Here is a 72089-nt window from a genome sequence, read left to right as displayed (position 1 = left end):
ACTTGAGCTTTGTGCAAAGAGATAAGAATGGATCAATTCTCATTCTTCTACATAATAACAGCCAGTTGAGCCAGCACTATTTGTTGAAAATGCTCTTTTTTCCACTGGATGGTTTTGCTCTCTTGTGAAAGATCAAGTGCCCATAGGTGTGTGGATTTATTTCTGGGTCTTCATTTTTATTCCATTAATCTACCTGTCTGTTGTTGTACCAGTACCATGCGGTTTTTATAAAAATTGCTCTGTGATACAGTTTGAGGTCAGGCATGGTCATTCCATCAGAGGTTCTTTTATTGTTGAGGATAGTTTTTGCCATCCTAGGTTTTTATTATTACAGATGAATTTGCAAATTGTCCTTTCTAACTCAGTGAGGTACTGACTTGGAAATTTGATGGGGATTGCATTGAATCTGTAGATTACTCTCAGCAAGATAGCCATTTTGACTATGTTAATCCGGCCAATCCATGAGCATGGGAGATCTTTCCATCTTCTGAGATCTTAAATTTCTTTCTTCAGAGACATGAAGTTCTTATATACAGATCTTTCACTTACATAGTTAGAGTCACACCAAGGTATTTCATATTATTTGTGACTATTGTGAAAGGTGTTGTTTCCCTAACTTCTTTTTCAGCTCTTTATCCTTTGTGTACAGAAAGGCCATTGATTTGTTTGAGTTAATATTATATCCAGCTACTGCACTGAAGCTGTTAGTCAGGTTTAGGAGCTCTCTGGTGGAATTTTTAGGGTCACTTATATATACTATCATATCATCTGCAAATAGTGATATTTTGACTTCTCCCTATCCAATTTGTATCCCCTTGATCTCCTTTTGTTGTCTAATTACTCTGTCTAGGATTTCAAGTACTATATTGAATAGGTAGGAAGAAAGTGGGCAAACTTGTCTAGTCCCTGATTTTAATGGGATTGCTTCAAGTTTCTCTCCATTTAGTTTGATGTTGGCTACTGGTTTGCTGTTGATTGATTTTATTATGTTTATGTATGGGCCTTGAATTCCTGATTTTTCCAAGACTTTTGTCATGAATGGGTGTTGGATTTTGTCAAATGCTTTCTCAGCATCAAATGAGATGACCATGTGGTTTTTGTCTTTGAGTTTGTTTACATTGTGAATTATGTTGATGGATTTCCTCATATTAAACCATCCTTGCATCCCTGGGATGAAGTCTATTTGGTCATGATGGATAATCGTTTTAGTGTGATCTTGGATTCAGTTTAAAAGGATTTTATTGAGGAAAAGGTTGAGGAGAGTTGGAATTAGGTCTTCTTGATAGAACTCTGCACTAAACCCATCTGGTCCTGGGCTTTTTTTGGTTGGGAGACTATTGATGACTGCATCTATTTCTTTTGGGGAAATGGGAATGTTTAGATCATTAATCTGATCATGATTTAACTTTGGTACCTCGTATCTGTCTAGAAAATTGTCCATTTCATCCAGGTTTTCTAGTTTTGTTGAGTATAGCCTTTTGTAGTAGGATCTGATGATATTTTGGATTTCCTCATGTTCTGTTGATATGTCTCATTTTTCATTTCTGATTTTGTTAATTAGAATACTGTCTCTTTTCCCTCTAGTTAATCTGGCTAAGGGTTTATCTATCTTGTTGATTTTCTCAAAGAAACAGCTCCTGGTTTGGCTGATTCTTTGAATAGTTCTTTTTGTTTCCACTTGGTTGATTTTAGCCCTATGTTTGATTATTTCCTGCTGTCTACTCCTCTTGAGTGAATTTGCTTCCTTTTGTTCTAGAGCTTCTAGATATGCTGTGAGGCTGCTATTGTATGTTCTCTCTAGTTTCTTTTTGGAGGCACTCGGGGCTATAAGTTTTCCTCTAAGGACTACATTCATTGTGTCCCATAAGTTGGCTATGTTGTAGCTTCATTTTCATTTAACTCTAAAAAGTCTTTAATTTCTTGCTTTATTTCTTCTTGACCAAGGAATCATTGAATAGAATGTTGTTCAGTTTCCATGTAAATGTTGGCTTTCTATTATTTAAGCTGTTATTGAAGATCAGCCTTAGTCCGTGGTGATCTGATAGGGTACATGGGATAATTTCAATATTTTTTATCTGTGGAGGCCTGTTTTGTGACTGAGTATATGCTCAACTTTGGAGGAGGTATGATGTGGTGCTGAGAAGAAGATATATCCTTTTGTTTTAGGACAAAATGTTCTGTAGATACCTATTAAATCCTTTTTTTTTCATAACTTCTGTTAATGTCCATGTGTCTCTGTTTAGTTTCTGTTTCTAGGATCTCTCCATTGGTGAGAGTGGGGTATTGAAGTCTCCCACTATTATTGTGTGTGGTGCAATGTGTGCTTTGAGCTTTACTCAAGTTTCTTTAATGAATGTGGCTGCCCTTGCATTTGGAGCATAGATATTCAGAATTGAGAGTTCATCTTGATAGATTTTTAACTTTGATGAGTATAATGTCCCCCTCCTTTTCTTTTTTGATAAGTTTGGGTTGGAAGTTGATTTTATTCTATATGAGAATGGCTACTCCAGCTTTGTAACCTCCCCTCAGCCTGAAGCAGGCTGAGCCAGACCTTGACCTTGCTGCCACTAAGGAGATTACTTTGGGTGAAGCCTTCCTCCATAGATCACTCTATTGCTCAGCCACTGTTGCTGTTCCTCTTCAAGATACTGCTACCTGCTGAGAGGCCCCAGAGCTATTCTGGAGACTATGCCCTATCCTGCACATCATCACCTGTAGCTGGTTCCAGGTTCCAAGGATGAATTGGCGGGAATTGGCCTCCCCCGTCCTTCATAAGAGTAGCCTCCATTAAACATTTGAGCCTTGAACAGACTAGCATGTCTTGGTTTCCATTATTTCTCTACCTGCCTAGGTTCCCTCTTCTTTTTCAGCTCCGGTTACCTCCCAGGCTTGAACCCGGACATGAGAGTTGCAGTCCGGCCCCAACAATTTGGTGTACCAACAGGGGACCTGGGAATGGCAGAAGACGCTGGAAGAAACACTGCTGGTATGGAGCTCCACAGATAGGAAATTCGTACCAGTGCATGAAGCAATGGGTAAAAGGTTGCTAGGGGTGCGGTATGGTCTAAGCTGGAATGGTGCTGACCTGAGCTCTGGATTTGCTTAGGTTCAGCAGTGATATCAGGATCTAGGAATGCAACAGGCAGTGGGCTGCGCTTTCAGAAGCTGCTTTTTAGGCGAGAGAAATAAAAGGGTGTAAATCAATGGAACAGGCATATGGCCACAGTTGGGAACTGCATCAGGTGGAAGGAAAGTGCATTTTGAAACTCTCCCAGAGACAGAGAGAAAATCAGGGAATCCCCTCTTGTGTGTGTGCCGGCTGGTGTCTTGGTTCTGAGTGTCTGTCTTATGTTTTCTGAAATGAACATGTGCTTGTTGTGTTGGTTTGTTGTCTGTGTTTCGTCCCTTGTCTCTGAAGCATGATGCAGTCTGAGTTTGGATCCGCCTGAGTTTGGTTTCTCTGATGCTTGTAGACAATGGGGTTTTCTGAAACTCGTGCTTGGTATTTGCAGCTGTCCCTTCAGGCCTTAAGGACTGGAGGACTGTGGTCAGCAGATGTGCTAGGAAGACCGCCACTTCCCCCGTGGGATGCCCTAGGAAGTGGGGAGAGCCAGGGATGCCTGGTAGTCTCTGGAGATCGGTCAGTCAGAGAGATGAAGTTCTGTAGTGGAAGCTTACCCTTCCAAAATCATCTAATTCTTTTGCCTGCTTGTGGAGGATGAGAAAGGGTCGCATGTGTCTAGATCTGTTGGTCTCTGTTTTGTGTATTTTTGTGTATGTGTTTAAACCTATGTGAAAATCTAGAGAAACGAAGGTAATTCTCATAGGTGCCTTATACCCTGACTAGAAATGGTTTACTCATGAGAGAATGGACTTAAGAAAAGCAGTACTCTCCGACTATCTGGGGATAATTTGGTGAAAGAGAAAAAGAAAAATAAATAAACAGTATTAATTGGCCTTTGGAGCCCTGCACCTGTAGTTAGAAATCTAGTGTGGCTGGAGAAGCCCCTGCTAGAAACTGATGGCTGTTTTTCCTACAAAAATCTGTGTGCTTGTGATTATTGTGTTTAGCTGTTCACAAGGTGATTTTTATTTTATAATTATAGCTAGAAAAATTAAAATTCTCTGATTGGTCTAAGTGTAGCTGCTTCATTTGTTTTTTTAGTGGTAATGTGCTCTGCGTGTCTTCACAAGAGTATCAGCTCACAAGTTATTGGTTAGGATTAAATAATTGTAACATTGGTAACAGAAGGTTAGCCTTAAATTGGCAACTCAGGTTTGGGGTCTTTCAAACACGTGGCATATTAGATTTTTTTTTTCTTATGTTCGAGTTAATGCAAGTTCAGAGCAATCAGGGAAGTTGGCACGAAATCTCCTTTGTTTCACAAACTGTGACTAGAGAAGTTCTGAGAATTCCCCCCCACCCCTTGCCTTCAGGGAAATTTTCCTTTTAGTTATAAGAGCACCTTTGCAGATCTACCCAGATGTTGTTCTAAATAAAGTTTAAATTCCAAGTTTATACAAAAGGTCAATCAGGTTGTAGAATTTATCAGGACATTGCAATTTGACTTGCCTACTTCAGTAAAGTTATTATAGATTTAAAAGTTTCGTTTTTCTTTTGCATATGGATAAATTGTAATGGGTTTGCTTCTAGTGAGCTTGTAATCAAGAAGCTAAGAGTTTGAATCCTTCAGTATATATTGTTTCCTAAGTTAAAAGTATTTTATTAGCCAATGATTTTTAAGGGAAGTTTAAATCCTTCCTCTCACACAATGAGCTTTTTAATTCTGGAAAGTAGCTGTTGCTCCAAAAAAGATTCAGAGGCAATATCTTTTTAATACTTAGGGAATCATGGTACAGGAAATCCAAGAAGGAAAAATTGATTTGCTTCAAAATTTTATTTTCAAAAGCTTCCAGGAGATGTTAATTGGCTGAGATCTTACCTTGAGGCCTTAAAGCGACTTAAACCTCTGTTAGGTGCTATCTAGTGAGATTCAAGATTACTGGTGAGAAACAAAGAGGCTTTACATAAGGCAAAAGAAACTTCTCTGATCAATTGTTATCAATTAATCATTGATAATTAAGTATTACCTGCTTATTTTATTTATGTGCCCACAGCAATTCCTTGGCAAGAGAAAACATTGTTGTAAAATCATCCTTCTTCACCTCAAAGCACAGTTTTAGCATCCTATTAAGGCCGCTGTGGTGCTAACAAAGAAGTATAAGATAAAGTCCTATAGTTTGGGATAACTATAACAAAAAATGTGTCTTAAGAACCTAAGTGTCTGTTCCCTGTTCAAAACAGCAATTAAATTGGCTATTACAGAATATTAATAATTGATATATTGCATACCATTTTAAATAAAATTGACAATCATTATTCCAAAGATAAGTTAAAAATTGTTTTTATGCATGCTTCTGTATCTTCTATAAATTCATGCATACATGCATCCCAGTTACTGTGTTTAAAAACAACCCCTCTATAGGAAATAAGTATATGTGAATTAGATCACACGTTTATACTTTTGAGTTTCATTCTGTTTCAACACAGATAATTAAGTTGTGTGCTGTGGATGGTATTTTAAAATGCTGAACAGTCAAACCTTAATTTGAATATTAATAGTCAATATTATATCTCAGAGTTCACAATTGCTTAAGATTGTTCGTCCCTCGGATGCTATTAATTCTCAAATTTGCAATTGCTTATGCAGATACAACTCATAAGAAAAAATTCTGTCCTTTTAAGAAGGCTGTTTTTGGACATTTAATAAATTGCTCTGGATTGCCTGGACAAGACATCTTAAGGCAATGCCATGCTGGATTTATATCTCAGGTAGTCTATAGGTCCTACATATAAGATGGATTGGATATATAATCTTGTTCTTTATATATTCAAAACAGTTATGTTTTAAGATATGTTGGTAGCCGGGCATGGTGGCGCATGCCTTTAATCCCAGCACTGGGGAGGCAGAGGCAGGTGGATCTCTGAGTTCGAAGCCAGCCTGGTCTACAAAGTGAGTTCCAGGCTATACAGAGAAACCCTGTCTTGAAAAAAAAAAAAAAAAAAAAAAAAACAAGATAATATGTTGGTATTCTTGGAAAATGTGCATGTCAAATTGTAAAAAAAAAAAAAAAAATTTTTTTTTTGCTCTTAGTGTCCTCAGTTCCTACTGTTTTCTGCAAAATAGTGTTAATTCTTGAGGATTTATACTTAATAAATTGCTGCAAATAAATGCTCTTTTTTCTGATTTAATAAATAAATTAAATTACACATATGTGACTATTAATAACTTTTCAAGCTTTCTAGTTACAACTGTTCTTCAAGAGAAACAATTGAAAGTGTAATTAGTCACTGCCCATATTACTTTAATACTTACTATAACAGTCAAGTATTTGAGATGCGTTCTCAACAAATTATTGATTCTCAAGGACAAGGTATTATGGAACTTTAAAACTCTAGCTTCTTAAAAGACAAAGAAGGGGAAATTATATCACCATGCATATTATTTAATGTATTCCTGCACACATTATTTAAATCATACTTTTAGAATTTTGAAATTTGGATTTCAAAGAACTCAATAAATGCCTTTTAGTATCTTAAAAGGATCTACTTATTGGCATATGACTTGATCCTGAACAGCTACCTTATTAGGAAAGGGAAAAGCATAGGTTCCCTCCACAGAATGCTGCAGAAGCAGGACGGCTAATTCGTGTGTCAAGCTGGCAGGTGAATTCGCTCAGTGCCCTGTCTCTAGTGACAAGAAAGCTGAATTGGGTACATGTTTTTGACCCATTCTTGCTTGCCATTTTTCCAGTTTGGACAAGTGAAGCTGCCTTGCTTCAAGCTTTTAAAGCTTATGGTAAAAAGAACATCAGAGACTGTGTAATCTGACTTAGAAAGATTAGTCATATAAAAGAATTATAGTGATTCTTCTCTTTCCCTCATTTTGACCAGTTATTCTAACTCAATCTTGGACTGGTCTAGTAATAATTCCAATATTAGAGAATCCCAGGGAAGATAGCTAAATATTTTTACTTACCTAACAAAGTTCATTTGGAGCACAGCCTCCACCCCCAGAAAATCTGCAGACTTTCTGCAATTCTCAAAGTCACCTCCGCCATACTGGGAGCTCTAAGTCTAAGATTGATCATTGCTAATTTGCAGTTGAATGGAGTACTTGGACTTCCCCAAAAGAAGCTCTTATACTGTTGCTTTTCACTGTCCCACCTTTGTTTTTCAAGCAGATCAGTCAATGCCCTTCAGCCTGACTTCAGTAGGTTTACAGCCTCGCCTTCAACAGTGCAGGTGGCAGTTATTAATCTTCATTCAAGAAGCATTCTAAGTACATATTGTGGCTTTTGGTCTGAATTGGGAATAAGGTGTGCTAATGAGGGCCGGACAGCCAATGATGGGCACCCAGATCTCGAACCCATACCAATCTAAGACAGAGGTAAATGCCAAAAAGCTGTGGCTGTTGATAACACACCACAGAGCCATGTTTGTGTGAAATATAACACAAACTAGCTGCATGTAGCCTTCAAGATGGAATTGGATGGTTTGGGAAGATCTAAGATTTCCTAAGACAGGCGCAGCCACCAGCCACCATAATTCCCAGGCAGGACTATGGAGCATAAATAAACTTTATGCCTCTGTTCAGTTTTTTTTTTTTTAATATTAATAACAGGGAGGAAATTGTATCCTCCGCTCAGCCTGCTTTAGGCTGCGGATGTCTAGAGTCTGAAACAAAATCTGTCCCAGAAGTGGTGTAGCTTCTGTAGTCTGCTTGCTCACCCTCTGCAGTACCCAAGCTGATCTGCACAGCCTGGTCTCAGAGGGACCCGGGAGACAAGATGGCTCCCTCACCTGCTCTGGTGGTTAGAGCCCTCCTGGGCAGCCACCTCTCCTCTGGCGGGGAAGGTGCCTGGATGTCTGCAGCCCAAAACAGGGCCTGTCCCAGAAGCTGTGTTGCTTCTGCCTGTCCCAGGAGTTGTGTTGTTTCTGCCTGTCCCAGGAGCTGTGTTGCTTCTGCAGTCTGCTCGTTCACTCTCAGCAGTCTGCAAGCTGACCTGCTCGGGCTGGTCTCAGCTCTTGTGCCTTTTCTTTGGCTCTTCTTGCTTGTTCATTTTGGTCTGATATGGATTATTTTTAATTTGCTTTATTTTGTATTCATTTTATTTCTAATGAATGAGATAAAACATATAGATGTGGGTGGATATGTCTTTATAATTATATGGGGTATAGGTGTGAAGAGCTGGGCAAAGGGAAACTATGATCAGAAAAAATTATATGTAAACAACAACAACAAAACAACCGGAAAAAAAAAAAACCTATAAAGTCTGAGAACCACAGTAGCATCCAACCTGCAAGTACAGTAGTGACACTTATGTGTTAGGGATAACAAGCAGATGTCTATTTAAACCTATAGTGTGGTCAGTTAGAGGAAAATCATGTCTATACTGTATACTTAAGAGAACTACCCATAAAGTTGGTAGTTAGAGAAGTCATAGAACCTAGTATTTTCATATCTCTGAAGAGCTACTATTTCTAATAGTTTATATATATATATATATATATATATATATATATATATATATATATTTACCCTTTGAGTCATCAATAAATCTAGCTCTGAACACTCATAAAAGGAAGCTTTATTTTACAGTAGATAGAAGCCACTACAGAGGATTAATGTGAAGAGCATGAAATATAACAAAATCGTTACACTTTAGATTCAGAGAACATTAAGGAAAAGAGGATTGAAGGATACTAGGAGCCTAAGGCCTGAGATGATTGATGCAAGATAGTGTACTCTACATAATGTGGGAATCATTGCACATATGAACCCTCAACAGCATTGTTTTCTGCACAAGAACTTCAAAGACCACACAAGATTACAGAGAAACATGATGAAGAAAAAAATTACTAGGTTTCAACTCTAAATACAGAAGTAAATGCATCCAATGCCTTCCCAGTGAGGAAAAATTGTTTTTGTTTTTTATTTGTTTGATTGGTTTTATAAATATGTCCCAATCCTAAGTGATACACTCTAAACACATGCAAATCAAGAAATGTAATTGAAACAAGTAGTATAAATAAGGTCAGCACGATGGAACTCAGTAGCATATAAGAACCCTGAGATTCCACCTCACATCAGTCAGAATGGCTAAGATCAAAAATTCAGGTGACAGCAGATGCTGGCGAGGATGTGGAGAAAGAGGAACACTCCTCCAGTGTTGGTGGGATTGCAAGCTTGTACAACCACTCTGGAAATCAGTCTGGCGGTTCCTCAGAAAATTGGACATAGTACTACCGGAGGATCCAGCAATACCTCTCCTGGGCATATATCCAGAAGATGTCCCAACCGGTAAGAAGGACACACATGCTCCACTATGTTCATAGCAGCCCTATTTATAATAGCCAGAAGCTGGAAAGAACCCAGATGTCCCTCAACAGAGGAATGGATACAGAAATTATGATACATTTACACAATGGAGTACTACTCAGCTATTAAAAAGAATGAATTTATGAAATTCCTAGCCAAATGGATGGACCTGGAGGGCATCATCTTGAGTGAGGTAACACAATCACAAAGGAACTCACACAATGTGTATTCATTGATAAGTGGATATTAGCCCAAAACTTAGGATACCCAAGATATAAGATAAAATTTGCTAAACTCATGAACCTCAAGAAGAATGAAGACCAAAGTGTGGACACTGTGCCCCTTCTTAGAATTGGGAACAAAACACCCATGGAAGGAGTTACAGAGACACAGTTTGGAGCTGTGATGAAAGGATGGACCATCTAGAGACTGCCGTATCCAGGGATCCATCCCATAATCAGCTTCCAAACGCTGACACCATTGCATACACTAGCAAGATTCTGCTGAAAGGACCCAAATATAGCTGTCTCTTGTGAGATGATGCCGGGGCCTAGCAAACACAGGAGTGGATGCTCACAGTCAGCTATTGGATGTATCACAGGGCTCCCAATGGAGAAGCTAGAGAAAGTACCCAAGGAGCTAAAGGGATCTGCAATCCTATAGTTGGAACAACATGATGAACTAACCAGTACCCCGGAGCTCTTGTCTCTAGCTGCATATGTATCGAAAGATGGCCTAGTCGGCCATCACTGGAAAGAGAGGCCCATTGGACTTGCAAACTTTATATGCCCCAATATAGGGGGATGCCAGGGCCAAAAGAATGGGAATGGGTGGGTAGGGAAGTGGGGGCGCTATGGGGGACTTTTGGGATAGCATTGGAAATGTAATTGAGGAAAATATAATAAAAATATTAAAAATTTAAAAAAAAAGAATTTGAGGGGGGAACATGATAGTATGTAGACAGGAGAGAGGGCTTGGTAAAAATGGCATAAATTCAGTATGGTCAGTTATAAAATTCTCAAATTAAAAACAAAAACCAATAGTGCAAACAGTCCCATAGCAACAATTTTACTGTTTTATGAGCCAAACAATGGGATCTTGTAGTTATATCACAAAATATGTCACAAATGGGTCATATTATTACTTTGTGTCTTAATACATGGCAGAAACAACTTTAGACAGATAAGATGTATTATGGCTCATTGTTTTAGAAAGTTTGGGTTCATCATGTAGCATAAAGCATATTGGAATGACTCTATGTTGTCTGCAGATCTATGGTAGATATTGTTAACATTATAGTAGACTACAAAGCAGAGAGACAGATGGTAATAATTATATTTTCCACACTCTCTCTACTTTTCTACTTTATTCTTTTTGGGCATTCATCCCATGAGGTGCTGACACCTTTATTACTGGTGGATGACCCTCACTTCACTAATCTTCTCTGGAAATACCCTCATAAATATATCCAGAAGTGAGCTTCCATATTGCACATGATTCTAAATCTGGTCATGTTAATCATGAAGATGAAGCATCACAAGACTATCCCTTATCAAATTGACAAGAAAATACATAACTTTCAATAATTATGTCATACTCTTTACTTTTCAAATCCTCATACGCATCTTCTACCACAAAATATATTCAGCTTATCTCCTCCAAAACTCCCTAAATTCTTTATAGACTGACCTCTACTCAAAAGTCTGAGGTTCAAGCCTCTTCAGAGACTTAACGGGATGTCTTTATTCTATGCTATGTAAAAACAGAAAATCAAAAGTTATATAATTCTTATGTATAAATAGCATAAACTAAATGAATGAAAGAGGGATTAACAAGGAGAGATGGGACAAAACTATATGAAACCCATAAGGACAAACATTAAATCTTATAGTGAATTGTCTAGAATCAAGGTAATTATCTTTTAAGAGCAATATCTGACTCCTCTACAGGTGCATAACTACAATCACATGATCTTTCTGTTTGTAGCTCATATAGCTACTTATTTAGCTGGATACAATCAGTTCTTGTATCCATTGTCAGTAGTTACAAGAAGTATATCATACTGGGGTATCCATGTTGTTGAGGCCTCATAATAACAAATTCATAGACCACCTCAGCAGTTAAATGAAACATCTGGCCTTGCAACACTGACAGAAGGCATACAGGAAACACTATAGTAAGTGAGTTCTCTGGAAATGTTCCACCATTTTGCAGGGCTGCAGTAGATGTACTCTGAGAAGCAAGAACCCCAGAGACTTCATCCCAGGATTACTTCTCAATGCTTATATGCCTTTCCTGACACTATTGCATAGATTATTTTCTGGGTATTTGTCTCTCTATTGGGCAGATTTCCTGCAAAATCAATATGAAGATGTGCTTTCATGTAGTAATGCTCTTTAGAAGTATTGAGGATTTCATAATTCCTGATAATAATTTTATAGGACCTCTTAATTGATACAAGTAATCTTAAGTAAGTCTCCTGTAGAATAATAGCTGCAAATAGAGCTTCATGTGTCATGAGTTAATTGAACTAGAAAAACAAAACAATTTTGGAACAAATTTATAATCAAGGAAAATATTCCTTCTAGTTTAGGAATGAGGTCATACTCTGGTAACTAAATGTCAGAAACTGGGAATGGGAAATTTATTATAGGTACAAGGTCAGAAAATAAATGATGGACTAGTTTATCTATATGAGACTTCAAAATAATAAGGCACAAGGCAGATGATTTGTCTCTTGACAAAAGCTTATTAACTTGTGACAAAAACTATTGCTTTAAACTTACAATGAATGTGCCGAGCTAGACAGTAGATAAGGAATGTTCAGTCAGGTACTAGTCTTACTGAATAGACATGTATGTAAACAATTCTGCTGTAACTCCTTAAATCTTGTCAACCTATGACATGAACAATTACTTTAATTGTTTAATTACTTTAAACTTACTATGCACTTATAGAATGTAAAAGTGCTTAGAAAACCAAGTAATCCATTATTTTGCTCTAATGTTTGTACTTGATAATTGTATGAGGTAATTTTTTGAGATGGTATAAAAATTAAGAACAACAATAAAGTGTTGGTGTAGCCCTTTTCACTTTATCTAGTGTGTATGTGTCTTTGTGCCTGATGTTCTATTTCTTTTCCTTTATCTCTGGCTCATGAAGTGTTAATGAGCCAGAGTTAATGAACTAAGCCAGCAAGAGGCCACTGAATCTAAGAGTAAAGAGCTCAAGTAACTAAGTTTCTCTTCTTAATCCCCTGCTGCTATCAGCAGGAGTCAATTACCAGAAACTACCAGGTTTTTGTCCAGAATAGCAAGAGAAGTTAAATAGCCAAAGTTATCAGTGTTTGACCCTCATCAAAGCCATATCTTGATGTTTTTCTTAGTTTACCTGGATGTTGAGATGGCTCTCAACACAACAGACTAAATCTCCTCATAGGTTTTCTTTGACATCTTCATTGTACACTCTATTATGCCATAGCTCTCAGCATTCATCAGTTCAGATTCACATGAGTGATCATGGTTTAATGTTAGCTATGGCTTTGCCACCCATGTGGTGGGTAAATCAAGGCAGGCTGTGCTTAAAGCCACTGACAGAGGTAGATCCAGATACCTACAGGGGCTGCTCCTAAAGGTAGCCAGCAATAAGAGAAGTTACTCAGCAGATTTTTTTCCCTGAGGGAACAAAGGGTAGTTTTCTATAGCTGGCACTCTCTGTTGACGAATGGGGAGACAATGTTCCAGTCATACAATGCCTTATTCTTTCTTTCATCATTTATATATCCCAAGAACATTTTTAAGCAGTATATAATTACAGTGTGAGTATACAACACTTGCATCTCCAAGTTCTTCTCTAGGGTGGTTATAGTTTTCTTCTAGTGAATGACTATGGCAAAACAGTATGTTTTCCAATACCTTTACAAGAAATAGCATTATGTAGTATAATCAAAGAAAACAAATTATTCTAAAATATCCACATACAATTCATAACCAAGCAACTTGTTATCAACTAATAAGCAAGCACAATAGATTTCTCAGTCAGTTTCTCTTACTAGAAGACAGCAATTTGCAGTTACAAAGAAAGAAGTAATTATTTTGTTATTTATCTTTAAAACTAATATTATAGAAATCTTAAAAGAAACACAAGTCTAAACTTTTATTGAAACATTAGTCATATCTATATTAGATCCTCAAAATGCACATCTACTCATCAATAATTCTTATCAGGAAACTGAAGACAAAAATGGGTATAAAAAAAATCAATTATCACCAGTCCAGCCTCCGTGAGAGTCCCATCATCTGGTGTTGTCATTGTTTTTGTTCCCCTGACCATGAAGTTTCCCTAGCTTAACTAATAAAAGCATGACATTCTGAACTTCATATTTTTTACATCAGAGACAGTAATAAAAACATCTCAACCTAGCTTCAGTAACAATTTTATTTTTTCTAAATGTTTTTGTAAGGGTGATGGTCATGGTTGACAATCTGTATCACCAAGTTCTTCTTTATCAGCAATGCCAGAAAGAGATCAAGCATTAATATGGTGAATTAATATGGTGAATCAAGCATTAATATGGGTATACTGCCCAGTGAGGACCTGGAAGTCCCTTTCAAGTTTTTATATAATTCTTAGATTAAGAGGGATGGGAAGGTAGCAAGCAGAGCAGAACTCCGTAACAGCATGAAGTCCTCAGGACACATAGTCCTTGAGGATGTATCACACCAAGGCCCACCCATGTGGCTGTGGTAACCCATGGGCTGCTTTCCATGAGTTCTAAAACGATTTGTTTTTTCTGTATGGCCCTCAGCTGACTACCTAAGTTTTGTCCTCAGTATTAGTTCCATTTTTTTTTCTCATTCTTTGGCCCAGGATTTCAGGGGATGAACCTTGGGAAACACTTGTCTATGCAATTGTTCCCATCAAGTACCATGGAACTATTCTCTTTATAAGGCAAATCATGTTACATCCATTAATAATTTTATCTCAGAGCTTGAAGGAGTAGTTTCTCCACAATATCTGAAATACCTTAAGGGCATCATGCCTATGGTTTCAGTGTGAATAAAGTATTTCTCTTTAATCTACAAAGCTCTTTAAAAGGCATATCCTCTATATTTTGCAATTTTACATGAATTTATGATCCCTTTCTGAAAATGTTGAATACTTTTTCACATTTTTATCTTCAGGTCTTCTCATTATAAACCTGGGTTAATGTAACCAGCAATAACAACACATTCCACAGCTTATGCTATGCTATCTTGGCATTTCTTTCATCAAATTATATTGTTTCTTACTTTTGAAATCAGCTTCCTATAGTCTTAGCACACAAACTCTTGACTTTTCTTTGTGATAGTATATTAGGGATATATTCTTATTCTCAATAGGCCCTCTTGCATATCCCATCCCTTTGTAAAAAATTATGAACTTGGCTTTCACTTCCTGCAGTCATGCTATATTGGTTCTACAATTCGAAACTTCTCTCACAATTTCTCATTTATGCTGCATTTCATTTGGAGGACTAAGACACACATAAGGACTTTGCACACATAAGGGTTCTCCACAACAAACTAGTTACAAAGAACTCAATACCACACAGAAAGATTTACTCACAGTCACAAAAACCATTTACCCATTTTTCCTGTGTAAATTTTCTGTGTTGGTTCCTCTTGTAGCATTGTAACTGCAATGTCTGACATCATCATATTCGTGAGGGAAAGATTTCCTGTGGCATATGGCTTCATCGTAACACAGCAGAGAAAGCACAGCAGGTTGGTTCAGTCTATAGTGTCAGGATCACCCAGTATCTGATATACATGTCACAGCACAGAAGGAAGCAGAAGAGAGAAGGCCAGTGTTTCTTTTCACCATTCTTCAGGTTTTCTTGTGTTTAGATCCCCAGTCTATGGAAAGGCACTCACATTCAGTGCGAATCTTTCCTCTTAGTTAATATCTGGAACCATCCTCAGTGACACATCTATACACGTGTGCCTCATTATTCTATATGATTCTAAATTAGCTCAAGTTTACAGATAAGATTAGTCATTTCAGGAATTGAACCTAAAACTGTACACTTTTAATAAATTCAACACAATTTTACTAACTGGGTCTAAAATTTAGTTGGAACCTATAGGCATAGATCATAAATATGACAAGTGATTGAATAATCTCATGGAGTCTAAGCAGAACCAGAAACCAAATGACTTCAAAGTCCACTTGGAAATATATTCTCAATTAAAAGTTATTGTCATACTTTGAGTTTCATAAGATATGAAAATTATACAATCTCTGTGTACATGAAAATGTTTATTTATATTAAACACAATAATAATGTTGAACGTCCTAACAATCATAAGTAGAATTTTAATATAATATAATTATATTACATATAATTTATATATAATTTACATTATATATTACAATGTAAGCTTAACTTATACAGAAGTTGAAATTATAGAAAAATAAATCTGGTATGTAAGATGCCAAGCTCAGCATTTAGATGTTGTTCCATGGTATATTTTTACAAAAAAAAAGATATAATATGCCAACACCCAAAAGAGTGCTCAGCACAGCGTTAGGGCTTTATAGAGGGTTTTTATAAAAATGGATATTTACAATTATGAAATATATTAATGTTGTGACATATAATTTTCAAACACAGATTTAGTTATAAAATGATATTTTATAACATGTATAGATACAAAACACCAAAAAGAACATAATGAAAAATACATATTGCTCAGCCATCATTAGAAATCTTGCTCTTGTAGTATTGGAACAAATACAGAGATCCACAGGGAGACAGTGTGCAAATAATGAGAGACCTTGGAACACTCAGTCTTAAAAGAGATGTCTGATTCAAGTCCCCTCCCTCAGGACTCAGGAAACCCTGGGAAAGAGGAGGCAGTAAAATTCTAAAAGCCAGAGGGTGAAGAGGACAACAAGGAAGCATGGGCTTCTAAACACAGCAGTTCCAATGCACCTGTTAACTCTCAGACCTTAGTAGCATGCATAGTACCTAAACAGGTTTGAGTCAGGAGGGTATGATAACTGAAAGGGGAAGTAGACTCAAGGCCACATCCCCAATCCAAAAGCTATATCCAATTAATAATGGTTGGCAAAGGAAATATTAGTTTTCTTCAACAGAGTCTCGCTGGAAAAAAAATAAGACTTCTCACTAGACTCGGTCTCATGCCCTGCAATAGATGGCCAACACAAAACAAACTCAATGACATTTTAGAAGGGTTATTTGTGTCAAAATACTTCGTCAGGATTCATTTTTAACCTTATAGGTCATTTGCATACATATTATGATTTCAATGTAATATTTTTATGTGATTCCTCTATGAGTCTCTGCAACTTTATGTGTTTCTTGGGCTATTACATTGGCTCCCTTTCTTTTGCTTATTTGTTTTGTCCTATTTTGGTTTGTTTTTATTTTATTATTATTTTATTTGCCAGCTTGTATTCTAATGAGAAAGAGAAAGAGTATAGATTCATGTTGGTAGGGAATTTGGGAATATAGGGGAGAAATAAGGAGGTGAAATTGTAATTAGACTATATTGTATGAAAAAAATCTATTTTCATTGAAAAAAATTGTTTAATAACAAGATATGGCATCCCATTAGAGAAACACATATTATTATTTTCTCTCATGAATTCTTTCATCAAGTATTTTTGTAAGGTTTTTATACAAGTCTGTGTGTATTTGTCTGCATGAATATGGTTCATATTAAAATAACATTTTATAGGATAACACAATGTAATAGTCACGGTTACTATTGCTGTGATTAAACATCCTGACAAAAAATTAACTTGGGGAATAAAGGGTATTTTTGGCTTATATATTCTACATCACTGTTCATTCTCAATGGAAGGTAGAACAGGAATTCAAACAGATCATGAACCTGGAGACAGTAACTGATGCAGAAGCCATAGAGGGATGCTACTTAGTGGCTTTCTCAGTCTGCTGTCTTATAAAACCCAGATGACAAATGCAGGGGTAGCACCATCCAAAATTTACTGGGCCCTTCCCTATCAATTACTAATCAAGAAAATACTCACACTCAGCCTGATCTTATGAAGGCATTTTCTTAACTGAGGCTTCCTCTTCTCAGATGACTGTATCAACTGTGTTAACATGACATGCTTGCAGACATAAGACTACCATAACTGTCTCCTGAGAGGTTTCATCCAGCAGCAGAAAGAAACAGATACAGAGATCCATAGCCAAACATAAGGCAGAGATTGGGGACTCTTGTAGAAGAGGTAGGGATTGGATTGAGTGAGCTGTGGGGGTCAAGGATACCACAAGAAGACATACAGAGTCAACAAACCTGGGCTCATGGGGGCTCTAAGAGACTGAAACACCAACCAAAGGACATTCAAATGTGCAGCTTGGTCTTCATGTGGGTCCCCTAACAAATGGAGTAGAGGGTTGTCACTGCTCTGTTGTCCAGCTTTGGATCACCTTCTCCTAGCTTGAATGCCCAGTTGGACCTCTGTGGGAGAGAGTGCACTTAGTCCTGCTTTGACTTGATGTCTCAGGGCTGGGTGGTACACAAGGTGGGCTTCCTGTTCTCTGATAAGAAAGGGAGGGGATGATGGAGTAAGGTACTTATGAGGGTGGAACTGGAAAAAGAGGAAGGATGGGATGTGATCAGGATGTGAAGGAAAAAAAGGAAGGAAGGAAGGAAGGAAGGAAAGGAGGGAGGGAGGGAGGGAGGGAGGGAGGGAGGGAGGGAGGGAGGGAGGGAGGGAGGGAAGAAGGAAGGAATTGAGCACATATAATCATTGAACTGTCACAAATTATTGAATAATAAGGATATAAATGCTTAATGTATATTTGAAATTCTTAGCTCACCAACATTATAAAGGAGAAAACAACTCTCTAATATATCTACTGATCTCCACATGTATGCTGTAGCATATGTGGGTCCATATACATTCACACACAAATAAAATGTTGAATCTAATACAAATTTAAGAAAGAAATACTGTCTGACCTAGGTTTGCACTGCTGTGAAGAGACATGATGACCAAAGCAATTCTTATAAAGGACATTTATTGGGGTTGTCTTGCAGTTTCAAAAGTTCAGTCAGTTATCATCTCATGGTGGGAAACATGGCAGTGTCCAGACAAGCATGGAGCAGGAAGAGTTCTATATGTTGATCAAAAGGCAGCCCCAAGGAATCTCTCTTCTGCAAGCAGCCAAGGAGAGAGTCTCTTCTGTCTTGGGTGGAGCTTGAGTATAGGGCTTCAACACCCACCCCCACAGTGATGAACTTCCTTCAACAAGTCCACACCTATTCCAACAAGGTCACACCTCCTAATAGTAACACTTCACATGGGCCAAGCATATTCAAACCAACACAAATACATTTAGAAAAAAAAAGCATCTAACTTGATATTTATGGGCAAATGCTGAATCATCTCTCAATTAAGAAATAAGGCAAATATTTTCTAAGACTGGTTCTAGTCAGTTGGAAGAAGCACAGGGCAAAAGGTATGTATACCTAAATGAAGCTGCATATTTCTGCATGGGAAATTGAAAAGAATCTAGAAAACGTGAATTTATCATGATTATTAATGTCAGGACAATGTTTAAAATACTGCCACCTAATCAACTTCTCTACTTGCTTCTATTGGCTTATACTGAACTTCTGTAAACTACATTTTATGTCTGCAGTCTTATTTGGTAAATTTTATTCAGTATTAATTCATTTTTCCTACTTTTGATGCCTTCATTTCATCTACTTTCCACATTTTCATGAAGTGCATAGCTCTTAGCTCAGCTGTCTCACACCTCTTTAAGATTCTCTTCACATTTCTTTAATATTTGTAGACAGTGTGTGTGTGTGTGTGTGTGTGTGTCTCAGTGTGTGAACATACATATTTTCAAGTAATTCCCACCTTTTTTTCTACCCTAGGTGAGTTTTGAATTTTAAGCCTAATACTAAACCCCTGACTCTTTGTCTTTTGCAGAATTAAAAATGATACAGTTTGTATTTTCTTGATATTTTTTCTGATCTACTTAAGTTCAAAGACATGTCAATATTTCACATGAGAAAAATCATTATGAAGCCAATTAAAATTATTAATTCTCTATCTAGCTGCATGTACTCACTGCCAGATGTATATACAGCCGAAACTGGGTATGTTTAGGGAAAGCTTAAAGTGAAATTCTAAAACATGAGAAAAATTGAACTCAAAAGTAGTTATTAAGAAAACGAATATCACAAAGAAAAATAGAGTACAGATCTAAACAGAGAATTCTCTGTAGAGTAAACTCAAATGGCAGAGCACTTAAAGAAATGTTCAACATCCCTTGACATCATGAAACTGCAAACTAAAACTACATTGAGATTGCATGTTATACCCATCAGGTTGGCAAATATTGGTGAAACGAATCTTGATAGCTCATGCTATCAAGGATGTGGAGTAAGGGAAACACACACCCATTGATGCTGGGAGTGCAAACTTGTACAATCATCTATAAAAATTAGTGTGGCAGTACCTCAAGAAGCTGGGAATAAGTTTACTTCATGATCCAGCTATATCATTTGTGGTGGTTTGAACATAATTGGCCCTTGTAGAATCTTGTGTTTGAATGCTTGAATCATGTGTTTGAATGTAGTGGCAACATTAGGAGATGTGGCCTTTTTGGAGTAGTTGTAGCTTTGTAGGATAAAATGGGCCACAGACAGTAGGTTTTGTGGTTTCAAATGCTTAAGCCAAGTCCATCCTCTCTTTCTTCCTCCTGCCTGCTGATCCAATTATGAAAATCTTGACTCCTTTTTCAACACTATGTCTACCTGCATACCACTATGCTTCCTGCCATGATGATAATGGACTAAACCTGTGAACCAGTTAGCCAGCTTCAATTAAAGGTTTGTTTTATAAAAATCCATGATCATCTTGTCTCTTCTTAGGGAAAATAATAATAATAATAATAATAAATAAAAACCTAACATATCACTGTTAGACATGTATTCTAAGACCATTTAACCTTACATCAGAGACATTTGCTCAAATGTGTTTATTGTTGCTCTATTCATAATAACCAGAAATTGGAAATAATTTAAATGTCCCTCAAAAAAATGGATAAAGAAATAAAGAAAATATGGTACATTTGCACAATCGTTATTACTTTGCCTTTAAAAAATTAATTCCTCAAATTTGCAGGTAAATATGGATGGATCTTTTTAAAAATCACAAAAGGGACAGGAAGACAAATATGGTATGTATTTGCTTATATGTGGATATTAACTGTTATGTCCATGATAATCAACAATCTATAGAACCACAGAAGTTAGGCAAGGGACAAAAAAGATACAGGTAGAGCTCCTTAATAGGGGGAAACAGAACAGATACTTATAGATGGATGGAGAGTCTAGAAAAGGAGAATCATTTGGGAAGAGGAAAGAGAGAGAAAGGTATGAGGGAAGCAATATGTGGAGATACAGCTAAAATTAAGACCCATTTGAGAGGTAGCATGAAGACATCATACAGTAGAAGCATCTTAAAATATACACATATATTAAGATAATGTGAATGAAGTCACCAGATAATAAGGGATACAGAGTCCCAGTTGGTCATCTCTTGGAACCAAATGAAGATTCCAGTAACAGGATTGAGTAACATCTAATAGAGTTGTTAGCAAAGGGGGTCCTATGAGAATCCCCAAACAACCCAGACTTCAGATTGCTCCCCATAAACTTCCATTGTGTAACAGTAAGACTTCCATTGTTGAAGTAAGTACTTTTTAAATTCATTAAACATGGAGAAATCAAGTTGGTTCCTACATAGAAACTTCATGCCTACATTCTAGGATCTTTCTTACAAGAAGACTACCAAAAGAGAAATATAAGCATCTTCTTTATCACAAACTATTTATCTACAATGGTGTGCCACCTGTAGGATATGAAAGGGCAATGGTATTCCTGTGACAGGCCTGACCATGCTGCTTGTGTGCAGAATTCAGACTTCAGGACTTTAATCTAGAAAAGGAGTTGACTTCTTTAAGTTGGGCTTAATGGGCCATACTATTATAAACATAAAATACAGTTATGTTACCAGTACCATGCAGTTTTTATCAGAATTGCTCTGTAGTAGAGCTTGAGGTTAGTCATGGTGATTCCACCAGAGGTTCTTTTATTGTTGAGAATAGTTTTTGCTATCATAAGTTTTTTTGTTATTCCAGATAAATATACAAATTGCCCTTTCTAACTCAGTGAAGAATTAAGTTGGAATTTTGATGGGGATTGCATTGAATCTGTAGATTGCTTTCAGCAATATAGCCATTTTTACTATATTAATCCTGCCAATCCATGAGCATGGGAGATCTTTCCATCTTCTGAGATCTTCTTTAATTTCTTTCTTCAGAGACTTGAAGTTCTTATCATACAGATCTTTCACTTCCTTAGTTAAAGTCACACCAAGGTATTTTATATTATTTGTGACTATTGTGAAGGGTGCTGTTTCCGTAATTTTTTTCTGAGCCTGTTTATTCTTTGTGAAGAGAAAGGCCATTGACTTGTTTGAGTTAATTTTATATCCAGCTACTTCATTGAAGCTATTTATCAGGTTTAGGAGTTCTCTGGTGGAATTTTTAGGGTCACTTATATATGCTATCATATCATCTGCAAATAGTGATATTTTTTCTTCTTTCTTTCCAATTTGTATCCCCTTGATCTCCTTTTGTTGTCGAATTGCTCTGGCTAGGCGTGATAAAAACTCCATGGTACTGGTAGCGAGAGACAGGTAGATCAATGGAATAGAATTGAAGACCCAGAAATGAACCCACACACCTATGGTCACTTGATCTTTGACAAGGGAGCTAAAACCATCCAGTGGAAGAAAGACAGCATTTTCAACAAATGGTGCTGGCTCAACTGGTTGTTATCATGTAGAAGAATGTGAAATGATCCATTCTTATCTCCTTGTACAAAGGTCAAGTCTAAGTGGATCAAAAAACTCCACATAAAATCAGAGACACTGAAATTTATAGAGGAGAAAGTGGGGAAAAGCCTCGAAGATATCGGCACAGGGAAAAATTCCTAAATAGAACATCAATGGATTGTGCTGTAAGATCAAGAATTGACAAATGGGACCTCATAAAATTGCAAAGCTTCTGTAAGGCAAAAGATACTGTCAATAAGACAAAAAGGCCACCAACAGATTGAGAAAAGATTTTTACCAATCATAAATCTGATAGGGACTAATATCCAATATATATTAAGAACTCAAGAAGATGTACTCCAGAAAATCAAATAACACCACTAAAATATGTGGTACAGAGCTAAACAAAGAATTCTCAACTGAAGAATACTGAAGGGCTAAGAAGCATCTGAAAAAATGTTCAACATCCTTAATCATTAATTATGTTGAGAGCAATGTAGACTAGGAAGGCCAAGCAAAAGAACATCTAGAGGAGAAGAATATTAGTAAGGGGCTGTTCTTGCGATAGGTTGACCAACAATGCACCTGCTTTCTGCTCTTGTCCAAAATACCAGCCAGAAGCTAAATTGAAGAGTTTTGGTTTAATGGTATTCACAAAGGATGATAACCAGACAGCCTAATGTTGATTGTGTCCACAATTTGTGGCCAATTTTATGCAACTCTATAATGAAAGAGAGAGAGAGAGCTGAGCAAGGAAAATATGAAATGTATGGATTGAGAAGAGAAGGAGCACTAAGAAGTTTAATAGTGCTAAGTCCAGTGTCAAGGAAATAAAAAGATAAAAGAAAAATCTGATGCTAAATGAAAAAAGGAAGCACTCACCTTAGATCTGCTAAGAAAACCTTGTAACTTGGGAAAAGGAAATTTTAGAGAAAAACCTAAGCATACAAGGAAACCACCATCTCCAGAAAGCTGATGATAATGTATTTGAACTAGGAAGGCAAATTCCAGCTGTAGCAATCAGCAGAACTTGGCTGCTTTCTGCTCTTGGTGCTGGCTTTAGACTCAAAAATACAAGAAAGGGGTGGTGGAATCTCGATCCATTGCTAAGAAAAGCTGCTGAGGACAGGTGTGTGTCCCTGTGTGGAGGCCCAGAAAGGTCATTGTGTGAAGCTGTGAATATAAAGCCTGGATTTGGTTGGAGATCCCAAGATGTTGGTGATGCCAGAGTCATGGTATACCTGCCAAGGAGAGCTGCTAACAGTTTATGGAACCAGCCCAAGAGACAAGTTTGCTGCATAGCAGAAAGAAGTTGGAAATTGATTTTGATTTGACACGACACAGGAGATAGAGTTTGGAGTTTACCCTGCTTGTTTTTGGTCATTCTTTGGTCCAGTATTTCCTCACCGTGATCCCCTGCCTTTGGAATGATGATCTATACTGTGTGCCATGGTATGTTGCAAGCATGTGATATGCCTTTTTACTTTAACTTAATAGGCTTAAATTAAGAAAGTAATTTAAACCCCAGAAGATACTGAATTTGGGGCTTTTAAACAGTGATAAACTGTGATAGACTATGGGGATTCTGAAGATAGATTAAATGCACTATAGATACTGGCCTATAATATTATTTAGCTACTATCCTATAAAGGACAGGAAATAAAATGCTGTGGTTAAAATAACAATGCTTCCCCATAGGCTCATAGATTTAAATACTTGGTCATCTGGAAATGGCACTACTTGAATGGATTAGGATGTTTGGCCTTGTTATAGGAAGTGTCATTGAGCAGAGGGGTTAGGGGTGTCAGTGGGCTTTGAGAGTTTAAGAAGTCTATTTCAAGTCCAGACTCTCACTCTCCTCCTGTTGCCTGTGAATCTGGATGTAGGCACCTCAGCTACTCTTCAATAGCATGTCTGCCTTCATATCACCATGTTCCCCACCATGATGTTGGAGCAACACTCAGAAATAGTAAGCAACCCAACTAAATTCTTCCTTTCATTAGAGTTGCCATGGTCAAGGTGTCTCTTCATGGCAATAGAACACCAACTAAGACAAATGGGAAATTGTAATTAGGATATATTATATGATCTTTAAAAATGTATTTTCAATAAAACAAAAGAAATATGAACTGAGAAGTAACACTTGAGCTCATTTCTTTACAGTGGTATGCATGAACTAAATGTTTAAGAGCTGGGACTTTGCCTACCCAGGCTATCCTCATAAATCCACAACACTGTCATTCTTTATGAACTAACAAACATCATTTACATGTTTTTATATTCTTGGGGAATATGTGTGAAAATACATGTAAAATATTACTGTTATTCCATAAACTTTGTATCATTGGCACATCCTGCATGCTTGTTCTTGGAATATCTGCAATTCATTTATTTCCCAATAGATTTTACTTAAAATCAGAGAAAATTATAATATGTTAATAATCACTTTAATTACTTGACAACAACCAACAATTTTGTAATTGTCAGATTGCCAGCATCAGTGAGGACTGCATGAACTTAGTATAGATAGAAGTTCACATATGTCCAACCTTGTTTGTTCTTCCTATTTTTCTAAAAGTTGTAAAATTAAAAAAATATTAGAACTCTCTTTCTTCAAACTGTAGGAAAACGTTAGCTTTCTCTTTCATCTGTGTTTGCTTCTGAGAAGGGAACAGATATTTTTCTGTTTTTTTTTTTTTGTCAAAATTCTATTAATTGTTTAACAACATGGCTACTCTTTTGAACAGGATAACATATTTAAGAGAGGAAAAGATAAGGAATCTAGCAATTAGTAAATGATATGTTTGCTAATAGCAACCACAGTATTTTGGTTAATTTAGTTATTGTCAATGACTAGTTTCGCTTTAATGGCTTAGTTATTCTCTGAAAGCTTTTCATGTTTTTGCCTTTATCTTAAGATATTTATATACTTAATTGCTTTGTTTTCATATTATCAAAAGCACATAGCATGACCTTTATATCTTCATCACTTTAAGATGCATTGCACAAATTATAAATGAGTAGGTGAATATATTCTTCCCTCAAGCTTGTTTTTAGTTTTCGATTACTTTTTGATGTATTGATTTGAATAACTTTTTACAATTATTTATACATACAAAGCATGTAAACAAACTCACATAGTCATAAGATCCATCAGCTTAATTGTCTCAAATCTGTATAAAAAATCTAGGTCCTTTCGATTTTTCAGACAAACCCTGCTGACAACACACAGGCTGGCATTCAACTTATGATGACTTCAAGTTCCTCGTCATCCTGCTTTCATGTCTGGAATATTGGAGTTAGAAATTTCTGCTGCTGCGCCAGGCATACAGATTCCTTACTGAATGCCCTTCATAGTTCTTGGAAATACTGGGGCATGACATGATAAAAATGAATTTAAGCTTAAATATAGTATCTCCTATAGTAGCTATCATCATATCATAGGGAATAATAAATTCACAGAACAAAATGTTGTACATGTTACTTGTTGGATTGATTGATTGTTTGAACAGACTATCCCTTGGTACCTGGCTAGTGTCTAGTTCATGATGCTCAAGTCCCTCAGTGTTTGATTTACATTTGTGAAACACCATGGCAAATCAAATTATTTTCTTAAACATTACCAGATATTTAAAAAACAATCACCAGCTGAGCTGTGCTTTTGAATGAATTATCTGCCATGTCTATGGCTGCATGAAGTGTGAAATTATATCGTCTTTGGTTCTTAAAGGTTTTGATTAACTGGGTTTCTTGTTTATCAATGTCCACAGAATCTGTAACAGAATTATGTTCTGGTCCTGTTTAAGCCCTCTAATAATTTCTCCATGAAGTAGCAATTTTTATATTTTTCAGTAACTCTATATTTTGTATTTATCTTGATATTTCCATCAGAGCAAGACAGTCTGATGATAATACAATAATACACAAACCTGCATACCATAGGCAGCATGATTTACCACTTATGTATAATTATGGCCAAGGCTTCTAATTTACTTTCATTACCTGGAAGTAACTCTTCCTCTTGTATTTTTTTCTATTTACTTTAAAAATCTGTATAGAATCATGATTAAAACACGTGTCATTGACCATTTCTATCAGCAACTGCAAGTATCTCAAATAATTATACTTTGAAAGAACATGCTATTAAAATGCTATTTTAGTTATCTAATAATAAGCATATTTAGAAGTTATGTTCAGTGCAACTTATAGATAAAAGGGTTTACTTTGTATCACTTATCACTGTCTCTAACACCTATTCACTATGTGCATTACATTTTAGAATATCTCTGACAGACACAGCTGAGAAAACAACTTAGCAAGAGAGAGATTAATTTTTTACAATTCCAGATGGCCATACCTATGTTTTCTTGGTTACATGGTTGGCAGAAGGTTATGGCTACCAGCACAATGGCCATGGTAGCTATTCTAACTACTATGGACAGGAAGAAGAAATCATGTTCACCAGGCTTAATACTCACAAAAACATGTGCCTTCAGTAGTTTACTTTCTCTATCCTAGCTACACATTCCACATTTCTTCCACATCCTGAGAGTACATTATAGACTGTGAGTCTATAAATGGGGTAATCCATCAATTAAAGCAAGTATCTTATGTTATAATTATCTCTAGACATGTCCTTATATATACTCAGAGCTTTGCTTACTTATGGGAATTTCTCAGTCCATCAAATTGACAATCAAGATTAACTTCAACATATATAAAAAAGCATATTTGTGTTTTTCCATTTGACTGAGATATTATATGGAATTATAGATATGTAAAGTGATCATTAGTAACAATTGTTAGAACCTTAGAACTATCTTTTTGTTTCTCTCAAAATTTTGAACCCTTACACTTAAGGCACACAGCCCCTGTGTAGCTCAGTTTCTCAGCTGCAGATAATGAAGAACAAATGCACATTCAACCACATAAAATTATCTCACAACTCAAATGATAGAAATATACATGAAGTGTTTGCTATACTGAAATAATAATTAGAATGTTGAAAAAATAGGGTTTCTAGGAGAATTGCTAAAAGCCTATGCTTTTAGGATGTCATTTGAAAGGTTATACAGATATAATTCCCATATTATAATTACCATTAGCAGAGTGTTTTCAAGTACAAATTGCTATAATTAATATTCATTTTCATATTATTGATTAAAGCCAAAATTATTGTCAATTAAAGTTTAATCAGACAAAGATGGAAAACTGCTTGGAGGTAAATGCCTCCTTAATCAATTGGAGGCTTTATTATTAAATCATAGGATGATCAGGGGATGGTAGAGCAAGAGTGACAAAAATTAATTAATAAATTTTAAAGAACAAATAAGTGAAATTCACAAAATGTCATATTAAAAGAACCACCTGGTGGTTTCATGGATTTGACTGTCTCCTGGTTCAACCTATTAGACCTAGAATGTAGAGATTGATGTGGTCTTTTGGCATTTCAAGTTGAGTGCACTAAGCTTTAGAATGAAAAAAAAAATCTGAATCCTCGTGTTTCCTAAATGAATGCTTATGATAAGCAAAAGTCACACATGAGAATCAAATTTAAAAGCTTTCAGGATAAAATACAAAAGCTTAAGATCAGGTGACCCCATTTTTTTTTTTAGGAAGATGTGTCTTGAGCATAGTTGCTTCATAAATAGACCACACAGAAAAGTTAGCCAAGATTTGAACAGTAATTCAATATTTTGAAAACATAAATCCTGGCTTTCTTCTCAAGCTTGTTCCTAGGAAATATTTTTGTTGTTTATTGAGGCTAAGATATTTGATCCATATGCTCTTTTAAGGATGAAGTTAAAGCATTTTAAGATGTTATAAAAATAAATGTCATATTGCTGAATTTTTGTATTAAATTAAAACTTGAGAATATGTTTTATTTCTTTGAGAATGTTACAGTGCTTGACTATAAGAAAAATATCTGTAGATATATTATAAACAATATTGGTAATTATAGAGACTTGTTTGTTTCAAAACATAAGTGATAATTCCCTAAATGATAACTGATTAGAATCTGAAGAGCTCTGTTTTCAGCAAATGACAACAGGCAATCTTTAAATTAAATAAACAAAACAAAACAATGGACCACTATTTTCAGTAAATGTGTTTTAAGATAAAAATTAAAGTGTCTTAACTAAGTATTTATTCCTAATAAAGTCTTAAGTTTGACTCAACAAAACAGATTCTTTTAAAAGAAACTGTTATAATTGATTTGAAAACATTAAACTTCATACTAAAAAAAAAAAAGGTTCCTCTTTCGTCTATCTATATTTTGCTGTAGATTTATGTGAATTCTCTGTTTTCCATATAAATAAGTTAGCACAAAATTAACTAGACTCTCTTATGATTTTTAAGACTACTCTAAAGAAGTCTTACATAAAATTAGTATAAGTACACATAAACTAAAATGTAAATAAGTATTATATGAAATCCAGTGGGCATCATATGTAATTCCTAGTAGAGCATAAATGATGGATTCCTGGTTCTCAAATGTTATGAAGAAAAAGGGCAGCCATCCTGGAGTCCAGAGTGACTGAAGCTACATGGATCCATGTAGGTGAGCAGGTCTACCTTAAGCACTGTCTGAATACTGTATGAAAAGTACGTTTCATGGCACTTACAGTCTTAGGAATGAACATCTATGATAAAGTACCCACCTGATTACATAATAAATATATGTAGCCAGAAATATATCGAAATTTGTTATTTAAACTAGGGCCTGCAATATAATTTACAAATTATCCTCAATGATGATAAGTGACGTTGGTAAGAAATTCACCGAGTTTTATAAAACCACAGAAAATAATAATAACAATAATGATTGACGATGATGAAAGTGATGATGATAAAATATACTAGGGAAGCCAGTATTTCAGGCTCAAGAATACACAATATTGTAGATCATGGCTTCAGCATACGGTAGACAATCTTGTTAACTTAAAAACGTTTCATTTCCAGATTTCTTATCTGTAAAAAATGGCTGTAAATAGTAGTGTCTACATTACAGCTTTGGTATGAGAAGGTAATGTCATATTTTAGATTTAAGGCATACTGAAATTGTCTGTAACACAGTAATAAGAGCTATTATTATAACTATAATGATCATAATTATCATTTTAAGAGAGATGTGGTTTTGATTTTCTTTCAAAGAACAGTAAGAGATAATCATAGTTGTAAATCAAATATTCCACTAGATGCCTCATTATGGCAGCTACATGAGCACAGTAATTAATACGGAAAGAATTTCAAATCAATATACTCAGAACATTTTTATTTATTAGATAATCATTATATCAAACCAAAAATGCTTAACTGGAGTTTCCCTAGATGTTGATGTTCTATGAGATGCTTGTTGTGATTTAAATAATAAAACATACTCAGTATCCAAACATATTTTCCGGTGTTGATACATAGTTATTGATTTAGAAAGATACACCTAGTATAATATTACATCTGTGTTTTGAAATCTTGTAACTCACATAAAAGAAGTCTTAAGATAAAAAAGAATTGATATTAAATGTAACAACGCATCATGAGCTACTTTCCATGAATTATAGCAAGCAGGTGATTGCGGAAGTACAAAACTTAATACCAAAGATGACTCTTTATATTAGGTAATATAAGAAAAAATAATATAGAAATAATTCCTTAATTATAATACATCTAGGAAATATACAAAAATCTATACAGTAAAACCAATCTTCTTTCATTACATGCTCATGAATTGGCCTCCGTCCAAAGGCCTATCATAAGTAAACTTATATTTGGTTCAGTATTTGGTTTTCAAGGTGATTATTGAAGAATTTCCCATATTTTAACCCAGCATTATGTGTTGTATTTAAAATACTTCAAATTGCTAAACTACAGATCGGGGAAAATAATCAAGGAAAATTAGCCACTCAGCTCAAAATACACAGGTTTAGAAATAAAAATCTAACTACAACATTTTGGAAGACACAAAGGCACAGAACATATACTGCTGTGACATTATTCTAATTTATATAAAAGGAAAATTAATATTGTAAATCAGAAGAATGCTGGTTAATTTGCAACAAATTATCAAAGGATTTTTATTCCAAATATTTAAAACCGGCAGGTCATACTTAAAGAGCATTACCCAGAAATGGAAGGCTCTGTCAAGTATGATTTATTAACTTAAACTTTGGAAGATAGAAGTGCCTTATTTTAATAATGAATAAGATACATAAAACCTAAGTAATGAGAGGACCTCTTTCAGCCTCAGTATGGTACTGTGTCCTTCTTTGGTCAGTGTGAAGTCCTAAGAATGAACTAGGGAGAGATTTAAAAATATACTAGTAAAGTTGTATGTTTTTTTCCTTGAGATTCTCATATGTTTATGAAAAATACCATTGTAAAATAACTGCCTCTTAATAGCATGCCCCATAATAATGTCATGTTGTACAATTGTTCTAACTAATGCCTGCTAGGGACCCTGAAGTAGATCTGCTCAAGTAAACACACTATGTGCATCAGAGAGCAAAATGGTCACATCTCAAGCATAAACCAAGAGGTATAAAGATAAATGCTCACAAGACATCAGCTGAAGTGGAAACTGTACAAAGTGGCACAGAAAGGACCAAGGTAAAGTCAGACTTTACTGTAACTTGCTATACTTCTAAATAACACAACATATAACTATATTACAAATTTAAAAGGAAGACAGTAGTTCACAGTTTCCCACATCTTTTGGTATTCTAATTGAATTCTGTATAGTCTTCACATATTAACAAGCTGAGAATGCACTGTGAAAGGAAGAAACACTAAGATTAGAGTCTTCTAAATCTTTACTAAATTTTTTGCATGGATTTATTTTTATCTAATATTGTCTCCCTTAAAGTAACTTTCCTTTATAGTTCAGAATAGAAAAACAGTGCACTTAATAAGAAAAGTGTTCAAGATAGAAGCAACAAAATAATTTACTTTAAGTTCAAACAGCCATAGAGCTGTAGTGAGATATGTATTTTGTCATACACAGAATGCTATGTAAAATAGTCATAATTTCATCCTACCTTGAGAGATAAATGCTATCAAGACCTTCACTTCGTTGAAACAATGAGAGTAATTTTACTGGAAATCAGTATGTTATAATGATATTAAAGAGGGGGAAGTTTGGAGAGGTTCCATAAACCTAGTAATGGACCCAGAATTCCAGGACATATCACCAGTCCATTGTTCAAATTCTTCACCAACATATAACACTAATGGTCTTCTTTTCTTTCCAGGAAGATGTGGTTGAGTAGGTACGGAGCAAAATGATACAAACTATTGACTTTTTCACTTTCAAGGAAACCTCATGGAAATAAGGTGAAAGTTATACCTATGATAAATGAAACAATAGGAGTAAAATCTAAGTAACTTGAATAGAATTCTACTTCTTTGGAATGAAATATTTTTTAAAGGAGAACTGTAAATTATGCCATCTGTATAATACAAACATTATAATTCCTTGATAAGAAGATAAAACTGAGCAAAATACCAACATGATTTATATAAATAATGAACAATGCTGCTGATTCTCAGAACTAGGGGAGACCATTAACAATGTACAATGTCAGTTTCAGTGGAGATTCCATTGGGCTGAAGATGCCAAGACTATGTAGCAGCAGATTTGGAGTACACTGAGCCTGAGTTATCATATAAATTGTGCTGCAGGTGTCAGGATGGAATAGGCTGAACCATCCAAGCCCCTTGGAACCCAGAAGATCCTGAGTGAGCCCCAGATATCAGATCTTGAGATTCCTTCACTGCTGGATTCTGACATTGATTTCATCTCATTGTTAACTGGTTCTTTGTTTTTTAGAGATAAAAGTTATGTAGCATGTCTTTAATTTTATAGAAGTCCACAGTTAAGAAACGTTGAACTTTCAAAAGAAATCTTAGGCCTTTCATTGTTGATATTTTTAAGACTATGAGAATATATTTTTTATTGTAATATTACTAATAACTTGAGAATTTGTAGACACACAAGAAAAGGAAAGACAATGGTTTATCAGTGACAGTGTAGGTGTACTGATCATAGGTAATCTGGCTTTCAATTTGACATACCTTAGAAGAAAGAACCTCAAATGAGGAATTTCCTCTATCTGTTTGGTCTGTTTTTTTGAGTGCTCGTTGATGATGGAGAGCCCAGCACATTAAGGATGACAACATGCTTTGGTGGGTGAACTTGGATTGTACAAGAGAGGTAGCTGAACTGGTCAAGGGATACCATGCTGTAAGTATATTTTATGTTCCTGGTTTCTACTTTCAGTTTCTGTCTTGTCTTCCCACAAGGATGTACCTATAATCCAAGCAATACTCTTTCTACACTAAGTATTTTCTCTCTCTCTCTCTCTCTCTCTCTCTCTCTCTCTCTCTCTCTCTCTCTCTTTCTTTTTTGTCATTGTCTTATCACAGCATTAAAAACACAAACCAGGGCAGTAGCCAAAGGCCATGATAATAGCCTGGATTGTTGTGGGGACTTCTTTAGGTTTCATGAAGAAGAACTCATAGGGTTAATCCCTTGCTTACTACAATTTTCATTTAATTACCACTCTTCTGGGAACACCATTGTCCAGATCAGCAGAATAATTCTAATTAGGCTTTCCAATTTAAGTTACATTTTGAAATTATATCATGAACTACTGAGTTTCCATAAGACTCTTTATACAACTTTAGTATTGGTTGACTGACTCACTACCCTCTCCTGTCCTCAGTACATAACTCTGTTTTAGGTTTTTGGTCCTCAGTATTCCTCCATCTTCTTTCATTTCACATGTATATTTTATTACCCCACAAATCATTTATTTTTACATTGTGAAACATGGTAATGAGCTTCTGATGGCTTTTCATACCCCTTTCTTTTAGGTTAGTCCTCTTCTTGACTACCTGATTTCCCCTATACTACCACCGCCCTCCTGATCAAGCAATCTACTAGTGGGGTGATATGACTATACTTAATCCTGGAAGTTATTGAAAAGCTTAAGGTGATTGTTCTATTGTACAGTGTAAGCACCATGTGGCATACTGCATTTTCCATAAAAAGCTCACAGTATAATAAAATACATTCTATGGTAAGATCCGGAATCTCATCCAAGGGCTATTTACCTAGCCATCTTTGCTGATGCAAACACATCACTCTCCATGTCTATTTCCCTTGGTTTATTTCTTGACAGAAAATTTGGTAACATGTCTCTTTCTACTGGGGTCTTTTGTAATTCTCTGTCTCTATGGGACTTGCATATGTGCTCATCATCTGAGGATAAAGAGATTTTCCTCTAAGATAATCACATTCATTTTCACTGAAATACAGAAATAGTATGCGATTGTAACATGGGCACAACACATTAAAATTAAAAGCTGATTTCCAGAGGTTTGAGCACCCCGTAGGGAATCATGTTCAAGAAGCAGTGCTGCATATTTTTGTTATGATCCAAACAAATGAATAAACATTCCATTATACCTTCACTGCTTCATTTACCCCACAGTAGTTTAATAGATTATATTCAGATGGAAAAAAAGGTAGTCAGATAAGCATGACATTTTCTGTCTTATAATATGTTGGAAAATCTGATAGACATCTGAATAAAGTTAACATTTGCCATAATCATATCATATAATTGCCAGCAGAAAAACTATGTACTCAATTTTCACACATTTCTATATTGCTACATAGGAATAATCTTTCAACACTAATGAGAAGAGTCAGACTTTTACTACAGAATCATAGGCCTCACCAGACACTGAGCTTATGTAGTTCCTACATCTCAAGACCTGAAGCTGTCTAACAATGCAGTTAAGTCCAGTTTGTGCTACAGAGGAAACAAACAGCATAAAAAATAGTATTTAAACAAGTCAGTTATAAATTTTTATTCACATTATGCACAGGGAAACACTGAGAGTAACAATGAATTTTCTTTTAAAATGATATTGCTAAGTCCTTGGAGAAGACTCTATGATTAAGCATGTGTTGGACAAGCCTGGTGACTCCATTTATATCCCAAACTGGATCCCATGTGGAAGAAGTGAAGCAACGCATGAAGTTTTCCTCTACACAGCATGTATATGTCATAACACATTTGTTTCTCCCACAATAACAAGTATATTAAAATTTAAAACCAACAAATGTGCTCATTTTATATGAATATCAAATGCTTAACAACATGAAACAAAAGATATATAAGTAGAATAAATACAGATACAACTAAAACTTTAAACAAATCCCTATTAGTTTTAACAGACTGCTTTGTATTTATGAATGTCTTGAGTAGTTTCTGTGAATTGTCTTAATTAATCTCACTTAATTTTTACAGGGATATTATGTGGAAGAATCAATTTTAAAATCTAAATACTGGAACCTGAAACGCAGAAGAACTATGGGCTGATGGTCAAGGACTTAGCAGAGATGAAGCTGCTCCTTGAAATTCACCTCCTACATAGTAGATTGTAGACAATAATTTAGATGTACTTATTCAAACATTATTTCCAAACACTTTTGACCCAGTAACATTATGTACATTCTGAAGGATTATAACAAATATAGAAAAATAAGACTATTAATATGTAGAGGTAGCCTTCGTTCACATTGTATTAAGGTATGTCTCTGTATTTTTGACTGTTAATTGCTGATCCAGCAGTGAACTAAATGCTGGCAGACTATTTGGATTTGTCCTCTCAATTGCCCATTACCAACCTTCTATAATATGAAAGCTTGTCCTTTCTTACATTCCCAAAAGATGATTCTCTGAAATTATCATGTTAAAGAAGCAAGCTGCTGTGAAGAAGGTCAAATAGTCCTCATCCCAGCCAAAGACAACCCAAAGAGGGAGACTTAGAGTTGTCCTGCTGCTAATAGGGTTCAAATGGGAATGTGGTTTTTTGTAGAATAAAACCTCATGGCCAATGTCTGGGCAGTAAGATGGGATTTCCTGATAGGGAAGAAAGGACCCTGAGAAGAAAAAAAGTGGAGGCCTCTTTGTTAGGATACAAGAAAAGACAGACTAACTATAAGCAGGGAAGGTATTGCTAGGCACTGGGTGGGGTGAACTAGTTGGTTGAGCTAATTGATAGTCTGACCAAAAAAGGCCTAAGTATTAAAAGTTCTTGATGTCTTTATTTTTCGCTTGTGGCTTATAAAGGTCATACAACACTAAAATATACATGTCAATTTTATTTAAAAGGTTTTATTTGTTGGTATAATATAATAAACCAGCAGATATTTAAATATCGAAGAATCAAATAAGATATGTATATGTTGTATGGCTAGAAATGAATGTATATATATATATATATATATATATATATATATATATATATATATATACATATATATGTATATATGTGTATGTGTGTGTATATACATATACATATATACATATATATCACAATTATACCTATATGTACTTTTGTCTAAAACATTATGGAAAATAGCATATTAATTTATTCACAAGTTCACAGTTGAGTACTATTATGGGGACTATTGGAAATTGTTTTTCTTTAGAAACTGTTGGGATTATCTTCATAGACATATATACAGTTACCCATATCATTTAATGTGGTTATATATAAATAAAATTTATAAAGATTCATACACAGAAATAATTATTTTAGTTCCTATGTCAGTTAATGATATAAATAAATTCAGTTCATTTTTTTTCAATTTCTAAGAAAAATATTCTTATAAAAGCTGATGCAAATTCTCAAAAAGTCAAGGATATACAGAGACAAAACATTCAAAAATAATGCTCATTTGAAATGAGAAGAAAATCCATGAATGTATCTGCTCTGGAGACTTCTTCAACAGAGTACATTCATGTCTTTGCTCTTAGGATGACCTTGTGGTATGTGCTGCCTCAGAAAATGGTGTCTGCGGTGCCCTCATGTTGTGAATAATGAGGGTAAGACATACACAATTTATAAGCTCTTGTGGAATTAGTGACATCTCAATGAAGATTTAAGAGTGAGTAGGAAGGAGAATGGAAATCATTATGTCCTTTTTAGTGTTCTTGTCAGGGCATGTGAATGTGCTTAGTCCTTTATCTGCCTAATATTCACATGAATTAGAGTTACTCAAAACCTGCTGCTAAGTCCAGAGGGCTATTATTATGCAGTCTTGCTACAGGTTCATATCACTCAAACCCAGCCAACATACTGCACTGCTGGTCTTGGGGCTAGACATAATTTAAGTTATTGCTACATTCATGATAGTGTGTGTCTGTCCTGTACTTTTGTTTTGAATTTCCATGTGAATAAAATAGAAATGGAACAGAGAAATGAAAAGAACAAGCCAGAGAGAGAAACATAGATTGATTGAAAACATAAAGGCTCAGGTTACAAAGAAACTCAGAGTAAGACAAGTTAGAAGAGAAAATATCCAGTTTATTGATGCATCAATAAACTTATAAGGAAGATTTATTTAATTAGGTTGAAAAGAAGACAATATCTAGTGAGGGAGGTGATAAATCGGTTATCAAATACAAAATCACAATGATTTTCATTGAATACACTAATAATACAGAGTAAATTGAGAGATACAGATATAAATATAAAGTGAAAGTAATGAAAAAAAGGCCACAGCATTGTAGAGTGAGAACCAAATATTAAAATATCCTGATGTAACATTTATATTAAATGAACCAATTACAAATTTTAATTCTCTGAAATGTATTACAATATTAAAAGAAACCATTAAAGGATTTGAACCTAAAAATATATCAATGCTGCAAGGTCATGAAACAGTTGAATAGGTTCAAATAACAAAGACTTAGAAGAGAGGAAGATAAAGGACGTTTGCCATATAAATGAAGATTTAAAATAGTTCATTTTAAGTATGAAAAGTCTATCATGAAAATTGTATTTGCTCCTTTTAAAAAATGAGCCTAGCATAATTATCATCATAGAGACTTCATCTAGCAACAGATTGAAACAAATTCAGAGACCCATAAGCATTGGGTAGAGTTCAGAGAATCCAGAGGAAGAAGGGGAGGAAGAAACCAGAAGGGCCAAGGATACCACAAGAAAACCCACAGAATCAACTAATTGGGGCTCACAGAGATGGAACCAACAATCAGGGAGCCTGTATGGGTTTGACCTATACTCTCTGCCTATAAGTTATGGCTGTTTAGCTTCATTTTATTGTGTGATTCCTATCAGTAGGAGCAGGGGCTGTCCTTGACTCTTGACTGATTTGGGGAACCATTTCTTCCTACTAGGTTGCTTCATCCAGCCTTAACATGAGAGGAGGTGCCTAGTCTTTTTGAAACTTGATCTGCCATGTTTAGTTAATATCCTTGGGAAGTCTGTCCTTTACTGAAGGGAAAGGAGAAGCAGTGGATGGAGTGGGTGGGGCTGAGAATGAGGGAAACTGTTTATGTGCTGAGATCCCAACCCTGAGATTGTAAGGGTTCATCATTGATCTTCCAGGAAAACTTTGCCACACATGTTTACAGAACTTCTTATGTTGATAGATTTGGTGTTCTAAATCAGTCTCCTGTGTTCATTTAGAATTTCAGAATTGAGTAAGTCCTGTGAAATTAACATATGATTGCAAGGTCATCTTATGAATAGAATCCACATGCTTAGGAGGGTCAAATTGGAATGTGAGAAATGGCAGTATTGGTTAGTTATGACGTATCTGCTTAGCATTCTCAAGGCTCTTGAGTTTGATATGAAGCAAGACACAAGTGAAAATGAAGAGACTGAGGAGATGGCTCAGCAGTTAAGAGTGTCTGTTCTCTTTGACAAGACTAGAATATAGTTCACAGCCTCCAAGTCAGCAGCTGCATCTTTCTGAGGCAGCATAAAGGGTAAGGAGAATAGAGAGCACAGTATGATCTCACCAAACAAGACTGTGCTTCTTAGCACATACAAGGAGGGGCAGACTCTTTCCTGTGGAAAGGATCTGCAAAGGGTTAGAAGCTAGCTTTGTCCCTTGATAAGGCTAGGGTGGAGTAAGGCTTGGGAATGATAAAATTGTTGCAGGCATAGAGGATTATGTGCAAGTCTACAGTCTCTCTTTCCTGATATTGTCTTTGGAGACAAGCTGTATCAACAGAAATTCTGAGCTCAACCAATAATAGTTGATCAAGGTAATCAGTAATCTCATAGGAATCCTGTCTTACACCTGAGAAACTCTGTACCAACACCCACCTGTAACTCCCACTCCAGGGGATCCAATAGCTGTGGTGATTTCCCCTGTAGGCTTTACAGCAGGCAGGGAAAACCCTGTCACATCAGCCTGACATTTTGGAATTGGTGCTGGACCAGGATATCTAGAGTCTGGCCCAGATCATCTTACTTTAGGCAAAATTAAGTACAATATGATGTTGGAAAAATTATTCAGGAAATAATTAACTCAATGCTCAGTGCATAACAATTTAAGGCACATTTACATTGTGATTCTTACAAATTATGCTTTGCTTTTTTTTTTCTTTTTTAACAAGAACAGCTACTGTTAACTCAGAGATGGTGCCCAAGATTTAAGGTCTAGGGATCTTGACTGAAGTAAATGTAATGACTGTGGGTGTCAGGATTGATTTGAGCCTACAATAACATAGCAGTCACTTCAAATGTTGTAAAGCACAAATGGTTTCACTCGAAGGAATGGATTCTATGGCCCAAAAGCAGTGTTCAAGATATAGGGGAAAAGGGTCTGAGATAAGTAAAAACAAAAAATTTTGGAAGATATTGCTAGAGCAAAGGAGCACCAGGTTGTAAAACTTGATCATTCCTGGCATTCCAAGATTGGCTAAGCACCTCATCCACTGAAGAAGTAAGCTGTGTGCTCTCCTGGCTTCTCTAGTGTTTATCTGAATGACCAAGGCTTTTTTGATCTCTACAAATGCTTTCCTCTGGCCTTTTTGGTCCTAGTATCCATAAACTGACAAATACACGTACACATGGCAAAGAATACTAAATTGTATTTCTTTCATTTATTCTTCTCATACAATAATCCTAACCACAGATGCCCCCTCCTGAACCTCCTCTAAGCTCCTCCAATCTACATCCCTTCGCCCCCAAATCCATTTCCTGCTCTTCCGTTTCACTTCAGAAAAGGGCAAGGATCCCAGTGATATCAATGGAACAGGGCATAACAAGTTGAAAGAGTAGGCTTGTACCCTCATCTCAAGGCTGTACAAGGCAACTCAATAGAAAAAAAAAAGTTTCATGAGCAGGTGAAAGGGTCAGAGACATCCCCATTCCCACTGTTAGGAGTACAACAACAATAACAACAACCACAAAATCTAAAGAACCCACACACATATGCCAGAAGGCCTGGCGCAGACCCCATGCAGGCTCTGTGATTGCTACTTCATTCTCTGCGAGCCTCTATGAGCCCTGTATAGTTGATTCTGTGTGCCATGTTCTCCTGATGTCTTGGACCTCTAGTTCCTACAATCCTTTCCCCCTCTTCTAAGGGCTCCATCTAATGGTGAGCTGTGTGTCTCTGCATCTGCTCCCATCAGCTGTTAGAGGAATCCTCTCCAGTGACAAAGGGGCTCAGCATAGATCCTAAGACTACGGCAAAATATATTTAGGAATTATTTTGTTCACTCTTTTTCCCCATCAGTCTTATCAGGGGGAGATGCAGTAATCTCTCTGGAAAGAGAAAACAGAATAGATTTTGTGGATGGACTGGGGTGAGGTGGATATGGGAACAGCAGGGATTAGGTGGGGGGAAAGAGGGACAGAGCAAGAGAGTACAAAAAAGACAACAGAAATATGTGGGCACTTACGGTCCAATATACATTTTTGGGTTGGTTTGTTAGCTGATTTGATTTTATGTTGTTTCCCTGGAGGTGTACCACCTACACAAGTTCAGGCACGAAAAATAAATAAGTAAAGATCTCTGAAACACAAATCTGGGGCTGGTACTAGCTGGCCATGGAATCATATACAAATATAGAAATCTAGTGCAGAAGAAACTTCTGGGAACCTATGAGTTTGTCTCAAGCAAGGACTCTTAGTAATGGGGGATATGAAGCCTGAACCAACCATCTTCTGTAACCAGGCTAGGTTCTGAGTGGGACAGGACAACGTCCAAATCACAAAATCTATGACCCACACACTGCTCTGCCTGCAAGATGAACTGGGGCAATGGTGGCTCAGAGCTCATGGGAGTGGCCAATCAATGCCACTAATGGGTCTAATCTGAGGCCCATACTACAATAGGAAGCCCATGTCCAGCACTGCCTAGATGGCCACAATCCAGAAGCTGGACAGCTAGAAGAGCCAACCAAGAATAAATCTTTAAAAGTTGAAAAAGTAAATTCTATCAGTAACAATGGTGGTCCAAATTGGCTCTGACCAACCAACCTTGGGATGACTCCCTTTAGACTATTATATATGAAACAAAAGCAAGCTTCTTATCTGTACTGACATTAAAATTGGTAGATGTAGTCATCACCCAGAAATATATATGCATCCATTAACTTTTAATGCCATCTCTGATGCTTTCCACTGAATGTTTAAATATGAATAGAAGAGCAATAATTATGTATTACTTTACTCATTTTATAATAAAAAGTATTTTCAATATTTAATAAAAATTTGAGTTTAAGTATTATGAGCTGCTTATTAAATCACAGAATTATTTGTGTTAACATAAATTTTAAAACTACACCAAAAATCTTTCAGTAAAATTGGATAAGATTTTATACATTAATAAATTATTAACAATTAAAATCAACCAAAGTAATTCAGGATTTTTCTGCAGAGAATTTTAATTTTAATAATAATAATATATATATACACACATATATATACATATCATGTCAATATTTGGTAGAAATTCATTGTCATTTATATGCCATTTTTCTTGACTCTCCTTTTATTCACATTTTCTCTAGTTAGTATATCTTGTGTCATTCCATGAGTACTGAGAATTTATTTTCTCAGGGTGATGTCAGTTATAATAGGGAAATTATCATGATATTAATTAGCATATAACCTTATAATAAACCAACCTGGTTTTGAGAAATAAATTATCTGTGAAGAATCTTACACAAACCAATTAAGTGAAGTATTTTCTGGTTCCACTTTCTCCTTCCTTCCACTCCTTCTTCCCCCTTCCTGCTCCTGTGTTCTTTCTTTTCTAAAACTCTTTAAAATAGTTCCATGTAATACCATTTCCTATACTGAAGTATTAAAACTATCCACTTAAATGAATCAGTGTGTGCTGTCTTTACGTACATAATAACTCTGGTCTGTGCTTACAAAACCCCCTGCATTTCTAGTGATAAAGTAAGGCAGTATTCTTTGAAGCTTTTAAAGTGAAATACATTAAAGCCAGTATGGGAGGCAGTAAAAAGAAAGAAATACATCTGATTTAAATTGTGCCAGAATAGCAAACAGTAGTCATAATTATATGAGTATCTGACCTTAAAATCTTGAGTAAATAGAAAGTAACAGTCATGTATGCTCAAAGTGCCGAACAACCCGATGCTGTCTAAAATATTTCTTGCTCACTATAGCTTGAGGCGAAAACCTTTACTACTGATTTATCTATACTGATATATATGAAACCACACAAGATTTTCAGAGTCATGTATTCCCACACTGTTCTGGTTCTCTGATAGGAAGCATGAGACTGGAAAGCTACTGTTCAGTACAAAATTGAAGAGCTTTTAAAGCTACATGTATACTGTTGTACACACACACACACACACACACACACACAGAGAGAGAGAGAGAGAGAAAGAGAGTTTGATGAATTTTATTAACATATTGAGATTAAAAGGTGTTAATTACTAGCCTTCTGTGATTTATAGAACTAATAAATGTATATATGTATATAGTAATATAATATAATCATTACATATAATAAATATATAATATAATATAACATATTATATTATATATAATAAATGTATATATGTATATAGTAATATAATATAATCATTACATACTCATATACTATATACAGGAACATGTGCATGTCTATGCATAAGTAACACAATAATAAAAAAGGGTTATCTATTTGAGTGTAGAATATACGGGAAGGCTTCAGGAAGGAAAGCACATTGAACAGATTGGACAGTAAAAGGAAAGAAATGATGTAATTAAATTTTGATTTAAAATGTATTTTAAAAAGAAAAGAACATGTACATGGAGGCCTGTAAGAATGGGGCAATGACCTATATAACTTCTTGAAGAAGAATGTTTCAGTTGAAGGGAATGACACATGCAAGGCTTTCCAGTGTAGAATCAGAAAATAAGTATGTTGGAAAACTTTAGTAGCTGTTCTTATCTAGTGTCAATTGTCAATTTCTGTAGAATCATTTAACACACAATAATATATTCTTAAAATTTTGAATCCAATTTATCAGAAAAAGAAATTCACACATTTTAAACAATTTTATTCTTATATTTTATTTTTATAATTATATTTTATAATTACTTATCAATGTTATTAATTTATAGTGCCTAATATATAAATTAAGTGTTATGATGATACCTTATGATAAATTAAGGTATGCATGTATATAGAAACAGAGCAATACTTTCTCTTTAATACTACATCTTTTTTGGATGCTGGGATATCAAGATATCATGTAAAAATAACACATGTTTTATTTGTATTGGTTTTTTTTTTTTTTGGTTTTGTTGTTGTTGATTTGTTTTGTTTTTTGATATAGGGTTTCTCTGTGTAGCCCTGGCTGTCCTGGAGCTCACTCTGTAGGCCATTTCTGGCTTGGAATTCAGAAATCTGCCTGCCTCTGCCTCACAAGTGCTGAGATTAAAGGCATGTGCCACCACTGTCTGGCATGATACGTGTTTTAAAGTGAATATTTCATCATCATTATGCAATAATGTAAGATATTAGAATATATTTCTGACAGATAAGGCAAGCAATCATGATCATAGATATAGCAAGAAAGGAGAACTTTACAGATTACTTAAGTTCTTGGATTTAAATCAACCAATACATATGACTTTACAATATGTAAACAGTTAAGGATTTGAAAATAAATACTTTCTGGACATAATCTTTAATAATAATAATAATCATATTGCTGTTCCTCCTATGGGGATGCAGTCCCCTCTAGCTCCTTGGGTACTTTATTTACCTCCTACTAACCAGTACCCCCAGAGCTCCCTGGGACTAAACCATCAATCAAAGAAAACATATGGTGAGGCTCATGATTCTAGCTGCAGAGGATGGCCTAATCGGTCATGAATGGGAGGAGAGGCCCTTGGTCCTGTGAAGGCGCTAAGCCCTAATGTAGGGCAATGCCAGGGACAAGAAGCAGGAGTGGGTGAGTTAGTGAGCAGGGGGAGAGGGGAAGGCATAGGGGATTTTTGAAGGGGAAACTAGGAAAGGTGATAACATCGGAAATGAAAATAAAGAAAATATTTAATAAAGAATGTTATTATTTTGACCATTTTTTCTAAAATAAACATCCTTAAAAATGTTAAAAAATAATAATAATCTTGATAAATAATGTCCATGGAATAAATATTTCCTACAAAGAAATATTCCAGTGCTGTGTAGGATATCTCCAGTGAGTTGTTAGTCAAAGAGCCCTCAGAGGACTCAGAGATCCCAAAGAGTTTAGCATGTGCTCTTGGTTGACCATCAAAACTATATAAGAGAAATGGTATGAGGATATTGCTGAAGACATCACGTATGGAGAAATTAAGCTGAAACTGAGCTGGAAGCCTCCTCCCTGATGATGGTCATAGCCCAAGAAGGCTATTGAGAGAGAAAATTCATCAGTGACCTATTCTTCTGAAGCCCATGAGTTACAATATTAACCTTCGATACAAGGAGTGTTCAATAATACAATAGTGACATAACTATTATAGCATGACCAACCATTTTCTGACTGTACCTGAAGTCTGCTTCATGAGAGTGAATATATGCCTGGTAGTGTAGCTTATGGCTCAACTGCTAACAAGTCCTGTGGTGTTTTACTAAACAGATACATAGTTAAATTGCCCTATAAATATGTACATTTATACCAGTAGATAACGCTATCAATAATGATGATAAGTTTTTTTTTTCAGATGGGTGATGATTAATATAAAGATATAACTGGTCAAAGTGGCAAAAGTAAGTGTCCAATGAGTCACCAAATCTAAAAGGGATATTATAGGACCCCCATCCATCTGGAAACATGTATGAAGGGAGGACAGACAGATTGTGTCTTCACATGGGAATGAATGCTGAGAAGCTGTCTTCTGGATAGAGGGGAAGTTTTAATTATGAATAACACATAAGTCATAATTCAATGCACAAAGGAAAATCGCAAAAGTAAGAGAGGACTGGTCAGGGGAGAGAAGGATAAGAACATGAGGGGAATGGGGATGAGAGCAAGTGATAAGAGGTAAATATAGATACAACATCAAATTCATTATGTTTCTAGTTCTTCCACAATTTTATGCAATCATGAAAACATAATTTGTCAAAAATTAGAATGATACATCAACATGTTTATTATATAATGTTAGTGAAAAATGCACTTTAACTTGTGTGTGTGTGTGTTGGTATACTATTTTAGCATCTTCTCACCCAGAAAAAACATTCTTACTATTCTTACTAATTTCATTGGCATAAAGTAGTAGAAACTTTCATATAGAAAAACTTAAAATCCCATCATTATAGGTACAAGTGAAGTGTTTTCCTGTACATTCATATGCTAAGGGAGAAGACTGTGGTTAGAATATGGCCTCAAATCACTTGCAAGATCCTTCTCCCAACTGTTCTGCACTGCATTTCTGTTAGTTTGAATTTGGCCTAAAGGGAACTTTTCTTTTGTTGTCAGGTGAGCATATACTTATTATTTATTATGTTTGTATAATTGGTGCAGAGAAAAGTTTCCTCAGGCACAATCCCTAAAATGTTCTCCACTTCCTTTTCAACATTTGTCTTTACATATATCACACTTCACTCATTATCAGCCACTTATTATTTTTTAAAAAGCAAGACAGATAAAGTCACATTGTGGGAAATATTTTTAAAAAGACTAGCAGTCTCCCGTGCTACGTTGGGCACCAGTGGGCCACATGGCACCAGCCAGGTGTTCTCATCTCAGCAAATTATCTGACCCAGAGCTCCCAAAATGTCTCCACCCAACTCACTAAGTTCCCTTGGCGGGTGTTGCCACATCAGCCCCATGCAATGATCACCTACCTTCTTGTCACAATACCCAGTAATACAGTAAAATCAACACTTTAGAATCTTATAATTAATCAATCAGATTTATATATCAATGAATTTTCAATTCACAAGATGCCCACAAAATAATTTCAGATATTGATACAAGCCTCCCACCTAGATTAGAAAAGTTATCCCAATTATTCCATCCCTATATGATATTATAGCAATCTGTGGCTATTTAAAGCCATGTGGAACCTGAATCATTCTGTTTGTCCTCCATTTTCCTCCTACTCCTTCTTCCTTCTCTTCCATCCCCATCTCTTCCATCCCTCCTCCCATTTTCTTGTCCAATCACAGACTTCTTGTTGTATTAATATTTAAGGTGATTGGATAGGGAAAATTATGCTACAAAGACATTTAAAAGTGTTAAATCCATACTGATATGTTTACTGTCTAGAATATTATCAATTGTTTACAGTTGATCTTTCATCTCTAGCTGCCATTGCTTTGTAGCCCGCCCTCAGTCTTATTCTTTCTATTCACTATGGATGTAACAGCATATTCCTAAAGGTTTTTGTTCTTTTAGGATTAACTAAGCACATAATGTCTCTCCAGACATAACATATACACTATAGAACTTAATGATTTTAATCCAAATAATGAAGTATAATGCCTGCTAACTTGGGATGCCCAGATGACCTACAATAAAACTAAAACCTGGTTTTTGTTTAATTGAAAAATATGAAAAAAGTTTCTTCAATTTAAATGATCCTTCTCTGGAGAGGTGTGAGGGCAACCTTAGCTCATACACAAACCTGGAAGGAACAGCCTCCTCATTTTGCCCTTTTCTGCCCTTGATTCCAGCTTATTCAGTCTCGGTATATCCCTAATTTGATTTCTTATTGTTAATAATCTTCCTTATTACCTTCTATACCCTGGCTTCATTTTCCTCACTTACTAAATGTAGAAATATAAATCAGGATTAGCTCTATCTTGTAGAATACTGAAATATTCTGAAATACATGGGTTCAACATGTCACTGATTACTCAAGTATGGGTAAATCAGAATGACTCATGATTTATCATTTATAAACTAAAAGCAATAAGGTATGTGACATAGATTACAGGTTTAATAGAATTTTGGAGGTGCATGAAACAAACTAACTATTACTTAAGTTTAAATTTTATTATGAAATTACTTTTACTTCTTAAACCATCTTGCTTGTCTCATGTTAACTTTTTGAGTTCATAGGATATTTATGTTCCTAATAAATAGATCAGACATATGGTTATTTCCCCTCTTAATTTCAATTTTACTGTTTTAATTCCACCCTTCATTGCATATAAACTATAATAAAATGTTCAAGATTTGGCTATAAAATTATCAGTAAGACTTTTTTTGAAATACCAGCATGAGTTACTTTAAAAGAAAATGTAGGTGCTTGGAAGATGCCTATTATTAAGGAGTTGACAGGAAAGAAGGAGAACCTGAGTCCACTCCTCAGTACCCATTCAGAAAGCTAGATAAGGTGGTAAACATCACTGATCTCAGTAATAGGGAGGCACAGAAAAGACAATAAAAGGGTCAGTGAGTTTTCCAGCATGGGTGAGCTCTAAGTTTAGTGATAGACATTCCCTCAAAATAAAGTGGACAGCACTGAGAGATACTTGTCAAGTTCTTATTATACTTGTCAAGCTCTCTCTCTCTCTCTCTCTCTCTCTCTCTCTTTCTCTCTCTCTCTCTCTCTCACACACACACACACACACACACACACACACATTTAAAAACAAATGAACAGTAACCACCCATATACATGTTCAGGAATTAAAATAAATTTATTTTGAGTCAAAAATGAAAATTATAAATTTTACAGCAGTCTTCTCAAGGTTTGATGTGACTAACTAGCCTTCAAGACAACTTCACTGATCAATGTCTCTAGAAATATAACACTAATAATCAAAGTAGAGGGATCTACACTATATTCCCATCCACTCCGGTACCATAGCATAACCTGCCTCCTCTGGAGGCCTGTCACCAACCTGTACAACCAGGAAAAATACCCACTCCACAAATCTTCATCTGCTGGGATTCCACCAAGTTTAGTAGCCATGAGTCCAACCCAATCCCATTTGTGCTGCATCTTCTGTTCTGCACCTCTACTTGCAATCCTCGATCTGCACTCCACTCCCTGGACCATAGCTTAGCCTGCCTCTTTGGAGGTTTGCTGCCACGCAGAAAAACAGGACAATTAGTTTTATCTGCTTCTCTAGAGGCCTGCTATGACACAAGACAGACAGAGGCCTGCTGACAATAGGGACTACCAGCTCTATCTGCAATCCTAGATGCCTGCTACCACCAGAGAATACCAAGGCAGCAAACATAAGAGACTACCAGATGTCTAGAGGCCTTTATCAAAAGGCCATCTCAAGAACAAAATCAACAAAAGCCAGGTCAATATTAGAACCCTGTTCCCCTACTATAGCAAGCCATGGATAGCCTAACAGACCTGAAGAACAAGAAAATAACCTTAAAACTCATCTTATAAAGAAGAAATAAATACATCTCTTCAAGAAATATAGGGAAATACAATCAATCAGGCAAAGGAAATGAACAAGACTGTTCAAGACCTGCAAGTAGAAATAGAGACAATGAAGAAAACACTGACACAGGCATCCCTGGAGATGGAATACCAATCAAAGAGAACAAAAACCTAAGACTCAAGTTTCACCAATAGAATTCAAGAGATGGATGAGAAAATCTAAGGCATAGAAGATACCATAGAAGAAATTGATACATAGGTCAAAGAAAATGACAAATCTAAAATGGTTCTAACATAAAACACCAAGGAAATTTGGGACACTATGACAAGATGAAACCTAAGAGTAATAGGAACAGAAGGAGGAGACTCCCAGAATACAGGCCCAGAAAATATCTTCAACAAAATGATAGAAGAAAATTTCCCTAACCTAAAGAAAGAGATGGATGATTGCAAACATACAAGAAGACTATGGAACATCAAATAAATTGGATCATAAAAGAAAATTCTCCCTCCACATAACAACCACAACATTAAATATACAGAATGAAGAAAGAGTATTAAAAGCTGTAAGGGGAAGAGACCAAGTAACATATTAAGGATAGAATATCACAATTACACCTGACTTCTCAACCAAGACTCTAAAAGCCAGAAGGGTCTAGACAAATGTCTTATAAACTCTAAGGGAGCATAGATATCAGCTCTGACTACTATACTCAGCACATTTTCAGTCACCATAGATAGAGAAACCAAAATATTACATGAAAAATAAAAATTTAAACAATATATCTCCAGAAATCCAGCCCTACACAAGATACTAGAAGGAAAATTTCAACACAAAGACAGTAACTACACCCAAGAAACACAGGTATTCATTATTCTCACAGCATAGCTAAAGGAGGAGAATCTCATGCACACACACACACACACACACACACACACACAGTACGATCATCAACATCAAGTAACAGGTACTAAAAATCATTGGTTGTTAACATCTCTCAACACCAACAGTCTTACTTCCCCAATAAAGAGAAAAAAGGTTAACAGAGTGGATGGGTGAACTAGATCCATCATTCTGCTCCATATAAGAAACACACCTCAGCAGCAAAGATAGAAACTACCTCATAGTAAAGGGCTACAAAAAGGTTTTCCAAACAAACCCAGGAAACAAGTCAGAATATCAACTTAATGTCTAATAAAATAGACTTTTAACCAAAAGTAAATGGGAAAGGATACTTTATATTTATCAAAGGAAAAAGCCTAACAACAGGACATCTCAGTTCTGAAATCTATGCAGAAAATGCAAGGGCACTCAAAAAGAACATTACTAAAGCTTAAATCACACATTGAACCCACACACAAACATTAATAGTGGAGGACTTCAACACTTATCAAGGAATATGTCATTGAAACAAAAACTAAACAGAGGAAAAATTAAAGTAATAAAGGTTATGAATTGTATGGACCTAACAAATTCTAAAGAATAGCTTACCCAAACACGTAGAATATATCTTCTTCTAGTCACCTCATGGAACTGTCTCCAAAATTGACTACGTGCTTGGTCACAAAGCAAGCCTCAACATATATAAGAAAATGAAATAACTCCTTGCTTCTTATCAGATCACCATGCAATAAAGTTGAACATCAATGATAACAGAAACATCAGAATGCCTGAAAATTCATGGAAAATGATTAACTCTCTACTTAATGATCATTGAGTCAGCGAAGAAATAAAGAAATTAAAGACTTTCTAGAATTCAATGAAAATGAAGGCAAAAATATATCCAAATTTATGCAGCACAGTGGGAACAGTGCTAAAAGAAAAGTTCACGGCACTAAGTGCCTTCATAAAGAATTTAGAAAAATTTCATACTAATGATTTAAAGTACAAATGAAAGCTCTAGTCAAAAATAAAGAAAACACACACCCAAGTGGAGTAGACATCTAGAAATAATCAGACTCAGGTCTGAAATCAATCAACTAGAAACAAATAGAGCAAATACAAAGAATCAATAAAATCAAGAGCTAGTTCATTAAAAAAGAAAATCAACAAGATAGACAAACCCTTTGCCAAACTAACTAAAAGCCAGAGAGAAACTGTCCAAATTAACCAAATAAATGAAAAAGAAGAAACAACAAGAGATACTTGGGAAATTAGATATATATATTAGGTCTTACTTCAAAAGCCTGCACTCCAAAAATGTGAAAAATCGAAACAAAATGAATGATTTTCTAGATAGATACTATTTACCAAAGTAAAATCAAGAGCAGGTAAATTTTAAACAGCCCTATAACCCCTAAGGAAATAGAAATAGTCATGAAAAGTCTCCTAACCAAAAAACAATGCAGGTCAGTCAGTTTTAGAGCAGAATTCAAATGGAATGTCAAAGAAGAGCTACTACAAATACCCCTTAAACTTTTTCAAAATTAGAAACAGAAGAAACATAACCAAACTGATTGTATGAAGACATAGTCACCCTGATACCTAAAACACAAAATCTCAACCAAGAAAGAGAATTTCAGATGGATTTCTATTATGAATATTGATGCAAAAATACTAAAACACTCAAAACACATCACAATCACTATCCATATTATCAAGTAGGCTTTATCTCAGGGATGTTTTAATATACAAAAATCCATCAATGTATTCTAAAATATAAACAAACTGAAAGAAAAGAAAATCACATGATCATCTTATTAGATGATGAAAACTCCTTTGACAAACCCAATACCCTTTCGTGTTAAAGTGAGAGATCAAGGATAGAAGTCACACCTCTAACAATAATAAAATCAATATACAGCTAGCCAATAGCCGACATCAAATTAAATGGAGATAAGCTTAAAGCAATTCCAATAAAATCAAGGACAAGACAAGGCTGTCCACTCTCCCTATCTCTTCAGTATAGTATTTGAAGTTATAGCTAGAGCACCAAGACAACTAAAGGAGATCAAGGATATACAAATTGGAAGGGAAAAAGTCTAAGTGTGGATAGTCACATATGATATGATAGTATACATAAGTGACGCCAAACACTACCAAAGAACTCCTACATCTGATAAACACCTTCAGCAAAATAGCTGGACACAAAATTAACTTAAAATTTCAGTAGTCTGACCTTATACAAACAACAAACGAGGTGAAAAAGAAATCAATTAAACAACACATTTCATAATAGCCACCAGTGACATAAATTATCATGGTTTAAACTCTAACCAAGCAAGTGAAAGAACTGTATATCAAAAGTTTCAAGACTTTGAAAAAGGAAATTGAAGAACATATCAGAAAATAGAAAGGTCTCCAATGCTCGTGAATTAATAGATTTAGCATAGTAAAAATGGCCTTCTTACCAGCCATCTATAGATTTAATGCAATCCCCATTAACATTTAAACCCAATTCTTTGCAGAATGTGAAATAACCAGTGGACTGAGCATAGAGTCCCCCATGGAGGAGTTAGAAAAAGAACTGAAGAAGCCAAAGGGGTTTCCAACCCCATAGGAAGACCAACAATATCAACCAACCAGATCCTTCATAGCTCCCAGGAACGAAACCACCAACCAAAGAATACACATGGAGCAACCCATGGCTCCAGCTGCATATGTATCAGAAGATGGCCTTGTCGGGCATCAACAGGAAAAGAGGCCCTTGGTCCTGTGAAGGCTCGATGCCTCAGTGTAAGGGAATGCCAGGGCATGAAGGTGAGAGTGGGTGGATGGGTGAGGGGAGGTGGGAAAGGGGTTTCCAGAGGGGAAACCAGGAATGCAGATAACATTTGAAACTTAAATAAATACAATATGCAATTAAAAAATATACTCACCTTCATATGAAAAAATGAAAAACCCAGGATAGCTAAAACAATCCTGTCCAATATTAGAACTTCTAGGAGTATAACCATACCTATTTCCAACTGCACTACAGATCTGTAGTAACAAAAAGTGCATAGTTTTAGCATAAAATAGACAAGATTATTAATTGAATAAATCCAAAACCCTATATGTAACTTCACAAATCTTTGAGCACCTTATTTTTTTATAAATAAGCCAGAAATTACAATGGGAAAATAAAAGCAGGTTCAACAAACTTTCCTGATTTCCTGAATGTCTACATGTAGAAGAATGGAAATAGATCAATTTTTTTACACCCTGCAACTCAAGTCCAAGTGAGTTAAAAATCTCAATATAAAATAAAATATACTGAACCCGATAAAAGAGAAAGTGTAGAACAGTCTTGAATGCATTGACACAGGAGACAAATTCATGAACAGAACAATAGTGCAGGTTCTAAGATCAATAATTAATACATGGAATTCTATGAAACTTCACAGCTTCTGTAAATCAAAGGGCACCGTCAATAGGTTAAAATGGCAGCCAACAGAATGGGAAAAGATTTTTACCAATTCCACATCTGACTGAGTGCTAATATCCAGACATCAGCAAAACAGATAGTCCAATTTAAAATGGACTATATCTATAAACAGAGAATTATCAATGGTGAAATCTCAAGTGGCTGAGAAACACTTAAGGAAATGTTACACATGATTAGTAATCAATGAAATACAGGTCAAAGCTCCTTTGAGATTTAATCTTTCACTTGTCAGAAGAGCTAAGATTAAAAATATAAGTGAAAACTCATGATGGCCAGGATGTAAAGCAAGAGGGGAACAAACCTCCACTGCTAGTAGAATTGCAAACTTGTACAGCACTATGGAAGTCAATATGGCAGTAAACTCAGAAAACTGGAGTGAATCAAACTCAAATCCCAGCTATACTACCTTTGGGCACATATATCGAAAAGACATTTCATCTTACCACAAGGAAACATTCTCAATTATATGTATAGTAGTTTCATTTATAATAGCCAGAAGCTGGAAACATCCAAGATGTCCCATAACAAAAGAATGGATAAAGAAAATTAATCACATTTACAGAGTGGAGTATTACTTAAGATTTAGAAAATGATGTGATGAAATTTACAGGCAAATGGATGGAACTAGGAAAAAAAAATCACTGGACCTTAAGTAACTCAGACAAAGAAACACAAGCATGGTATTTACTCAGTTATAAGTGTATATTAGCTGCTAAGTAAAGTCTAACCACACTAAAATGTATAGACCCAGAGAGGCCACATTAGAAGCAGAGCTCTAGGATAGAGGTATGGCATTTCCTAGGAAAGTGAAATAGAATAAATTTTGCAAGTGGACTGGGTTGGGTAGAAATGGGAACAAGAAAGATCATGAAGGAAAGGGAGGATTGTAGGGAGAGAGTGCGAGAATTAAGGAAATTATGACTAGATTGAAAGGCATTTGAGAGTAATGCAGAAGCCCAGGTTAGTAGAAACTACCTGCAATCTATAAGGATGACCCTATCAAGGACTCCTAATGATGAAGGATACAGAGCCTGGACAGGCCACTTTTGTATCCAGGCAAGACTTCCAGTGGTAGCATTGGGATACCAACCTGTCAAGAGCCATCTAGGTAGCCTAAAGGCTATCAGATTACTTCTCTGAGATTGCTCCACCATTTTTGCATGCACTGTGATAGATGAGCTCTGGGAGGCAAGGCCCTGAGAAACTTCATTTCAGGATTAATTCTTGTAGCTGATATGCTTTTCCTCTCAGTATTACTTTAATAAAGTAACCCTTAGGTATCAGTCTACCCTATTGGGCCAATTCTCTGAAGATTAACAAAGATATAGTAATGCTTTGTAGATAAATAGGTGATTTCTTAATTCTTAATATTGACTCTATAAAATTTCTAAATTTGTACTAGCAATTATTGGACCCCTTACAGAAAGGGTTATAATTAGGGCCCTGCAAATCTTTATGTGTCACAGGCTAATTGCACTAAGATTGTGAGCAGTTATATTTATGATCAGGGAAAACATTCCGTTTAGGCTGATTGTAAAACTGTTATCTAATAATTGAAGGTCATAAAAAGTGAATGAACAATTTATTGTAGGTGCAAGGACAGAAGCTAAAATAGTGACTGAGTTTATCTATATAATACTTCAATTCTAAGGAGAAAGTAGGCAGATGATTTGCCTGTTGACAGATCTGTACTAACTTAGACATAAGAAGTATTGTTTTAGATTCTGGATGAAGATGTGGAATGAGTGACAAATAATAAATCTTTAGTTAGGTAGCTAGTCTTAATGGAAACATGTAAACATTTCTGTTGTTGCTTCTTTTCCAATTTATGATTCGAATTTATATTTGAATTTGTTGTGAACTTTTGAAAAAAAGATGTTTGCAATACCATGTGATCAAGTATTCTAAAATGTACAAGAACAAGGAGCTATGAATATAGAGGAGAAGAACACAGAAAGAAGCAGAAGGAGCTGCAGAAAGAGACAGGGACAGTAAAGCTGAGAAGAGAGCAGAAGGAACAAACAGAGCAGAGACAGCAGAACAAACAGAGCACAGCAGAGAGAAGTAGGCAAGCTTTTTCTTACCACAAGACTTTTTTTTTCTTAACAGCAGGCTTCTTCTTACCAACAAGGACAGGGCTTTTTCTTATTCAATAAAAAAGATAGAAAGTTTTTCTATCTCTAAGCAATAAAGATTGGAGCTTACTTTTCATCCAGAATGAGTGAGTTCTTTCTGCACTGGTATTTGCTCTACAGAGTTTGCTCATGAGGGCATTTGCTCTATCTACCATGTATAGGTGTAGGTGTAGGTGAAAGTACAGGTACAGGTATAGGTATAGGTTTATGTACATGTAAATCTACATGTATATGTATACATACACACGTGTGTGTGTGTGTGTGTGTGTGTGTGTGTGTGTGTGTGTGTATGTTGATGAGACAGGTCCTGGTCCAGGCCAAAGTGTGTGTCTGTTGGAATGTGTATAGGAATGTTTGTGTATACACATATTTGCTTGTTTAAAAGTGCTTCTTTCTGTGACTTTCTCTAACTGAGAAGGAATTAATAAACTCCTAGCTTCAGAGCCTGGGGCTGGAAGGGCCTATGGGCTGGGGATGGGAGGAGAACAAAGAATAACTTTACTTAACACTCTTACCCCTGCTGTTTAACAATTGAGTGGTAATTTGCCAGAGGCCTGCAGCTTCTGGCCTCAGTAAATTAGAGTCAATATAGGTATAAATATTATTTTATAATAGGCAGCCTTTATTCTTGCAAAACCAAGTTTTACTCCTGCCGAGGCTCCACCTCTTAGCTGTTTTCCAGAGAGAATCTGTGCTCAGGCAGGCTTCTGGCACCAACCTAGCCACATAGCTTTTGACCTAGAGTCTATCTCGCCTACAAGATATGCTGAGACAGCAGAGGTGTGAAATAGCAGAATTGGCCAGACAATGACTGGTCTAATTTGAGGACCACTCCATCTAAGGAAGCCTCTTCTCAACACTGCCTGGATGACAAAGAATTGGAGCCTGGATTGCCCACAGACCTAGGGTACAACCAAACATAACAGGCAAAAATGAATAGATAGATAGATAGATAGATAGATAGATAGATAGATAGATAGATAGATAGATAGATAGATAATGAATCCTAATGATGTTCATAATGGCACTACTGGTACTCATAACTCAGTGCCTACTTCAGTCTTTATCTGAGAGGCTTCCTCTGGAAACTGGGAACCCAACCTATGTCTTCTGCAAGAACAGCAAGTGTTCTTAACAACTGAACCATCTCTCTTGCCACACAATTATTTGTATATTTAAATATATAATCTAATGAAGGGCCAATTTAAAATAAAAAAAGAAAACTTGGATTGACCTTCTTTTTTCTTATAAATAGACCTTCATCTGAAAACAGTCACTATTATGATGTTAATTTACATGCTTTTGGGGATCTCCCCATCTTCAAAATACATCTCTTTCTGTCTGTGGGATAACTTAAAAGTTGAATGATTTACCATGGATTAAATTTGCATACTTAAGACAATTTCATTGAAATCAGAATCAAAACTTCATACAGGATGATTTTAAAAGAATATGATTTTAGAATTGTTCTGGATTCCATGTTTAAATGTTTCCATGTTAGTTTTCATGTGCAATCATATTTCCCTTCTGCAATAACTTTCTTTCTAAGGAAATGTTGCCTCCAAAAGGGCATATATTTTTCAGGATTAAGAGAGAAAACAAAACCAGCAATCAAAAACCCTTTGAGAGCCGGGTGTGGTGGCGCATGCCTTTAATCCCAGCACTCGGGAGGCAGAGGCAGGCGGATTTCTGAGTTCGAGGCCAGCCTGGTCTACAAAGTGAGTGCCAGGACAGCCAGGGCTACACAGAGAAACCCTGTCTCGAAAAACCAAAAAAAAAAAAAAAAAAAAACCCTTTGAGTAGGCTTAATCTTCATTCCATTTGAACCTCTGTCTGTAAAATGACCATAACTAGCAATAGCAAAATTGCAGACATGCCAACAAGATTGCTATTATTCTCTCTGTTTTTTAGAAATTCATACACAAGCAATATATTACCATCATTACCAGTCTTTGCTCCCTTTGCAACTCCCAGACAGTCCCTATTGCCTCTCCTTGACTCTCTTCCTCTCCCACTCCCCCTATGCCTCCCCCTTCCCCCTCCCCTCTCTGAATGTAAACTAGATTACAGAGATAGATAGATAGATAGATAGATAGATAGATAGATAGATAGATAGATAGATGACAGATAGATATAGTTTCTTTTTTTTAACTTTTGTTTACAAATATTTAGAGTGGAACATTTAGGATTAGATAATCTATCCGGATGTTCTTCCCTGGAGAAACTATTTCTCTTAGTGACCATCTATGGCCTGTAGCAATTCATCAAGAAATGGGGTCTTACACAATTTTTACTAACTGTATTGACACATTAACTGGTGTGGTCATTATATAGATCTTAACCTTCTACTGAGATTTTATGGGTGCAACATCCCCGTCACATGTAGAAGACCCTATCTAGGGCACATGCCCAAGTCCTCTGGGTCTGACAATCTTTCCATAAGCTTTTCAATGATGTTCCCTGAGCATTACATATAGATGGTGTATATATACCAGTTGTGACCATTTTTTCTACAGATATATATTCTTTATTTATGACCAATTGTGAATCTCTGCTGTGGGGAGAAAGAAAAAAAAAAGAAAGTAGGTAGTCAGGCAGGTAGGTAGCTAGGTAAGAAGGAATGAGCAAGCTTTCTTGTTGATGGATTAGAATTACACTTATATATGAGTGTAAGTATTTGGAATACAGCAAGAAACAACATTGATTTAAGGAAATACCAGTAGTAGGTTCTCCTCTATGTGCTATGATCTTTCTCAAGGCACAGAAAGCTGTCTGTTTTTATGCTATCAGGCCTGAGTGTCCACCTATTGAGATTCCTTAAATCCAATTATATCACTGCTCCTTGCTCTCAGTTTATAAACTCCTGTATTGCACTATGAGGACTATCTTGGCTGGCAGGCAGTCACTGTTGTGGTCACGGGCCTTATACTGTTGATTGTTTTTCAGCTTGCCTATCAACTTCTGATATTGTGAAAGTGAAGCCTTGGGATTAGGATTCTACTTTAGTTCCAGGGGGATTCCTTCAAGTCCTTTTTCTGAAGTGTGTGGTGGCTTCTGCAATAGGATATTTCTTCTCTTACATTTCTGGGAGTCAACCAAGGGCAATAGCAATATCTGATATTGTTTCTTAGAGTCTCTAAGACCACTCTGATCAACAAAGTGAGATTTCCCTTGACGGACTTTGGGTTTTTTGTAGTTTATAGCCCTTTGGAAAATATTGTTACCCCAAATGGTATAACGTTTGAGTGTGTGTATGTGTGTGTGTTACATATGCTTATAAATACTAAGATTTCCTTTGCCATTTTCAAACATGTTTACTGTTATTGATCTCTTTTGTCTTATTTACCCTTTCCCTGTCTGCTGTTAATCACTCCTCACTATCTTTCTTCTCATTCCTGTCATAGTACACACACCCCACTGTTTCCTATTTACCACCACCATGGTCCCTTCCCAATTTCCTGACTTCTTTATTTACTCCAAGTCACATATTCAAATTTAAAGAATCACAGCTAGGGCCCACAAAGATGAGAAAAGTTATGTTTGTTTTTCTGGGCCTGGGCTACCTCACTCAGTATAATTTTTTAGTTCCACAGTTTTAGTGAAATTGCATGATTTTATCTTTATTTGCAGTTAAATATAATTCTATTGCACATATGCACTATGTTTCCATCATCCAACCATCAGCTCAAAGACACCTGAGGTGTTTGTATTTGCTGGCTCTTGTGAATAGAGTAACAATGGATTTGGATGAGGAAGTATTATGGTAATAGGATATCCAGGCTTTTGGGGGAATATGTCAAGGTATGTTGCACTTGAGCCAAATTGTATATGTTTTTCTTTTGGCATTCTAAGAATTCAAACCAATGATTCCATAGTGGCTGTACTAAATTACAGCCCCATCAGTAGTGAATGAGGTTCTACTTACCTGCATCCTGACCATCATTATATGACAGTTGTTTTCATAAACTTAGTCATTCTGACTGGACACAATCTCAAAGTAGTTTTAATTCGCACTCCCTTAACTTTTGCAACTTACAGTCATTTTTATTTCTTCTTTTGAAAACTCTGTCCCACCCTCATGGTCAAGGCATCATGCTTTCTTGATTTTTTTTTAAAGTTTTGTGTATGTTATCATTATTTATCCTATATCATATGAATAACTGGCAGAAGATTCTCCCATACTCTATGGGCTTTCTCTCTACAGTATTAATGGCTTCCTTTGCGCTACAGCTTTGTATCTCCATGAGATCCAGCTTATGAATTGTCCACCTTAATTTCTGAATGTATAGACCTCAGAAAGGACCTTCCTACACCATCTTCTGGGACACTGGCTAATGTCTTCTAGCATTCTCAGCATCACCACCAACAGCCTGTATCATAGCTCATTAATAAAGTGACATGATGATGGATACTTTATTTGGCAGGAACTGTCATCTGAATCTACATCTGTAATTCACCTTTACTATCAGCAAGTATCCACTTTCCCCTTCCCTCTTTCTGTTTTTGGAAGACATAGCAGAGGTTAAAAGAAAAATAGGATAGGAGAGGGGGATAAGTAAAAGGAGTAAGATATCAGGGATGGAAGGCATGGAGAAATGAGGAGGTGAAGGAGAAAAAGAGGGAAGAAGAGGGAGAATGAAATGGAGGAATAGAAGAAAAGGTAACTATATTTACAGGGATAACCAACAGCCAGCTAGTAATGTTAAGTGGGGCTGACTGTGTTTTGACCATTTTATACTTTGTCTAACATGCTCTTCTATGTAAGCTGTCAGTCTATTTAACACATGTGTTAGTGGGGATAATGAGAGAGGACTGGCCTTTCAAATGCAATACCACAAATGAACTTTTACAATTAATTACTGTGATATGAATATCAATGTTATATTGTCCTTAAAGGGAAAACATATAACAGACTACAACACTTTATTGTCAACTTTTCACCCTCATCACTAACCCTGAGGGTCATGACACCAGTGTTGAGTCAGCACTGGTGTCATGACTTAATTTTAAAATAGAATTTGCCAGTAACATTGAAGACAACCTAAGTAATGTAGAACCATCTTTAGCTCAGTAACTCTATTATATTTGTCTCATCATTTTTCAAACTGCATTCTCTTGAAATTGAAATAGAATTTATGAGCAATGGCTTCAGAGCATTGGACTTTATCAGAATGATTCCCCATATTTATTCTTTAGCATTACAAATTGTAAGAGTATGTCTTAGAAATAATGGCTTTGTAGTTTTGATGAAATATGGAATATGAGAGTGCTAACATCAATCATACACTAATTGGTACTTGTTGTTTCCTTGTCAGGTCTTAGATATTTGTGACATTCATTCTGGCCTCAAGGTTAGTTTCTTTGTTAAGTCTCAAAGGCTTGAAATTACCATTGTTGCTATTATTTGCAAGAATGTTTATATTATCATCAGAAATCAATTATGCTATATGGTTATTTTTTCAGTTTATATTGCTATGAGCCTTTTAAATGTCATATTTTGCTATAAATATGCTGTTCAATTGTTTTAACTTATGTTGCAAGTGTGTATTAATGAATATGTTTTGTGTATTTGCTGTCTTTTTCAGAATTCTTGGTGGCTTCTAAATATTTTCTTTGTCTTGGTATATTAGGTAAGGCTTGGAGGTAGAGTGTAATTCATACCATTGTCTTTCCACTTGATCATCATTGAAGGAGATAAGCATTGCCAGTCTCAGCTTGAGGCCCTGGAAGAAGTATCCTCATGTGCCTTCCTGTTCCACCTTTCCCATCCTGTGTGTCTCATCTTTAATGTTTGGGGGTCATAGTGGAAAGAGATGTCAATTTTCTAAATTGAGAATCCCCTTTTTACATGGCCAATCCATGATGCTAAAGAACAGAGACAACTCTGCTTAGCTTAGCATCTATCTGAGAGATCACAGACAATTAAAGGAAACTCTAAAACCAACACATAAAAGTTTTTTGTGTTCCTTCATGTCTTATAACTTAACAATGACTACTTCCTTCTAGTGCCTGGGTAGCACATCATATCTTCATTCTACTCCTTGTAGCTTCTGAACTATGTCACTTGGATGAAGCAATAATTCATATTTTCATGGGAAGGAATGGAAAATATTATTTTCCCTACATTGTCTATAACCAGTGTGCTTGGTGTGTACATGTATATGATTCATCTTTATTTATATATAGGGATCCCCGGAAGCTCAAGAACAAAATAAACCATTGTCTCTTTTTTTTAATCAATCTTTCTATTATTTAAATTTTCATTTTTTATCCTTTCAGTTCACTTACTGATTTCAAAGAAGTTGAGTGTACAACCTTTTCATGTAAGGTGATTTGTTGCTTTATATCCATAAACTTTTAAATTATTCCCAAACTATATTCTAAATATTCTCATCTCACCATTTATTTGTGAACACTTAGTGTGTTAAACACACACACACACACACACAATTAAGAACTTCTTGATTTCTTCATGACTGGCATTGTATAGTATTTGGAGAAATATATGTAGAATTATTTTATGTGAAAAACTGTGAATAACTATAAGATAGTTATTGTCTGAACATTACTAATTACTTAAGAACTCTTTTCCCATAATTTTCAGCTGCCAGCAGTGGAATCCACTGATCCAGGATGAGACACAAGCATGCAAGCACTCTTTGTACTTTCAATTTAAAATATTTAAATGTAGCAGGAGCCATGGATCCACCCATATATACTCATCGATTGGTGGTTTAGTCCCTGGGAGCTCTGTGATACACGGTTAGTTGATATGGCTGTTTTTTTCTATGGACTTGCAGTCTGCTTCAGCTCCTTAAGTCCTTCCCCTAACTCTTCCATTGGGGTCTTAGGGCTCAGTCCAATGGTTGTCTACAAATATCTACATCTGTATTTGTCGAGTGCTGACAGAATCTTTCAGAGGACAGCCATACCAGGCTCCTATCTGCAAGTACTTCTTGGCATCAGCAATAATGATGGGGTTTGCATTTCTCTGATGAATGAGGGGAACAAAATACCCACGGGAGCAAATATGGAGACAAAGTATAGAGCAGAGACTGAAGGAAAGTCCATCCAGAGACTGTCCCACTTGGGGATTCATCCTATATACAGTCACCAAACCCCAACATTGTTGTGGGTGCCAAGAAATGGTACAACCACTCTGGAACAACCAGAGTAGAACCAATCTGGAGGTTTCTTAGAAAATTGGAAATAGATCTACCTAAAGACCCAACTAAACTGCTCTTGAGAATATACCCAAAAGATGCCCTACCATGCCACAGGGACATGTTCCACTATGTTCATAGCAGCCTTATTTACAATAACCAGAAACTGGAAAGAACCTAGATGTCTTTCAACAGAGGAATGGATACAGAAAATGTGGTACATTTAACAATGGAGTACTACTCAGCTATTAAAAATGATGAATTCATAAAATGCTTAGGTAAGTGGATGGAGAAAGATAAGAAAATATCTTCTTGAGTGAGGTAACCCAATCACAAAAGAGCATACATGGTATGCATTCACTGATAAGTGGATATTAGCCCAGAAGCCCGGAATACCCAAGATACAATTCACAGACCACATGAAGTTCAAGAAGAAGGAAGACTAAATTGTGGGTGCTTTGCTCTTGGTAATGCATGATAACTATATGATAAGACCATGTTGCTGAAAATGTACTTTGCCTGCAGGATGTAGTGAAAACCAATCACAAATGAACCATGAAACTGCCTTGGTGCTCGGTAACTGTCAAATATATGGGCCTCTTTGGAGAAAAACAAAATACATGTAAGGTTTTACCCAGCTTAGGATCAGACAACATATGCTCTTTGGCACAATAATAGCACCAGCAAGCAATTAGCCTAATGACTTCATATTGGACAGAAAACCTTATGCAAGGAAAGAAGTTATTGCCTCATACTGTGAATCTAATCAAAATCACATTGGCTCTAAAGTAAAACTCACCATTATAATATTGGTAAATGATCTTGTTGCCAAATTGCCTTATAAATGTTTATGTTTATACTTATATAGACCTTCGCAGTTCCCAGCCTTTGAAGAAAACGCTTCTTTTTTCAGTGGCAAGGGTTCAAGGTAAATTACCATTGGGTGGAAGAGATTTAGTGATAAGCTCTAAATGGGACAACTTTCCCAATCCCCATTACTACTAATGCTCAGGGAACATCACAGAAGAGGAGGCAGAAAGAATTTCAGAGTCAGGTGATAAGGAGGAATTCTGTAAAATTCCTGGACTTGACATGGCTGCTGCACTCTTGATCTCAAAACTGCTAGGGTTACCGGCATTAGACATGTGCAAGATCCATCCAGACAAAATTCTGGCTCACATGTGGGAGGGGCTCTTTTAGAAATGCATGGTCATGGATAGTTTGCCTGGGTCCCAGTGGTTGATCCTAGGTCTGAATTATATGATTGCCAATCCTCAGATTCAATGGGATATTAAAAATCAAAATAATATCCCTGAAAAAATGAGTTTATCATAAAGTTGGGCGGGGACCTTGGAGAAAGTATTTTTAGACTGAAGTGGAAACTTAAGGGTTCTTTGGAAAGTTGGTTGGATGGTGTTTCGTTGGGGCAAACACATGAAGGAACGTTTTTGTTAAGTGGACACAGGTGTGAATGTCTACGGCACAGGAGAGACAGAGACGATGTTCTGCTAAAAACAAGCACATGAAAGGACATGTGATAAAGGATTCTTTGCTAATGGCATGCATGTATTGGTCTGACTTACACTGCATAGTCGAGTTGCATTTGTAGGCATGCCACAGAGAGAAAAGCACCAAAGTGGTACACTGCAGTTTGTTGCTGCTTCCCAGGACTCAGGCTAATTGGGTGCATGTGCTAAGGCAAGAGCCGTGCTGAGGCAATGCACGGGGTGGACAAGTGATGTGTGGAGGTATAAATAGGACTCCACAGAGTGACAGAGACAGAGCTTGACTTGCTGATACAGCTAGCTCTGCAGTGTGTGTGGGTCTTGCGTTCACTGATTTTCACTTGCCTGAGAGGGGCAAAGCTGAGAACTTCTCCTGGTGTCCCTCCTGCTCCTTCCTGTTGACACTAGACAAGGTTAAGGACAAGTTGCCTGTGCTAGGTCATGTCACCGCTGCTGATTTGTGTTTGCTATCCTGACTCTACTGAACTGGACTGCTGGTGTATCCGTAAAGTGCTTGCCAGTGGATCCAGCTGCTGCCGCCTGCTAATTTGTGAACTGAACTGCCGATTTTCAGACAACACATAGGGAGTTCCTCTAAAGAACCTTTCTAAACAGGTCCATTTCTCCCCACCCCCATATCCTTTCTTTTTCACTACCTCTTGTGGGTTACATGGAAGATTAAACTGTTTAAGAACTATCATTAAAAACAGGACTTAAAAAATTAAATTATAGGAGACTTATAGGAAGGTAGCAGAAAGTGAATATGATCATATTTTATTGGATATATGTATTAAACTCTGAAACCTGAAGAAAAATTAATATCAATATGACAAAAGTTGATAAATTTAATAACTGATATTCAGATTGTGCATTTACTTGGTATGTTATCATAATTTCATCAATGTAGCTATTGTTAGGTTTAAACATTCTTATTTCTGATATATGTATATATATATGCTCATAATTTAGTTATATGTACATTTGGTAATCCATATTAATATATATTGCAAGTTCTCCTTGACTTACAGAGTAAATCTAACAAATTTGTCTCTTTAAAGATAATAAAGCACAAATCTTACTGAAGAATAGTTTGCATTTTTAAAAATTAGTCAGTTTTATTTCAAGATGAAGTTCTGTCTATGCTAGGTTCAAATATATTCTTCCTTGCCAATGAAACCAATATGATTCATTTTTTTAAGTCATAAATGATTTATCTGGTTTTAGTGGAGTTCAAAAAAATGGAGAGCCCTAAAATGTGCTAATTTATAGGTGACTTGACTATGAGCTGTTACATATTTACTGTAAATTCTACAATGCTGTTTTAACATGCATCTGTTTTATATTCATAGCTACTCATAAATAAAGAGTTTGAGATACATAGAGATGAATGATGATCTCCAACATTTTAATGGATCTGCATATATATAGGTCCATGATAACTTTGAATTAAATCTAGATTAACTTTTGTGTATATGAATAAAGCCATTTTACCTTGAAATCAATACTGTGTTTTGTATATTTGGTTATGACTATGGACATAGTTGAATATTTGTTTATTACAACCAATTCCTAGAACAAATATGTTTAGTTCAAAATGATAGATGCCCTTTCTATCTATGAATAGATAAGAAGTAATTTCTATGTATTTTTACTTTTTTTTCTGGCATTAAAAGCAAAGGGAATTTCTGTTATGAACAGTAGTAGTTGTACAAAGAATAGTAGATGATGTAATTCCATAGTGTTTGTGTTACATAAAATTCTTACACATTTTTAAAAAATTATTTAATTATAGCAGATGTTCCATGTAAAACTTGCCCACTTGTATTTCATGTAAAACTTGCCTACTTGTATTTCATTCCTTAAATTGTGGGATAATTTTATTGTGTTAATCATATTACATTAAATAAGTAAATTAAATGAATTTTTAAAAATAATGTTAAGATGTATTGGGAAATAGTGAAGTCAGTAAAATATTTGCCTTGTAAGCGTTAGTACCCGAGTTTGAATCCCAGAACCTCCACAAATACAGTCACTGGTTTAGTTGCATGCGTCTGTGTGTAATCGCAGTGTTGGGGAGATGAATGAGGCAGATTGGGACTCTCTGGCCAATCACTATATTCTATTAAGTGAGTTCTGGACTGATGAGTGACCCTGTCTCAAAAATCAAAATGTGAATGGAATCTGAGAGCTTGTCTCGATCCTTCATGACCATGCTCTCACACATTCATGTGTACCCCTTATACGGACAAGTATACATGTGTGCAAAATTACACATGAATGCAAATAATCATACTATGAGAAATGTGACAATGTTGACTTAGAAATGGAGAGTATAGGGTGAACACATTGATGAAGTTAGTACTGATGAAAAGAGATAGTGTTATGAGTCACAGGATTCCCACCTAGCACCCATACTTTTCCACCTCCTAATATTATTATCTCAGCTTACAAGTGTGAAACTAATTCCCTTTTGTGTATTAAAATAGGTAAATATGTGTAAGTCTGAGGGTCAGACTGTTCTGACTCCTACCACTGCCCCTACTTATAAGTAGCGTTATATTTTAAGACAAAAGGCAGTGGGCAAGAGACAGGGTCTAGTTTTTGTCAGGTCTGCAAGAGAGACATCCAGAAATACAACAAAGAGAAGCTCTGCATTAGTCATACCACTACAGTGACACTGCCACTGTCATTAGAGGTTGGTATATTAATTTGAGTATACAAAATTATTCTCTTATATCGTTTTTATTTCATTTTTCTTCTAGAGCAACTGTTCAGTTTGTTTTGATTACATTTTATTTAGAAATTATTAATTCATGAATTTGACAAGATTTTTTAATACATATTAGACAGGATTCATTCTTATTAAATGAAATAGCTCTACTAATCACATTGGTAAGGTTAAGTATGTTTAGAAAATCAAAAATAGAAATTTTTTTGTTATTTAGTTTTATTCTGTTTCTAAATGAAAGACATACCATACACTAGCCTCATTAATAATAGGAAAAGAAAAAGAAAGAAGAAAGAAATAGAATCCTCTAAATATAAGAACATTTTTTTGAGTAAGAAATGTTGAAATGAAAAAGAGAAAGAAAGAAAAAAAGAAAGAAAGAGAAAAAGAAAGAAAGAGAAAAAAGAAAGAAACAACAAAAACAAATCAGTAAATATGAAACAATACAGAGCTTTAGAACTTAGTAAATACAAATGCTTGGTTCATTAAATCAAGAAAGTTTTGTGGAAGATATAATAAGATACAATATTATTGTAGGTTCCTGAAATGTCAGTTGATGGCCAAAACAGAAACAATAAAATACCCTACCACTGTAAAATGTATGTTTCAGTGAAAAATAAGACCTACTGAAAAAGGCACATAACCAATATACACATTTATACTAATTCAGACCTAGAGTCATCCTATAGATAAACAGTTGAGAAAAGGTCAAAATAAATGACACTAAGGACAAATTACATGAAAAGCTTACAATTGTAAAAAAAAAATAATAAACTGGTAGGTTGTTTGATGATTGTAGAATTTAAATTATATATATTATTTATTTTGCATGATGATGACAGAACTCAAAACTGAGAAGGGATTTAAGGAGACAATATTCAGGCTGAATTCAGTGTATCCTGAGCAAAAGAAACACAGGTAGCAGGTAATATTGAATTCTTCCTAAGAAATGGACATCTTGGGTTCTGTTGATCAATATGAAGAATCTGACTCTAACCTTATTTCAATTAGTAACCAAGGAAGGGATCTATTATTCTTTGTTTTACATTTTTTACTTGTGTGTATGTGTGTGTGTGTGTGTGTGTGTGTGTGTGTTTGTGTGTGTGTATATGTGTGCATGCATGCAAATGTGTTTATGTTTGTGTATATAAGCATGTGTCACAACCCACGTATTGAAGTCAGAGGACAACTTGTGTATGTCATTTCTCTCCTTTCCCCATTTAGCTTCTAGGGAGTGAACTCCATTGCATCCTTCCTGTTCCCCATCCCAAGGAAGGGTGCTTAGCAGGGAAGACTCACGGTCAGATAGAAGAGCATTCTAGAAGTACAATTAAACATAGACTATGAAAAGTCAAAAGTCTATGAAAAGGCAACAGTTAGTGGGTCACTGCAGTCTTAATTCTATTCCCCATGGCCTTTTCACTGTTAGTCCAAACAACAACAGATAGAATCTGTACATGTGCAGATTCATTTGGAGGGCAGAGGAGCATTGCTTCACTTGGATTTCATTGAGTTGGCATGCACTGTATGCAAGGACATTTGTCATCAGCAGTGGACACTGAGAAAACCAGAGAAAGCTGTTGTAGGACTACATAGCAGGCCAGACATTAGAGAGACAGAAGTTATCACATACCTGTAGGAAGTGATTTATACCCAGAAAACTGTTGACTTGAAAGATTTCTCCTGGGTTGTGTCATGTTTGTGGTATTGACCTAGTTTGCTGTTGTCTTATGACCCTATTACTCTCCCATAACTCTGGGCAGAGTAAAGTAATAATCATTAATAAAAATCATGAATGAGGCTCAAAATTCAACCAGAAACTATAGTATCAAATTGTTAATATAGACATACCAGCTGACCCTTCATATGAATTGTATGATTGCTCATCATATTCACATTTACTTACACACCAATGAAGTAGGAAGATGGAAAGAAATTGCTAAAAGTACATTTTAGGAGCATATTTTATTTTATTTTATTTTATTTTATTTTATTTACTCTTCCTCTGGAGGAGTAGTCATGCTCTTAACCATTTAGCCGTTTCTCTAGCCCCCTGGTTTTATGAACAGAATGCCATGTCGTTCATGAAGTCTTTTTCCTGAAGAAAACGGGTAAAAACTTTATTGATATTAGGCTTACCCAATTAACTTCCTGTCATTATCTCATGGTAAACCAAGTCACATCTAGGAGTAGATTATACTCAAAGGTGGTATTCTTGTATTAATCTGTACTCAGTGATGATGAATGTGTTATTTGATAATGGATGTGGTTTTTGAAAGCATTAATTAAGTAAGTTATGGTGGTAATTATAAAACAAACAAACAAAACAGTAAATAACTTAAAACTAAAGCATACATTTTTTTTTTATTTAGTAAGCCTAAAAACATACAAGTAGACACACATAGACACTCAGTGCAAACCCATTATAAAGCATTATTCTTGTGCCCTGATGCGCCACTTTTAAATGTCAGAAAGTACCCAGATCTTTTGGAAACTTACTTAGGGTCTCATCCTCAAGGTTTCTTGCATTCTTATGTGAAACATGTCTCCTGTGCTTCTGGCTCTTTTGTTAAGCCACTGTATTCAGCAAAGATCCCCGGGCTGGAAAGTCTATCCTGATACCTTCACTTTCTGTTTTCCCTGACACTGTCCTCAGGATACTCCTTGCTGTCATAGGCACTGATTTCCAGAACCCCTTTCCAGGCTAAACTATATGAGAGGTTTACATTGAGCTGCCTCTGCCTTACTAATGCTCTTTGCATTTCTCTATAGTTTCTTACATCCAGAAGGTTTGTAAAATTTCTCACCAATTTTGCCCTCTTCACAGGCTTTTGTCCCTTGAAGTGATGTCAAATCTAATTAATTCTTTTCATTACCTTATTACTTGCAGAAACTTTGCATAAACAGACTTTAGTTATAACACCTTTCCCCCAAACTGGTATATATAAATGTATAGTGTTTAGTCCTTTAAGATGAAATAAGAGATTAAACAAATGGGCTTACATTTTCTTCTAGAATAGATATCTTTACTGCATTTTTGTTCTTCTGCAAGAATAATAATGTTTGAGTAAAACAGAATATTCCTGTATGGTATAATTAAATGAGGAAATCATACACAGTGTCTATAATTAAAACTATACTAAATCCTAATTCTATGTGGGTAATCACTTCTGTTGCTGACAGGAAATTGTGTGAAGGTCAGTATGTTATGAACAATTTCTCTCTCTTCTTTGCTTGGTCTGTTTTCTAGGTGTTAGGCTCATCTGTTTACAAGCTAAATTGTGCTCATCTTGCAAAGTTATTTCCTTGTTATTGTTCTTTTTGTTCAGCGTTGGGTGGTAGTAAATTTCTATGCCTGCAGTAAAGTTTACTTTATTCCAAAAGGAGATGTGAGTCGTGCCTGAGTATTTGCTTATGTACCTTGGATGTTTATGGAAAGAAGCAGTTTCAAATATTTACCTACAAAAAGTGTCTTGCTATGAATCAACCACCATGATATCTGCAATGTACTTTTTAATTCAAGCATAAGGCTTCTTTGCCAGTTCTCTCTAATATCATTATTTTGTGGGAATATCCTATTTTATTCCAAGCCAAACAGCTCATGTTCTCTTCGACAGCCACATCTATACATAAAGCATGTCACTATTGATGATGTGAAGGCATCCTGACAAGTGTTACATTAATCTTAAAGACATAGAAGTCTTACAAAACCCAATATTCCTCCAGAGCAGTACAGTGAAGACTAGAAGGCTTTCATACCTGCACAGAGGCAGGGCTTTATCAATAAACTGCTTTGCACTACTTAATTGAAGAGGCTGGTGTGACTACCCTATTAGGATTTTTGTTGTTTGTTTGTTTGTTGTTTTTTGACAAGTCTCTCCGCTTTTGCATTGTCTCCATCTGCCCAGATGTTGCTTCTACTCAATGACCAGTGCATCTTTTTCTATCACGCTGATCTACATTTCTTCTCTCTTCTACACATTTATTTTCACTTTGCTTTTATTTTACTGAATAACAGCTGTACAGAAATAGCTACCTGTAGGCAGCACAGAGGATATATCTATTGGCAGTGACAAACTCTTTGGTATCATTATTGAGAGGCTCAGACAGGTAGACTATGCTAGGGACTAAACTGAATCTCCTCTACCAGCACCACTAGTTCTGTATTCATAATTCTTCAGCTTACTTACATTTAAATACTATAAGGTGATTGCATTTTGTAAAATTGAAACCATTAAGTAAATTTTACATGAAACTGTTAGGACTGACAATGTCAATAGCTGTTGGTTATGTCCACAAATAGTGAATATATGTTTAAAGACATATTCTCCTTTCATTATTCTTTCTATGAAAAGCAGTCAAAGTCTAAACTTAACATCCCTGACTAGAGCCCAGGTCAGAAAACACAATGCTCACAGTTTGACAGAGCTGTGGGAAGGCTTTTTCCAGATCCAAAGGAAATTAAAACCTCTAAGACATCAAACACCTAGAATAAGAGTTACTGTGTTCAAATATTGACTTTGCTTCTTGGAACACCCTTTATAAATTTTCCCCATATTTAACCAGTACTTTTGGATGTGATGTGATGTTCTAAATCATTCTCATAGTAATTATTCGTTTTTCTCAACAAGAGACAAGCCTTGGAAACAATTTGCTTCATGTGCTGTGTAATAATAGCTCTGACATGTATATACACACTGCTTTTATTTCTTCATTTTGTTGGTAGGCATTTTCTCATGTAGCAAGTGGAGTTTCTAACTTGGAACTGTGTTATGGGCAAATAAAAATGAATGTTGCTTGCAGTGTAGAACTAGAAAATAGCATCTCATTTCCTTCTGATCTGGCTGGAATTATTGGCAAAGCAGAATTACAGCAAAATGTTTTGGCATGATTTTGTCAATCCACGCTGCTGGGATATGCCACACTAGAGAACAATAACAGCATGCAAGGAAAGAAATCATGTAATACATAAAAACAAACTTGAGTGTGAGATATTTTGGCAAATGTTTTAATTAATATGCAAGTAAAATTTAATTCCGAGAAGCATGCTTCCTCCTTACTTATATGAGCTATAACACATTGCTTTGAAGTTTCTTATCTTCTAAGGAAGTAATTCTGATCCATTTTGCCATGGCCAAACAGATGGACCTGCAACTTACCAGCATCAAACCGATGGCTTGAAACAAAGAAATGTTTTTAATGAATGAGAGCCACCACATAATGGGAAGATGCCCAATGAGATCCTTCTGCTTCATAAACATATTTTCTAGCTATTCACTTCTCTTAGTTGGGTTTTATTACTATGAAGAGACACCACAACCAAGGCAAATTTTGTAAAAGAAAGCATTTAATTGGGCATGACTTATAGTTCCAGAGGTTCAGTCCATTACCATCATGGCAGAAAACACGGCACTTTGCACAATCAATGGGCCTCTCTTTCCACTGATGGCCGACTAGGCCATCTTCTGACACATATGCAGCTAGCGACACAAGCTCCGGGGAGGGAGCGGTACTGGTTAGTTCATATTGTTGTTCCACCTATAGGGTTGCAGATCCCCCCAGATCCTTGGGTACTTTATCTAGCTCCTCCATTGGGGGCCCTGTGATCCATCCAATAGCTGACTGTGAGCATCCACTTCTGTGTTTGCTAGGCCCTGGCATAGTCTCATAAGAGACAGCTATATCTGGGTCATTTCAACAAAATCTTGCTAGTGTATGCAATGGTTGCAGCGTTTGGAAGCTGATTATGGGATGGATCCCCAGATATTGCAGTCTCTAGATGGTCCATCCTTTTGTCTCAGCTCCAAACTTTGTTTCTGTAACTTCTTCCATGGGTGTTTTGTTCCCAATTCTAAGAAGGGGCAAAGTGTCCATACTTTGGTCGTCATTCTTCCTGAGTTTCATGTGTTTAGCAAATTGTAGCTTATATATTGGGTATTCTAAGTTTCTGGGCTAATATCCACTTATCAGTGAGTACATATTGTGTGAGTTCTTTTGTGATTGGGTTACCTCATTCAGGATGATGCCCTCCAGGTCCATCCATTTGCCTAGGAATTTCATAAATTCATTCTTTTTAATAGCTGAGTAGTACTCCATTGTGTAAATGTATTACATTTTCTGTATCCATTCCTCTGTTGAGGGGCATCTGGGTTCTTTCCAGCTTCTGGCTATTATAAATAAGGCTGCTATGAACATAGTGGAGCATGTGTCTTTCTTATGGGATGAGTACAGAGGAACGCCAGGGCCAAGAAGTGGGAGTGGGTGGGTGGG

This window comes from Mus caroli, unplaced genomic scaffold (genome assembly GCF_978045245.1).
Source record: "Mus caroli unplaced genomic scaffold, Mus_caroli_1 scaffold_6, whole genome shotgun sequence".
NCBI classification, from domain to species: Eukaryota; Metazoa; Chordata; class Mammalia; order Rodentia; family Muridae; genus Mus; species Mus caroli.
Note: the sequence above shows the minus strand (reverse complement) of the source record.